This window comes from Rutidosis leptorrhynchoides, chromosome 6 (assembly GCF_046630445.1).
Source record: "Rutidosis leptorrhynchoides isolate AG116_Rl617_1_P2 chromosome 6, CSIRO_AGI_Rlap_v1, whole genome shotgun sequence".
NCBI lineage: Eukaryota > Viridiplantae > Streptophyta > Magnoliopsida > Asterales > Asteraceae > Rutidosis > Rutidosis leptorrhynchoides.
The window spans coordinates 427,576,768-427,648,856 of NC_092338.1; the positions used below are offsets into that span (position 1 = coordinate 427,576,768).

At 35.2% G+C, this 72,089-nt stretch overlaps 4 protein-coding genes across 5 annotated transcripts in view; 1 reads left to right on the forward strand and 3 right to left on the reverse strand.

Annotated features, from left to right (window-relative positions):
* Positions 1–1,486, forward strand: part of LOC139855988 (probable protein phosphatase 2C 33) — a 4,195-nt gene extending 2,709 nt beyond the window's left edge. For both annotated transcript variants that reach the window (XM_071845229.1, XM_071845228.1), the window contains 3 exons: positions 1–17; positions 203–426; positions 883–1,486. The exon at positions 1–17 is cut by the window's left edge and continues 101 nt beyond it. In XM_071845229.1, coding sequence (XP_071701330.1) covers positions 1–17; positions 203–426; positions 883–1,239 — 598 coding nt within the window. In that variant the 3' untranslated portion in view covers positions 1,240–1,486. The remainder of the gene's footprint in view (positions 18–202; positions 427–882) is intronic.
* A 16,559-nt stretch (positions 1,487–18,045) lies between these two features.
* Positions 18,046–24,552, reverse strand: LOC139855644 (auxin efflux carrier component 1). Its single transcript, XM_071844887.1, has 6 exons — positions 23,246–24,552; positions 22,957–23,161; positions 22,751–22,836; positions 19,646–19,803; positions 18,995–19,071; positions 18,046–18,438 (listed from the first exon to the last, which is right to left on the reverse strand). The coding sequence occupies exons 1-6, from the start codon at positions 24,426–24,428 to the stop codon at positions 18,369–18,371; spliced, it is 1,779 nt and encodes a 592-aa protein (XP_071700988.1). The 5' UTR covers positions 24,429–24,552; the 3' UTR covers positions 18,046–18,368.
* A 4,945-nt stretch (positions 24,553–29,497) lies between these two features.
* On the reverse strand, positions 29,498–30,523 carry LOC139855551 (protein C2-DOMAIN ABA-RELATED 4-like). The gene is made up of 3 exons (XM_071844784.1): positions 30,348–30,523; positions 29,993–30,088; positions 29,498–29,865 (listed from the first exon to the last, which is right to left on the reverse strand). Exons 1-3 carry the CDS (start codon positions 30,456–30,458, stop codon positions 29,581–29,583), a joined length of 492 nt encoding a protein of 163 aa, XP_071700885.1. The 5' UTR covers positions 30,459–30,523; the 3' UTR covers positions 29,498–29,580.
* Positions 30,524–31,046: 523 nt separating this feature from the next.
* Positions 31,047–37,443, reverse strand: LOC139855504 (DNA polymerase epsilon subunit B). Its single transcript, XM_071844732.1, has 13 exons — positions 37,272–37,443; positions 36,600–36,777; positions 36,347–36,500; positions 35,496–35,628; positions 35,202–35,278; positions 34,436–34,540; positions 34,016–34,096; positions 33,545–33,675; positions 33,364–33,458; positions 33,183–33,282; positions 32,742–32,856; positions 32,362–32,472; positions 31,047–31,363 (listed from the first exon to the last, which is right to left on the reverse strand). Exons 1-13 carry the CDS (start codon positions 37,441–37,443, stop codon positions 31,169–31,171), a joined length of 1,647 nt encoding a protein of 548 aa, XP_071700833.1. The 3' UTR covers positions 31,047–31,168.
* Positions 37,444–72,089: the final 34,646 nt, after the last annotated feature.

The following is a 72,089-nucleotide window of genomic DNA, read 5'->3' on the forward strand; positions in this document are numbered from 1 at the left end:
GAAGCCAAACCTTCCAGGTTCCTCACACTCATAAAATGTTACCACTAGTTTATTTATTTATTTAAATTTTTTTTTTTTTTTTTTTTTGTACTTTTAATTATTGTCCAAGGATTGCATTGGGACAAAGCCAGTTACTTGAAATATAAGTTAGTTAGGCAATAGATTCCATCGTATGCTGTTTTTACATGTCTAACACATGCAGCTGAAGCTGAAAGGATCCGTAGATGTAAGGGACGTGTGTTTGCCTTACGTGATGAACCTGAAGTTGCTAGAGTTTGGTTGCCTAACTACGATGCACCCGGGCTAGCCATGGCTCGTGCTTTTGGGGATTTTTGTCTTAAAGATTTTGGTCTCATTTCGGTCCCTGAAGTCTCATACAGGCACCTAACTGAAAAGGACGAGTTTGTTGTCCTGGCAACTGATGGGGTGAGAATTCCCTCCGTTTATCTGCCATTTACTATTGATTTAGTCAACTTGTGTTTGGTAACGGGCTAAATATATACACTCGAGTGAGTCAAACTGGCTGAAATCAACCCAAAATGTATTTTTAAATGCAACAAACTTCCTATACCGATTTATCGTTGAATAGATGATTAATTTTATGACATCATTTTGGTGATCATGAATTATTAGTAATAGGGAAGTATATATTCGTGAGAAGAATGAAACATTTCTTGCCAATCTTGTAAGGATGTTATAATTATTTTGCATTATTTTAAGGATTTTGCTAATGAAAGCTCTTAAGAGTTGTCCTTAACACGCTTTGAACACTTGGATATAGCAGTCTGTTATTAAATTAATAGTGGCGCTTACCTGATTGTACAAGTGTTTTATGCATGTTAACGACAGCCAGGTAATGATTATTGTTATACCGTGTTGCAGATATGGGACGTGCTTTCAAACGAAGAAGTGATTGAAATTGTAGCCTCTGCGGAATCACGTTCCCGTGCAGCACAAGCGGTGGTTGAGTCAGCTGTTCGTACTTGGAAACACAAATACCCAACTTCAAAAGTGGATGATTGTGCAGTTGTGTGCCTGTTTCTTGACGCGCAAACAACAACCACATGCGACGCTAAATTAAAGAACATGGAGGAAGAATCATCATCATCGTTAATGTATATGGAAGGAGGAAAAGACTGGTCTGCCCTTGAAGGGGTTTCACGGTTGAACACATTATTAACACTTCCTAGGTTCAACGATGAAGATAACTATGAGCCTCGTGGCAAAAGAAAGGTTTAGAGATGATTGGTTGAAAAGGTTTGGTCATTATATTTTCATTATTGTAATTGTAATATGGTTTTGTTTATGATTTCATTTTGTTTGAGCTTGAAAACCAGAAAAAGAATCAGGAATGTAAAAGAGGTTTCGAGCTGTTAGTAAAACAGTCAGTCTGTAGTGTATGGTGAAGAACCCGACTGTTTTAGAGAGTCGTGGATATTGTTTTCGTTCTTTTTTGCAGGGTGAAACGAAATTTTGTGAAACCAAATCTTGCCTTTTGTTTTTTTCTTTTTGTTACAGAATTGTGTGAGGTTTAATTCATATGTTTATCAAAATTATATCGTGTTTTTGTTTGACTGAAGTCTTGACTTTGATTACTGTCATCTTAGTAGTATCATTTTATACATACTAGTAGCACACGTGTTCGGGTAATCGGGTGGTCGGAGTTTGCGTGGTTCGCTTCTATTTCATGCGAGATGCTTGTCTTTTTCGGAAAAAATGCGTCTGTCATTGTTTATATTTAATAGAGTCAAATTGGTTTATTTGGGTAATTTCTCTTTTATTATTGCCTTTATTAACCACATTTATATCAAATGCTCGTGCTTGCTCATGAACAATCGAACTGCAGCGGTTTATGCAGCGGGCCGAATGTGGCGGTCGATGACGGTCCACAAGACGTAGGGGTTAGAGAGCTCATTACTGAGTTTGATTACATCAAAGAAAAGATGTCGTCTAAGAAGAGGGGTAAACAAAAGGTCGTCTCGGTCGTTAATAAGGATGATAAACTTGATGTTAAGAACGTTTATGTCTAGCTGGAGTTTGGAAGGAGTGGTAGGATGTATTGCGATTGCTTAAAACCGAGGTGCGAGGGGTTTTGCACGGAATGGTATATTCTAAATGAGCGCTTGAAGAAACCGTAAGAAGAAGTTTTGGCTAAATCTATATTTAGAAAGAAGAAGAAATAAGAGATTATTTCGTGTTCGTTTAATCTTCATGATAATGTTGGTGATATCGAATTTGGTGATGTGGTTCAAAGAATGTTTATTAAAGATCAAGTTAGGGAGAGTGGAAAGAGTTCCTCGATAGTAGGTTTTAAACCGGGGTGCAAACCCGGTGGCATAGGACTCTTCCAAGATTTAGAAGATCGTGGTATTATAGCTCCTTCCGAGGCTATTTTAGTTGGGGACGGATCTTCAAATCTTTTGACCTATAAAATCGTTATTCGGAATGAGAAAATAATTGAGCGGGAGACCATTGACGGTAAGATGAAGAAGGTGGTCATTTCGTGCGAATGGATACTTTGTTGTTGCAATATTTAATTCCGTTCTTAGGTTTAGTTATAGATGTTTGTTTGCTTGATTTTTTATTTTTTTTTTTTGCGGTTTCATTCGATTAGTTCATAGTCAGAGATTCGGTGATAGATAGTTCTAGTTTTGTTATGTTAGCTTCCTAGGTCCAACCCTCCTTGCTTTTGAGTTGTCTTTCGGTTGAAAACGTTTAGAAAATGTTTTCGTTATCTATACGAGTTAGCGTTATTTTTTCAAAAAAAAAAAAAAAAAAAAAAGAAGAAGAAGAACGGTCTGCATTAATTTATACTCATGCGCGAATGCAAGTTGTGATATTATAAACGTTATATTGATAAATCTCTCTCGAGGGCTCCTAGGTTTATAAAAAAAAAAAAGATTTTAATTACATTCAGAGTTTTAATCATATAATGCACAAATGACGTCAGAATCAATTTAATGGTATGAATGGTTTAGACGCGCTAGGTTGACGGAGAACATAGAAGATGTTGCTGGTGATAATCGACCCAGATTTGAATTCGAATTCATTGGATCTTGCGATTGTAGGTGATTTTGCTTGAGACGATTGGGGTTGTAAATGGCGGTAATTGGCTTTGATGTTTAGACATGTTCGTCTTAGCTCTCTAGTGGATAGTCTAATTTGGTCGACATCATTGATTTTATTATGCTTAGTGTTGGTGCATAATCCCTAGTTCTTAATGTTCTTTTTATTATCGAGTTGTAATGAACATTGATACATTATTATGTTTGCCTTATTATGGTTTGTTTATGATTATGTTATTGAATGAATGTCTAGTGTAACGATTGTTTAATTGGTTGGACGATCGAAACACAGCCGAGGGTCAGGGACCCTCGGCCCGAGGGAGAAGACCATCGGACCGATGGTTAAGACCATCGAGCCGATGGTAGCTGGGTCTTATATAAATATGAGATGACGGGAACTAATTGAGGTTACGTATTTTTCACTTGGTTTCTTGGTTCCTGTCGATTCCAGCACTCCCTCACAACCCACAACCGAATACACTTGTTCTAGGCTATTGAATATCTAGGTTTAATCATCTAGGTTATCGAAACCTTAGGATTTCAAGTATTCGAATCAAAAGATCATAGTTTCCGCCTATAGGTCGTTGTGTTTAATCAAGATCCGTGTAATACAACAACAAATTGGTATCAGAGCTGTTGGTTGCCGGATTAAACTGTTTGATTCGTTTTTTAAAGGTTTAGGGTTTGTTAGGTTTTCAAGTTTTTGGTCAAAAATCTCAATTTTTGCACGTTAGAAGTTTGTTTTGTTAGTGGGTTTGTGTTAATCTAGTGCCTAGCAACCTTCGTTAAGCATTAGATCTAAGGTTCTATCGATTTCTAGCGATCTACCATTGAAACGGCCTTAAAAAACCCTAGTTGAGTCTGCATCTGTTAAGAACTACCATCGGGCCGATCGTCATAGACCATCGACCCGAGTGTCTCCCCTTCGATCCGATAGTGAGCATTTGACCCGATAGTCTCCTCACCCGATAGTGTTTTACCATCGACTCGATCTTCAAAGACCATCGATCCGATCTTCGTTGACTATCGACCCGATAGACTTTATACTTCCGAGTGTTAAGTATTTCACCATCGACTCGACTGTTAGAGACCATCGAACCGATTGTAAGACCATCGAACCGATTGTCAGACCATCGAACCGATTGTGAACCAGAACAGTAACCTTTTATTTTCTTGAAATTTTTGGCGAATATGTCTTCTTCAAGTAGTCAAGTTAGTCGTGAGTATGCCCTTTCACTTAGCACAGGGGTACAGAATCTCCTATTGACCGAACAAACGATTGGTTCGGCTACTAGAGCTCCGAGGTTGTCCAATCTTAATGACTTTATGACATGGAAATCTCGATTTATTAATTACTTGAATGGAGTTAACACCAGACTCTGGGAATGCATTGAAACTGAGTATAATGCTCCGGTAGGTGCTGATGGAGTCAAGAAAGAAGTGTTTGAGTTCACTCCAGAAGAGAGGGAAGCGTATGATTTACAGTGCAAAGCGTATGCACATCTATCTCAAGCTCTAGATGAGGCTATCTACTGTCAGTTTGAGAGCAATAAGACGGCTTATTCTCTCTGGCAGGCACTAGTGTCCGCTGTGGAAGGTACAGATGTCTACCGCAAAGCTAAAGCTAAGTCGTTGAAGGCAGAATGGAAACAGTTTGCTGCTAAGCCCAACGAAAGCCTGAGTGAGACTCTAATCAGGTATAGACTGATAGTTAGTAAGTGTCAAAGCTATGGAGTTGAAGTTACCGATGCTAAGTCCATTAAGCATTTGAAAGATGGGTTACCAGAAAAGTGGGATTACATAGTTGATCAAATTGAGACCAGGAAAGCGTCAGGAGAAACGCTTACCTTGACTTCATTTACTTCAAAGCTGATGGAAAAAGACATTGAGAGAGAGGCTAAGAATAAGAGATTGAGTAATGCCGCAGGGTCTGAGAATGTCTCGGGAAGTTCATCAACGCAACATGCACCGATTGAGACAGCTTATGTGTCTACAAATTCCTCATCTAGCAAGTTGCCACCGAAGTCACCTCAAATTGGTTATACCGATAGTTACAGTTCACCTCCAATTCAGGAACCGGTTATGACGCTTGATAACATTCGTAAGAGGTCAAAAGAGGGTATTCAGGAGGATATGCAGTTGGCTGCTTTGGTTGTGAACTCGTACAACGAGACGTTATTGGGAGGTTCGATTAATGAACATCTAGACAATGAGGATATGGAGCAGATTGACCCAGATGAGTTGGAGAGAATGGATATCATGGCTGCAATGGGTATAGTTGTGCGGAGAGCAAGAAGTTACCTGAGGAGAACTGGTCAGAAGAATCTGACGTTGAATAAACGCTCCAAGTTTGGGTTCGATATAGCTAAAGTTCGCTGTTTTAATTGTGGTGAGATGGGTCACTTCAAGAAGACGTGTACCAGGCCTGCTAAGACTGGTCACTTCAATCCATTCGCTGGTCACAAGGCAGATGATGAGAGTAGGATAGTTCCGGTTAATGGGAAGTCTAATGAGAAACAGAGTGATTCATCGTCAGAGGCCGCTCTCAACTCGAATTCCTATTCTGACGAGGGCTATGAATGGTCGATTGGTTTGGACGGAGAACATGCTAATGTAGTGTTTGTTGGCAAGACTGAGGCTGAGTTAGAAGCTGCTAGGGTTGAGAGAGAAAAGGCTGGTTGTTTAGGTACCTCTGAGTGTAAATGCTATGTGTGTAAGTGTGAAGCTCGTATTAAACGGTGTGATGAGATCGTTAAGTCCTGTTTCAGAAAGAAAGTTAGTGATCATCTGGCTGAAAAGTTTAAAAATGTGAGAGATTTGTATGAGATGTCTTCTGACGAGTCAGATGATGAACCGCTCGGTTTAGATTTCAACAGTGGTGATTGGTTTGCTAAGAACAGCTCGGGTGAATGTTCCGAGGAGAAGGTTGCTCAAGGAATTGATAAGGCTAAGGTGGCTGAAGTAAAGGTTGTTGCAGATGATTCTGACTACTCAAGTTCAGAATCGGAGTTGGAGTCCGAGGCTGAGTATCAAACCTTGGAGAAGCAGACCGAGAATTTCGCGTTCATGGCTAATGTCTCCAATGATGATAAGGTATGTACTGACACTGATTCTTCTTCTTTTATTTGTTCTGATTGTGCTAGACATAAGTCAGAAATTACTAGGTTAGAAGCCATTGTTGATACCTTAAGCAAGAGTCCTACTAGTTGTGATAGTTGTGCTAAGTTAGAAGCAGACCTTGCCCTGAGTAGAAAGACATTAGGAGAAAAGAAGAAGGACTATGACGAGGTAGTTTTTATCTTGAACAAGCAGAAGGACTATGAGAAGAAAATTAAGTCCTTAGAATTCCAGGTAGGTACAATGAAGGCCACCATCATAGATAACAATAAGGCCATTAATATGTACATTAATCAGATAGAAAGCCTTAAGACTGAGAGAGACTCCTACCAAACTAAGTATGAAAAGGAGAAGGCTTTACATGACAACTGGAATAGAATGTCCTACGTGTTAAACCAAACTCAGACTAAGGAAAACCCGGGAAAAAGGGGTCTTAGCTATAATGATATGGCTCCTCCCCTCTTGGGAGAATATGTGAAAACCCCGACCAGTAGAACTAAGGAGGAAGTGTTTGGACTTAGGGCTGAGGACGTAGCACCTAAGGTAGTTGTAAATGATAAGATCATAAAAGATGGTGAGTTTGCTGGGCGGGAAGAAGGGTTAGTAGAGGAATGCTCTACTGAAACTGATAGTGATTGTGACAATGTTATCGAACCCATTGCTGAACCGACCCCTACCGTCAAACAGGTCACAATTTTGAAGAACCCGATAAATGCTCGCAAAGCGAGTGATGCTGAGATACCCAAAGAGAAAAAGGCGGCTAAGCATAAACGGAACAAAAAGAAGTCGACACCGGCACCACAGACTAAGTTCCTTACGGGACCCAGTCTGGATAAGGAGGTCATCTCCGGTCCAACGTTTCCTTCTCCACCCAAAGTGGAAGAGGAAATTAGTGGTAGTGTCGGGAAATACGTGCCGCCTGCGCGTAGACAGACCCAGAGACCTGACCTAAAGACCACTAGTCCGTCAAGACCCAACGTTAATGTTAGACAACCCCCCGTTCCACATAAACAGGAGTTTAGATCTAAGGATAAGGGACTAGCTTTCGTCAACTCTGATGATAGCTACTGTGCTGATAAACGTGTCTATTGTTACACCTGCGGGTTGTCAGGACACAAGGCGGGTTGGTGTGGGTATAACAGGCAGACACCACGAAGGAGGAATGATCTCAGCCCCAAACGTTTTTACCCTATGAGATCAGTCTCTCCTGTGTCTAGCTCTTCCAAATCAGTGTCTTCTGAATCTAAAACGTTTGAAACGGAAGACTATTATAGGAAACCTGTGTCACCAAAGAAACTGTGGAAACCAAAGTCAAATGTTAAACAGGTTTTGGTAAATGAAGGTCCGTCGGGTGCAAAGGGCAACTGGGTTGAGTTGCCTGTGGTAGATGTTAATGGGAAACCCACTGCCGTCAGGGCGTGGGTACCCCTTTCTAACTAATCTCTTACTTATTTGTGCAGGTCGCCTACGATCCTAGACGCAGTACATGGATCGTTGATAGTGGGGCGTCCCGGCACATGACAGGGAACTTGTCGCTACTTTCTAAAGTGAAAACAATAGATGGTGGACCGGTTTCCTTTGCAGGAGATGAAGGGGGTAAAATTACTGCTGAAGGTACTTTAACGAATGGTAATGTAAGCTTTGAGGGGGTTCGCTACGTGGAACAGATGACTCACAATCTGTTGTCTGTCTCACAAGTTGCTGAAAAAGATTTTCCCGTTGCTTTTGATGGGAAGAACTGTTATATTTTGAAGAAAGAGTTTGTGATACCGGAAGATATGATCCTACTGAAAGCGCCGAGGTATAAGGATTTGTACGTTTTGAATATGGAAAAGCCGGTAATTAAAGAGAATCTTGAGCATCAAGCTTTTGTATCGAAAGCTACTGAACAAGAGTCAATGTTGTGGCATAAGCGCATGGGTCATCTGAGTTTGAGAAACATGAATCATCTGGTGCATAAAGGATTAATTGACGGGGCAAACGTTAAAACGTTTCAGATACCAGATGGTTGTCTTCCGTGTACGAAGTGTAAACAAACAAAGAAAGCTCATCTGCCCAAGAAGTATCATTCAATCGATATTCCGCTTGAACTTTTACATATGGATCTCTTTGGTCCTATTAGTCGTAAAACTATTGCTGGGGAATCGTACTGTTTGGTTGTTACTGATGAATATTCTCGTTTCTCTTGGGTAGTGATGTTAAAAGCAAAGTCTGAGACGTTCGAGCAAATCAGGTTGCTGATTATCAAATTAGAGAGTTTGTATAAGCTGAAGGTGAGAAAAATACGAACGGATAATGGTACCGAGTTTAAGAATAAAGAGATGGAGCTGTTTTGCAAAGAAAGAGGGATTCAACAGCAGTTTAGTCCCGTGTATACTCCTCAAGCAAATGGGGTAGCCGAAAGAAAGAATCGTACGTTGATTGAGGCTGCTCGCACTATGTTGGCCGACTCCGGTTTGCCAGTTGCTTTCTGGGGTGAAGCGGTTAATACTGCTTGTTATGTGATGAACAGGGTTCTGATAGTTAAACGGTTTGATAAAACCTGTTATGAGTTATTACAGAAGAGGAAGCCAAATGTTAAGCATTTCGAACCATTTGGGGCACCGTGCACCATTATGGTTAGAGAGCAAGGAGGTAAGTTCAATCCCAAAGCGGTGACTGGTATTTTTCTTGGGTATGGGAATCCGAACAAGAGGGTTTACAACACTGAGACGAAGAGGGTAGAAGTTCACTTCGAGGTTGAGGTGCCGCGCACTGACTCCAGAGCTATTACAGTTAAGGGGTTTTCATGGCATTTTAATTATGAAGAATTATTCGATTCGTTTGGTATCCCACCTGAGATTACAGATGAAGATGTGGCACTCCAATATTTGTATGAGTCTGGCAGTGATGTTAGACATGTTACAGCTGAAAGAGTCCCTTCGACAACAGAGGTTTCTACTTCTAGGGGCCCTACAAATGAAGCTTCCACTTCTTCTGCTTCTACAAGTAAAGTTACAAGAACTACGACTACGACACCAGAGGTCCCGTCGACCTCTAGCCGAACAGTACAATTGAATCCTGAAGTTACTAGTGACTATGAGGGTGCGCAAGATGATAGTAGTGTTTCGGGTGATGAACAACCTATTCGATCTGACGATGAGGTTAACCCGTTTCATAACGTTCAAGTCCAGGATTCTGAATCCTCCGATGAGGAGCCTCTAAGTGCTGGGGGTGTCCGTAGATCGAATCGTCAAGTAATTCGTCCTAGAAAGTTAGACGATTTTCTGGTAGATGATAAGGGATTGCCGACAAGACAGCGTTATAGTTCTCTTAATGATGACCCCACTGAGACTGCAAATGTAGCTGCTGCTTTTTACTCTAAGGTTAATCGATCGGGGAGAATTTTTCGACACGCTCATTCTTGTTTTGTGTGTCAGATAGAATCGAAAGATGTTCAAGAGGCTTTGCATTATGGTGATTGGGTTAATGCGATGCAAGAAGAGTTATTGCAGTTTAAGCATTTGGAGGTTTGGAAGTTAGTAAATCCACCTCACGGGTGTGTGCCGTACGGTCTAAAGTGGGTTTTGAAAAACAAGAAAGATGAACAAGGTATCGTGATCCGGAATAAAGCTCGTTTAGTTGTAAAGGGATATCAGCAGATACCTGATGTTGATTATGATGAAGTGTTTGCTCCAGTAGCTAGACTGGAGGCAATAAGATTGTTTTTGGCATTCGCATCCTACATGGGATTTCAGGTGTATCAGATGGATGTGAAGAGCGCGTTTTTGTATGGAGTTTTAAACGATACCGTGTATGTTGAACAGCCTCCAGGGTTTGAGGATCCTCACTTCCCTGAGAAGGTTTATCGTCTTGACAAGGCGCTGTACGGGTTACATCAAGCTCCTAGAGCATGGTACGCCACCTTGTCAAACTACATGATAGAAAACGGTTTTAGAAGAGGAGTTATTGATCAGACTCTCTTCATTAAAGAGAAAGGGGGGCACATCATGTTGGTGCAGGTATATGTTGATGATATTATCTTCGGGGCGACTGATCATAGTATGGTTAAAGAGTTCGAGACGGTTATGCAGAATAAGTTCAAGATGAGTTCCATGGGAACTATCAAGTTCTTTCTCGGTCTCCAGGTTGCTCAGACTGATAAGGGTATCTTCCTGCATCAGACAAAGTATGTTGCCGATATTTTGAGTAGGTTTCAGATGGAAGATGAAAGGCCTGCTAAAACTCCGTTAGCTGTGAATCACGGTCTGTCACCCCAGTTAGAAGGAACAAGGGTGGACCAGACATTGTACAGAGCAATTATTGGCTCTTTGATGTATTTGACGGCGTCGAGACCCGACATTATGTTTGCGGTTTGCTTGTGTGCTCGTTATCAGGCAAATCCGAACGTGCATCATATGTTGGTGGTTAAACGTATAATGAGGTATCTGAAGGAAACGCCGAGTTTGGGATTGTGGTATCCTTGTGATAAGGATTTCAAGTTGATCGCCTACAGTGATTCAGATTATGGTGGTTGCAAGAAAGACTTCAAGTCTACTCCAGGAGGTTGTCAGTTTTTAGGTAGCCGTTTGGTTTCATGGCAATGCAAGAAGCAGAATGCGGTGGCTCTGTCAACGTGTGAAGCTGAGTACATTGCCGCAGCTAGCTGTACATCTCAGGTCGTCTGGATCCAACAGCAGCTTCGAGACTACGGTTTGAATTTCACTAACACTCCTCTTTTCATAGATAATAATGCTGCTATATCTGTGACTAAAAATCCCGTAAATCATTCTAAAACTAAACACATAGGGATTAAATTTCACTTCATTAGAGATTGTTATGAAAAGAAATTGATTGACGTACAGAGGGTGGAATCACTTGAACAGAGGGCTGATCTTTTCACAAAAGCTTTTGATAAACCGCGTTTTGACTACTTAATAAATGAATTGGGTATTAAAGACTTAAAAGACGTGGTCCCAGACAAAGAGAATGTGATATAGCCCTGTATGCTTTATGTGTTCATTTGTATTATAAGGTGTGTCTTTGCATGTTTTCTTCTCGTTTATGCCTGCTTTAGTGTGTTTTTCTGCTATGTGCTGTTTTCTTAGGTAGATTTACTTTTGTTTTTACTTCTGCATGCATCTTAAAATCCAAAAAGCCAAAAATATTTTTGTTTTTAGAATTTTAGGGGGAGAATATTGCATCATCAGAAAAACTCTAAAAATTGAAAAATAGAAAAGAATTGTTTACCTGTTTAGGGGGAGATGAAGAAGTTACTTGAGCCTGCATGTAAATGTCCACAGAAGTAAATAGATATAAGTACGCTATTTATCTGACTATGGGTAGGCTTAAACTGATTAATTCCCAGAATGAGGCATTACACAACCAGACATAGTTGTCACGATTGATCTAAAGCGGTTGAAGGTAATCACCTATATTACCACTTGCATTGTATCGATAAAAGATTGGTGAGAAAATGGTAGACGGTGAGGATATCCCCCACTGTGTTGGAGATTTTGACAATCCTTGCCCCCATCCCAGTCGTAAGGGTATCATACGCTCTCGCGAGCATGCCGGGGACAAGTGTGAGATCAATACTTAGTGAGGATGTTCTGATAAGTGTGTACACCAGGTTTCTATTCGTTCTTAAATGCTTGAATCGAAACTAAACCCCCAAAATTCACTCACAAATACATCTCTAGGATGTCTCTGGGGAATATCTTGCCTTTCATCCAAAATCACAGACTGATTCACAGACAATTGCAAGAAAGAACTCCAGCGAGAAGAATGTCCAGAAAGAATATCTTGTGAAAGAACCATACAAAGTATGCGAGAGAAATCAGTTCCTAAACAAACTGAATTGAAGATTGTGGTGCACTGAAAAAAAAAAAAAAAAAAAAAAAAAAAAAAAAAATGTGAAAATAAGTAGGTGCACCACATGTCGAGTAATCCATGTCATTGAAATGCGAGACATTAAAGTCTGAAAGTCGGTGAAGTCAAGAATTGAAGGGATCTCAAATATTTCAAGAAGAATGTTCGTGTAATCTCTGAAGATGTCTGTGATGAAAGTCTGTAACTGTTAGGCACTGTATTCCCCGAGGGATAACCTGTGACAGCAAGGAATTTCATGACTTGCACTTTCCGTTTCCAACCATAACTTTAATAATAATCGAAGCATTTGGGACTTATAGCGGCTGGTTAATCGAAAGATATGCATGTTCGGAATGTTCGATATCTATGAGATCAGCCGAGTCAAATGATTCTTGATGGTGGAGATTCATGATCGACAGGGATGTCGCAAAATACGTTTGCTCAGATTTTCTGATCAGTTGGGCCAACGGTACAAGTGTGTGGTAACAGGAAAGTTGCTAATTATCTGTTACAGAAAGTAATGAGAATTGGTTACCTGAAACATCGTGCGATCTTCCGTGACCGCCTTGCCTAACGAGCAGTAACACGTTAAATGTGTTTTAAATGCTAAGTAATGCCAATATGGTCTGTAAGAATTAATCTGATTAAGCTTAATGAAAATTTATACCTGTAATCAGACATTTAGATTGCTAATGACTATGTGGATTATGGACATAAATGATTACTGCAACTATGGCCAAGTTCTGATCCCTTAAGGTTTTCGTTTCACAAAAATACTGGTTATTGAGATATGACAAATTCTGTTTTATAATGATTTCTGAATGATTGATACGATATGTACAGATCTGAACATGCTAAGTGACTTAATTCGTTAACTTGGAATCGTTCTGTTATCGTGAAATATACTGAGTTTTGATTATCTGTTCTTTTACTTATTTGTTTTCATGTTTCCATATTTCGGAAAAATACAAAAATATGTCATTGCTTTTCGTGTATGTCTGTTTCTGGCTGTAAATGATCTTTTCTCTTTGTCGAAGCGGGAATTTATTTTCTGAATTTGTTAATCAAGCTTGAACAAGATCTTATAAACTGTTCTCGTACTTAAAGGATCAGCCCTGGGTAAGGTAGTAAGGTTATAATGAGGAAAAACCGAAAATTTTCTATGAGTTTTGAAAAAGTTGACCATCGGCCCTGTTGTTTGACCCTCGGCTCGATGGTGCAGACCATCGGTCCGAAGGACATGACAATCGGCCCGAGGGAAAACTCCATTTTAAGTCGGTTAAGTGTGGGACCTTCGGATCGATGGTACTCACCATCGGCCCGAGGGAGTAGACCATCGGCCCGATGGTCTCTGAAGGATATAAAAGGGTCAGAACGACCTCCGGTTCTCACACTTTGAAAATTTTGAGATTTTTATCGAGTATTTGCAATCAAACCGATCGCTGTTTTTCTCCTAGTTTATTATCTACTTTTGTCCAGTGATCACGTTGCTGCAAACCAGGTATCTTTTCGTGCTCTAAATCTTTAGTTTTTTATGTTTTTTTGGTTCGTTAATGGTGGGTTCCAATTGGAACTCAATTTGAGTTAGTTTGTTGAAATTGATGATTGCAAGCTTTTAATCGGTGTGCTTAGGAGGGTTTCCAACCATTCCCGTTGAAAACCCCCAATTTTTGATCGATTTGATGATCCTTGGGTTTGATTTCTGATGAACTACCCTCGGACCGATGGTCTTTGACCTCCGGACCGAGGGTCCACACCTTCGACCCGATGGACTACTCCATCGACCCGATTGACCTTTTCTGACCTTCGAGTGATATTGACCCGAGGGGCTTGACCTTCGACCCGAGGGACTTGACCCTCGACCCGAGGGACTTGACCCTCGACTCGATGGTCTGTAATTTGACCCGATGGTCAGACTTTTGGCCAGATAGACTAAGTTTTGCGTATTTGACTGATCGTTATTGGTACATGTGTGTTTGTTTCAGCTTATTTTTACAGAATGTCTACTTCAGCTGAACCTCAGAGGCATGACACTGACTCCGAGACTGAGACAGATTCCAGTGGACCCACTGGAGAAGAGATGGAGGGATTGAAAGCCAATGATAGCTCGAACATCTTGGCTAACCTGAATGAGAGTGGACCTTGGTCTAAGAATTATATCGAGATGATTCAATTCTTGAAACGTTCTCGAATCCTCCATGCAATAGACACCGATTGCAAAGCCTATTACTCTCATCAGCGTGAATTCTGGAAACATGCTAAGATCGAGACTGTTGACGGAAAGAAGGTTATAGTTAGCAGTGTGTTCGGCAAGGAAGTTCTAGTGACCGAACAAATGATCCGAGAGGAATGGAAGTTTGGTGATTCCGAGAATATGCCAAAGAGGCTATCGAAGAAGAAAGTGACGGGCTGTGTACTGAGATGTGGATATAGTCACTCAGTGGAAGTTAGGATTAAGCGAAGCGGGTTCTCCCGTCCCTACAGATATTTAGGCTTGGTAATCCTGAAGTGTTTGAGCAATTTGCAAGGCGGATGGGATGAGTTGAATGAGACCTTCGCTAGTATGTTTGCTGCGTTGGTATTGAATGCTGAGTTCAACTTCTCGGGGGTTATCTTTGATCTTCTGCTGAAGAATGTGAATGTTACACTGTTTCTGATCTATCCTAGATTTTTACAGGCGCTCATCAATAAACAGTGTCCCGAGTTGATATTTAAGAAGAAGGATCGAATCAATCTGCATCACATGAATGATCATACTCTTAACCGGCTTGATCAGCTGAAGTGTGTAGTACCGGTTAAGTTTATTTGTCATATCGCTAGGGCAGATTACGTGTGTCCTCCAGGAAAGGAGTGGAGGAATGAGAATAGCAAGTCGGCGGTTGAGCCAGAGTTCAAAGTGACGAATAGTGATGATGAGGTCAATCAACCGATTAATGTGACCCAAAATCAATCTGTTGAGAGCAGTACTCAGAGGCTAGTAGATGAAGGTGAGGTAACTGGTACTGCCTCGAAAAGAAAAGCTGTTGCAGGGGGATCTAAGCAACGTAAGAAACCGAAGAAGATCATTTTGGTAAGGAGGACTACCCAGCCACCACAACAACCACAACAGCCACCACAACAACCACAACAACCACCACCTACTCAAACAACCATCCGTCCACCAGTACAACCAACTCACACAGAACAACATTTCACTCAACTGAACACACCTCCATCACTCAACTTTGAAGAACAAGTTGGTACTTCGAGTCCAGCGGCAGCTGCAGATGTTGGAGGAAGTTCATCTGTCACACTGGATCAGGTGAACTCCTTGAGAATTCTGATCAATGAGACTATGGCTCAGCAAGTGCTGTTTAAATCGTCGGTAAAGGAAGAGATGAAGAAAGAGATTGAGAGTGTGAAGCAAGAGAGTCAGAAGGAGATTGAGGCGATGAGGTTGGAGAATGAGAAGAAGGATAAGTTGATTGAGAATTTAACAGTTCAGGTCAACGCTCTACAGCAAAAGGTTGACAGTCAGGGTAAAGAACTGGTTGAGTATAAGAACAAGGTTACTAGCTCGAACACTGAGTTAGATAATCTGAAGGCGATAGTTAAAGGTTGGGATGAAAAGTTTAAAGACTGTGAGATTCTCGAGGTTAACGACGGTGAATCTGGTGATGATGACGATGCTCAGACGGACAACTCTAAAGCGTTGGAAGTCTTTGACAAAGATAAACCGCTGTATGCTGTACCTATTAGTGCTTTTCGTTTATCTGATTTTTTGTCTGCACAGGATCAGCTGAACGTTTTATCTGTTTATGATGATCTAGAGGAGGGGGAAATCCCTCCGGAGCCGACAAGTGAAGCGGTTGAATGGCTGGTGCGTCAAGAGCAAGAAACCGCTACACCTGCTGACGCTACACCAGCAACGTCGTCCGCAAGACGTGAATCGGATGACGAGTATGTAGAGACTGTGGCTAGTGATCAGGATAATCTGAATGGAATTGATGATGTGATTATTGAGGATGAACCGGAAGAGGATTATCCTAAGTACGAGGGTTTTGAGGATTTTCCATCGTTTGCTGAGTACTTCCGGGAAGGTGAAGAATTGATTAACCGTGTGTGTAAAGAGAAGATGGCTGAGGGTAAGATACCGATGGGTACAAAGATTTTAAGTGAGGAAGAGAAGGCTGGTTTAGAGAAGGAATGGGCAGAGACTACTAAAGATAGAAAGTGGTTTAAGAAGCCGGACCTGGAACCGAACTGGTTAGATTCAATTTCTAAGAGGAAAGACCAGCTGAGCAAGGGCAAGATCATAGCCTGGGCCTACATAAAGGAGTTTAATGCTTATGCGATCAAGAAAGAGTACGGGGTGGACTATATCAAGTATGGCTGGGAACTTAAGTCATTACCGTATTTTGAATTTCTTCAGATTGGCAGGCTCAGGATGATGTATCAAGAGGATGATCCGACTGCGTCCATGGTCGCGGGTTTTGTGCGACGATCCTTCCTTGCTAAGAGTTTTAAAGGAGACAGGGTCTGGAGACCGCAGTTCCCGACGATCAAATACCGAACGAACAAGAGAACAGGTGTTGTTCGTAGGATTGCAAGGTATGCTCCGGTGAAGTACATGCGTACGATTAGGGTTAAACGAATGCCGCAGCACTTCAGCCAGAGATTCCGTTGGTGGTATTATGATGATCGTTCGGAGGAAGCCGTAATTGTGTTGGAAAAGGAACATGGTGATGACAATGATACAATCAGGGTTTTGGATCCAATTTGGCTACGTAATTGTTGTGAAGAAGATATATGCACGTTGTACCTGAATAAAATGATGTATCGCAGGGAAAATCGTGTACAAGCAGAACAGTACGTAAGAGTGGCCGAGTTGTGCTGGTTGAGGAATTTGGTGACTGATCCGTTCCCTGTAGAGTAAAGAATGAAGAACTGAAGACCTACTTTAGAGTTTGTTTGTGCGTTTGTCGAACTAGGTCTTAGGGGGAGTTTGTTGGTGCATAATCCCTAGTTCTTAATGTTCTTTTTATTATCGAGTTGTAATGAACATTGATACATTATTATGTTTGCCTTATTATGGTTTGTTTATGATTATGTTATTGAATGAATGTCTAGTGTAACGATTGTTTAATTGGTTGGACGATCGAAACACAGCCGAGGGTCAGGGACCCTCGGCCCGAGGGAGAAGACCATCGGACCGATGGTTAAGACCATCGAGCCGATGGTAGCTGGGTCTTATATAAATATGAGATGACGGGAACTAATTGAGGTTACGTATTTTTCACTTGGTTTCTTGGTTCCTGTCGATTCCAGCACTCCCTCACAACCCACAGCCGAATACACTTGTTCTAGGCTATTGAATATCTAGGTTTAATCATCTAGGTTATCGAAACCTTAGGATTTCAAGTATTCGAATCAAAAGATCATAGTTTCCGCCTATAGGTCGTTGTGTTTAATCAAGATCCGTGTAATACAACAACACTTAGTGGTTCATGGGTGTTCGATCTAAGAAGCCATGATTTGGGTCGTTTGTCGTTGTATCATGTTGTAGTTGGTGTTATGGATGTGGTAATAGTTGGTTTTTCCTTCGTAGTACTATATTAATAAAATTTGCCTTTGAAAAAAATAATCATATGTTGTTCATGTTTGATGAGTGCTTTTAATATTAGGGGTGTAAACGAGTCGAGTCGACCTCGACTAGGCTCGAGTTCAAGCAAGCAAAACATTTGACATTGTATAAGCTCGAGTTTGACTCGTTTATACATAATAGTTAGTTGTAAATAATTATACATAAAAATATTTTTTTAATAATAATAATAATAATAATAATAATAATAATAATAACAATAATAATAATAATTGCATATAATTGACATGCTTGTTTAGCCTTACGAGCTTGTTCGATTCAATATAAGAACTCCGAGTTTGATCGTTTACCACACAATATTCAAAATATGATCAAGCTCAAACTCGAGCTTGTTCTAAACTCAAAATGTAGCTTCTAACGAGATAAGCTTGAGTACCTCCGCTAATATACAACCCCTGTTTTCAATTGCATATACACAATTACTCGAAAATAGATATAATATGCAACTAACTAAACATTACAAATTTACGTAACACAACATAAATACACAAACTACATTAACCATAGCGAGTTTATCGTGTTGTTGTTGTATGACGTTAACTCGACCAAACAATGTGGGACGAACCCAAATAACCAACCACCATCTTTTTCTATTTCTAGCAACTAATAACCTGAAAACTACATTAACGGACTTGTTTGGAGCATCATTGGTTTACGTATTTTCCACCATATTGTGATGATGTCAGCCTTGCATATCACTCTAGCCCAAGCAAAATATAGTACACAAGTGTGATGGGTAGTGCTATTAGCATCCCAAATATAACACTGCAAATTTAACATAAAAAAATAAATAAATGTAAGTGAATTATTATTGTTACCACTAGCTTTTGTCATGAAAGTAGCCTTGTCTTTTTAATGTACAAGATTCTCAACAAGCTACAGATAAATATTTATTAGCTCTTTTACCTTTTTTGGACTATCAATTATGATGGTTGTCTAAATAACAATAAAAATTTGATACAAAGTCACAACTTAAAAGGTCTAGCAAAATATTAATACAATTACTAACAAGAAATTTTTTCTAAACATAACCTATTACATGTATCGTACATGTTTTTAAGAAAAATGTTTTTTGTTATCTTTAAAGCACAAAAAATGTTTACCTTTATACAATTGAGATTAAATAAAATACCTTTGAAGTGAAATTTTGGAAGTGAAATAAATCACCTAGCTATCACACTAATAAACAAATTTAAATGTAAACGTAAAAGTAAAAGTAGATTGGTAAGAAAACATAATAGATACAAAAAGGAATCTATTTTGGGGCAAAAAAAGAAAAGAATAAAAGTAAAGGGAAAGTAAAAGAAAAGAAAAAGCATACCCAGTGCTAAGGATATCAGGGTGAACGTTGTACTCCTTTGCAAAGACAAAGGGGACAATTCCCTGTGGTAAAGCAGCCTGTTTTTTTTTTTACACAGATTTATCAAAGAACAAACAAACTTCATAAGTTCAGGGACCAAAGTTGTACAATAATTAAACTTATCAATGCGTAGAAAATGCATACTGCAAAAGACATTTTTTATACAGAGTTTGGAATTTATACATGGTTTTGGATTCATTAAATTGATTTGATGAAATATTAAAATAATTATTTTTATTGAATATTTATCCTTTTAAGGTTATATGGAATATAATAAATTAATAATTAAATAAGAGTGGCAGACAAAATGGGAGTGTCGGATTTAGTGTGCAATTAAAAAAACTGAATGCACGCTTTGTTTTGCATTGATCAAGGCATGTACATACCCCACGTGAAAATCACATGACCCTCATGATCACTTTTTTCATTAAATAACAATGCTCACTTTCTAAAAAACAAGTTATATAAAAATGGTGTGATGCATAATTTCGTGTAAAGTATTTAACTAGTTCAATGAACACAAAAACAAGTGAGCAATTTATTTAATGTTTTTAAAAGTATCAAGACGTAATAAAAAGAAAATAAGAAAGTTAAAGTTGGCATAAATTAAACCTGAACAATGGCAATACGTAAAAGGACGCCACGTAGACCAACAGCAATGGAAACAGCAGCCATGACAGCTGGACCAGTAATAAATCTCACAGCCATTGAAAAAGCTGCCACAGAATTCCCACATGCTATCATTCGAGGTTGCAATGCCATGAACAATCCTATAATTTAAACATCTTATGTCAATACAAAAACAAATTATACTACAAATGTTCACTAACAGTCTAAAATTAGTCCGTCCATAGTAGCCCGCGCGATGCGGCGGAGGCTTTCGGCCTGCATGTTCGTATTTAACGTAGCGTTGTGTATATACAGAGAGGGAAACGGCTCATGTGTTAAGACCATTTAGATGTCGGTGTGATTAGCGTTTTTAAAAAGGTATTCATTTCGGACGTTGTTAGTCTCGTTTTGTTCGTAAAATTATTTTAAGTTTAATGGTGGTAGCGGTGAAAATTAATTCGTGATGAGTAGGAAGATAAGACACATTGAAATTTACTATGAGTTTTCTTTTTTGATGTAAATTAAAAATTGAAGTTACGCTTTTAACCCATGCAAACGTTAGCAGTCCATGATAGTAGAGGGGGGTAATTGAAAATTCAAAGTGTGAATGGGAGGTGGGGAACGGAAAAAAATTAAGGGGAACGACTTAAATTTTCACCTCTTATAGTATTTATAATTAAATTAAATTAAATTTTCACCTCTTATAGTATTTATAATAAAATAAAATAATAATAATAATAATAATAATAATAATAAAATAAATAAATAAATAAAAAATAAATAAATAAAATAATAATAATAATAAAATAATAATAATAATAATAATAATAAAATAAAATAAAATAATATTAATAATAATAAAATAATATTAATAATAATAATAATAATAATAATAAAATAATAATAATAATAATAAAATAATAATAATAATAATAATAATAATAATAATAATAATAAAATAATAATAATAATAATAATAATAAAATAAAATAATAATAATAATAATAAATAATAAAATAAAATAATAATAATAATAATAATAATAATAATAATAATAATAATAATAATAATAATAATAATAATAATAATAATAATAATAATAATAATAATAATAATAATAATAATAATAATAATAATATTGCATAAACATTAAATTTCGATAACATGTGTATAAACTAATATACGTAAATTAATAATGCGCATACTCGCATATCACATACACGCACATCACACGTGGCTGACACTTGCTTAACAAAGTGTTGACGCTATTTGGATCTTCGGATCGTGTTTCTAGCGAATCGTTAACGTTCGGAAATTGAATTGGTCGAACCGGATCATATAAATCGGATTAGATCGATGCCTAGAGTCGTTATTCGACTTAGGTGGGTTTTAGAATTGTTGTAGATGAGAGGAAAACGATCAGGGATTTGATAGAGTGATTAACCCTAAATTGAGAAGCTGAAACTCCTTATGTACTGAACTGGGCTTCAGTCGATCGACAGGCTCGACTGTCAGTCGACTGGCCCGACTGTCGGTCGACTGGCCCAACTGTCGGTCGACTGGCGTCCTTCCACATGATTTAGCTTCGGTTGAAGAGAACTCGGGACTTTTATGGACCAACATAAATGCCTAGCCATTTGGTATCTTTTAAACTACAAGCATGGCGCTCGCGCCTGCAAGCATTATAGTGCGAAGCGTTCATTAAGGCGTTACTTAACCAAACGGAATATATGGCGTACGCGCAACCTAAAAGGGGCAAAAACACGAGCGTTAAATAGATAGCGTTACATAAAGACTGCAGGACAATAAAGGACGATACAAACGATAATGCACGATCTCGACATAATGCAGCTGACAGGTAGTCGTACACGATAGTTGGTACACACAATTGGCAGGGTGCGCCAGAGACCACTTACACTTTATCAGCTTTACCGATCAAAAGTACAACCCGGCAAAAAAAAATGTTCCATTTGTCCTATTACGTGCCACTAAAGAACAAAGAGGCTCAACTATAAATAGCGCACCAAACCCTATGTAAAGGCATCATCTACACTCATACACAAATTTACATAAGGCATCACTTTCTTACATCTAACCCGCCGAACCGAAACCACTGAATAACCTATCCGACTTACCGGAATATCAAACAGCTCACAAGCTTTATACGGCAACAAGTAATGTTCTTTGAACAATAAAACCTAACGCCTCCCTCGAGCTATCACTTATCGGCTAGCTCGACGATGGTGGGTCTATGTTTAACCACCCCTTATGAGATGATCATCTCGTATGGGGGTTATTCACGGTAATCCAGACCGGAGAGTTAAACTCGAATGACCCTTAAATCCTCCATCTCTTTTGACCAGCATGAACTGAGCCCCTCGAGTCTAATCTAGATCATAAAGGTATAAGGTTTTTGTGCTTTACTCAAAGAGTTACAGGAATATTTTTTACTTATATGTACATAACTTAACTGTTATTTATAACTATTTTTAATCATTTTTCCTTATCAGTTCAAAAAACGATGCAAATGAGGTTTAAACTTAATAACTTTTGTAAGTATGTTAGGATTGCAACTACTAGACTAACTTTGAATAGTTATCATGTGACAATGGAAGAATATACACTTTTTGGAGATACAAACTTTAGTATGAATGTGTGGGATTTTACAGAATTACCCTTTTAAGAGTTGAGGTAGACTAGACTACAAGAGTAGTATAAAGTTTTGATACCGAATAAAAATGAGTAAAGTTTTTTACTTTAGTTTCCGACAATCTAAAACACCTTTACATCATGATCCCCACCAGACCACTACTGCTTCTGCTTGTGCTTGTAAGTAATCATCATCATCATCACCCTGCCTAACTAATTCCAATATCTTTTTCTTTTTCACAAAGTCTAATTAAATCAAACATGATAACACTTGATTTGAAACAGCATGTTACTATTTGTTACTAGTTTCATTTTCTATTTCGTACCTGTTTAACTATCAACTTAATTAATTAATTATATATGGTTATATTATTTGCTATAATATTGGTGATCGATTTCAACAAATGATATCACAGGATCGATCCCGTAAATTGATAGAGCAAATGTTTGGGAACTAACCAAGACTAAACATAGCCATTCCGAGTCCTGCATCCGACAGTATTGATATGGACTTTGCTATGATTGCTGGCATGTTCACATTCCATCTACACAAATAAAAATATAAATATAAATCAAAACAAATATACATAAAAAGTTCGTATTTAAGTGATGTCACTATGGATCAAGTTGAAATAAGCATAGTAACCCATTTATGTAGTTTATACCTGAATGATACTAGGGACCAAGTGAGACCGATCAGGCTCGAATACGTGTTTGGGTTTCTGATCAGTTTTCGCCACACCATGATCAGTATAAGCCTCGTCATAACACTCGTTGGCGGCATTGCCTTGCCGCCAAGGCTGCCTTTCCCGGTTACTTCAATGTTTATGTTGTTATTACCATAACTCTCCAAGTACTCTTCTCCATTGCCTAGAATAAACGCATCATTCGATCATTTAAAGCACTTAGATTAAAAGGAATAGTACGAAAGACATTTTTTATACGAAAAGAAACCTTTCACGGGTGAAATTGGCACTTTTAAGTCCTTTGTGGTAGGTTGGTCAACAACACCGTATTCACGTGCTGCAAATACATCAGATACGGGAGAAGCGCTCGAGCTCCAAACAAACATGTGTAAATCATTTGACCCTTCTTCTGTTTTTTGTCCGTTGGCCTTTTTGGCTAACAGGCCATTTGATTTCCCCGTTGACGGAGAAAACATACCAGGATTGGGTGCCGGGTAATTTCCACCCGCTACTCCATGATGAAAACGAGATTTATTGTTACCACTTCCACCCCCGCCTTCCTCTTCATAGTTGGAAGGTCTAGGTGTGGGCCCTCTTGAAACAGGAGGCCCATAAACATCAGAAGCCCCAAAGTTGGAATTCCTACCACCACCACCACCGGCCATAGAATAAAAATCAGTATGATTAAAACTCGACCCTCTCGGGGTCGGGTTTCTAGATGATTGCAGAGAATAAATCTCTGCATTTGTCAGATTAGACGGACGAGGCGTAGTAGCGCCAAACCCTTGTGAACGCCTCGAGAACACATCTGATCTCGAGGCGTTCGATTTTCTTACAGTAACATGTAGTTTTCCGTCCTCTTTAATCTCAGCTTCAGTCTCCAACATGTGTCGTCCATCCAACGACACAACATCCGAATCAACATGAATCGCAGCAATCGAGCCTGCTGTACCCGGAAACTGTTCATTAATCAACAACCTCGCACCACGAAATTCGAACAAGAACAACATCAAAGTATACCAAATAATACATTGAAGAACCACAACTTGAACCATTAAACTACCAGATTCACCACCATACATTCCTTTAAGTAAAGGAATCCCCATAACAAGTGTATTGGGTAGAGTCGATAACGAAAACATCGTTATCGACCATTCTAAACTACCCCTTTTACTGATGTTGCTCCATAATGCGAGCACCCCCAAAACAACTAGTTTTTGCATAGTATCAGCTAATATGAACCTAAGGTTCATTTTGTACGGATTGTTGCTAGAAATGAAATGGAAAGATAGTAACGGGACCGCGAAAAGCGCGACAAAGCGGTTGATACCGGAGCATTGATCAGGGGTGAAAATCTTCCACCATTTGACAGAACCATAGGCTAAGATCATAGCAACATAAAGAGGGACAACAGCTGTCATAACATGGTAGAAATCTGAGAGTGTAATCATGGTGGAAGTGAGTTTTTGTGTTTGAAGATTGAATGGTTTTTGAAGGTTTTAAAGAAGTGGGGAGTGATATGAAGAAAGTGTGAAGTGTTTGGAGTGTTTAAAGGGGTAGGGGTAAAGGGGTGAAGAAGGGGATGGTTTGGTAATATCTTTTGGTTTGTTTTTTTTTTCTTCTTGGTTTGTGTTTGTGGATTTTTATATGTAACTTATGGTTAGTGGAAATGTTAAATATTGATACAACTAGTTTATATATATATATATATATATATATATATATATATATATATATATATATATATATATATTGAAAGGCAAACTCACACTCTACTCATAAAATCACAAATGTTTATATCTTACTGCCTCAAGTGAGGTTTGAACCCACAACCTCTTGATTGAAGATTGAAGGGTTATTCTCATACAATTTTTATATATACTCTATATATTTTAATTTTAATATTTTAGTAAGTTAGAAAGACGATAGAATGTGTCACTTGTATGGAAGGATGTGGTTTATTTATTTATTTATTAATGTATATATCCGAAAATTTATAAGATAGTTTAAGCTTTAAAAGTATAATTCTTGAAAGAAGAAAAAAAGTTGTACGTGTTGAATTACTTAATTTACGGGTAGTAACATTTTTATTTATATTTTTGATACATTTAATATAAACTAGTTGTGGAGCCCTCGCTTCGCGCCGGGGGCTCCGTTTTGAATGTGAGTTAAAAAAAAGTCTTGATCTGTTTTGTAAAAAAAAAATAAAAAAATAAAAAAATTCGACATCTAACATTTAAGGGTTGTTCCTTTTGTGAAAGTTGCTTCTTTTAGCCTTTTTAAAGTTAGTTGATGTATTTTGTAAAAAAGAATGTTTTTCGACATCTTTTAGTAGCATTGGGTTGTTCATTTTATTAAAGTTGTCTCTTTTATCGTTGAGGAAGAAAAGAGGGGGGGAAAAAAGTTAGTTGATTTTTTTGTAAAAAAAAAAAAATTTCGACAACTTTTGGTAACATTGAAAGGTTGGTTCTTTTACGAAAGTTGCTTATTTTATAGTTGGGGACCAAAAAAAAAGTGAAAAGACAAAAATGCCCCTGGTTACTATTGGTGAATAGTGAAACAGTGTTTTGTCTATTAGTTAATAATCTTTTGGTAACATTTAAGGGTTATTTCTTTTACAAAAGTTGCTTATTTTATCGTTAGGGGCAAAAAAAATGAAAAGACGAAAATACCCTTTATTACTATTGGTGAATAGTGAAACAGTGTTTTGTCTATTAGTTAATATATAAATGTGCTTTAGTAGAATATATATAGTTTAATCAGTTAATATATATTTGTAGTAGATTTATCTAAAAAAGTGGTGAATTTATTAGATTAATGACACTTTAATTTATACAATTATAATTCACACAAGCAGAATCTTTCTCGAAGCCAATCAAACTTTCCAACTACACGAACCAAGATTTTGGTAGTTGTTTCTCCAATTGATTTAGTTTTTAAGATATATATATATAAAATTGTAAATGAATTCTCAAGTATTGGCAAGCCGTCTAGTGAATTTACGGGTACATTATTTGGCAAAATAGGAATCTTACGCTATTTCGCAACAAAAAGGGGAATGGTCTTATGGTTCTAAACGAGATTCAAATCAAAGCATTCGAATGGATTTCAAGTCGGGCGAAAAAAGTCAACCTTGATCGGAACCAACGGCTTCTAAACCCAAATTCGTATGAAGATCGTGGCTGAATCGATTGTGTCGTATTATTTTTTAGCTGTAAGCTTTTGTTCGAAGTATGCTCTCGCATACTTATCCTTTGTACTTTGTCTCTTGATTAATAAAATTTGTCTTGCCTTTCTAAAAAAAAATATCTTAGCTTTTCATATTTAAAGGACATGTTTTTATATTTTATTTATGTAAGACAAATAATAAGTTCTATACATGTACAACTATGATGACACATTGACACATGGTTGAATTAGCACATTAAGTATTTGTTTCCGATGGCGAAAACTACATAGAGATGTGTACCAAAACACGAGCATGGAACTACTGTCTTGGTTCAATGTCATTCAACGTTCAAATGGGAATTTCAATAGCATTATAATTAAGTTACTACTTTGTGGATTATGTCGGCTCAAAATGCAGCACAACATGCGAAAAAGATAAGTTCGTTTTTGGTGCCTAAACAATCTCTTATGGGAACATTATTATTGTTGCATTTGTTTTGCTAACAAACAATTTGCAACAAATTTACACTTTTAGATACATGTAATTCAAGATTGTCATTAACTTTTTAATTAGATTTGAAAGTCGTGTTTAAGTTAGCAAGTCTTCAAAACTAAAACGAGCAAGAAAAATAAGAAAGATTGAAGTGACTAGCGATTCCGATGATGATGAAGATTCAAATTTTTGTGAATTGATTTTTGTAGTTGTATGCTAATCGGCGAATTAAAAAAAGTAAAAATGCGACTTTCAAATAATAGATTTAGTATGCTAAACGTCTTAACTAAAAATGCGGTTGAAAAGAAAATGTTCTCGGGGGTGGAAGTAGGTGTGGACAAAGTTATAATATCACATCTACAATACGCGGATGATACAATTTTCTTCGGAACTTGGAATGAAAGGAATGTTCGTAGCCTCATGAAACTGCTCAAATGTTTCGAATTAACTTCGGGTCTTAAGATAAATTATCACAAAAGCAACTTAATCGGGATAGGGGTGGAAGATGTGGAGGTTGAGAGTATGGCTAGATTATTCGGGTGCAAAGTTGATTCAACCCCTTTCATGTATCTCGGACTCCCCGTGGGTGGTAATATGAAAAAGGAGGAGAGTTGGGGCCCGGTTGTAAGTAAATTCGAGAAAAGACTTTCGGATTGGAAGGCTCGTTCGGTGTCTTTTGGTGGACGTTTAACACTTGTCAAAGCGGTACTCAATAGTCTCCCGTTGCACTACTTCTCGCTCTTTCGCGCTCCGCCATGTGTAATCAAACATCTTGAGAGTGTAAGACGTTCTTTTTTTTTTGGGCGGGTCGGGTAATAAGTCAAAAATGGCTTGAGTCAAATGGGACGATACGATTCTACCTTATTGTGAGGGCGGGCTTAATTTGGGATCTCTTAATTGTAAAAATATGGCTTTGATTGGCAAATGGTGGTGGAGGTTTAAAACCGAAACCAAATCTTTGTGGGTCAAAGTCATTTCGAGCATCTATGGTTCATCGGGTGGACTTGCACTTAATGACCCATCTCATTTTGATTCCTTTAAATCAATATGGAATGGCATCATTAAGTGCGGGTTTGACATTGAGAAAATTAACGTTCCTTTTAGGAAACTTTTTGTCAAAGATATAAGTGATGGTTCTTCAACTTCATTTTGGAATGATATTTGGCTTGGAGAAGAGGCGTTTAAAAATAGATTCAAGCGATTGGTGAGACAAGAAAATGACTTGGCGGCTTCGGTTAAAGATCGAATACTTTTGGATGGGATAAATTGTGCGGGTAATTGGTCTTGGGTTCAAACTCCTTCCAGGCGTGCTAGTGGCGAATTGGAAAGCCTTAATGAGCTACTAGTAGGCGCGATCATCAACCATTCTGAGTATGATTCATGGAGGTGGAGAGCGGGAAGCAATGCGAACTTCACAACAAAGTCACTGACGGTGTTGATTGAAGAAAAATTAATCCCTCGGGGTAATAATAATGTTGAAACTTTACGAAATAAGTTGGTCCCAAGAAGATAGAGGTGTTTGTATGGCGCGCAAGGAGGAAAAGACTACCAACTCTAGTGGAATTGGATAAAAGAGGGATTGATTTACACTCGGTACGGTGTCCACTTTGTGATGATGACATCGAATCGGTAGATCACTCCCTCTTCTTGTGCAAACATGTCATCGAGGTGTGGAACAAAGTTTTTAATTGGTGGGGTTGTGGTAACTTCAACCCCCCCAACTTGGGGGAGTTTTTCTCGGATGCGGGGCATGCAAATTCGGGTTTAGGAAAGAGCATTTGGCAAGCGGTATTATGGTCAAGTTGCTATCTTATTTGGAAAAACCGTAATCAAAAGGTCTTCTCAAACAAGACTTGGAACGTCCCGGTTGCCCTCAATGAAATTCAAGTTAAAAGTTATGAGTGGATAGCGAAGAGGAGCAAAGACAAGGTTATCGACTGGCATAATTGGATTCACAATCCCCACATTTTTCTTCAATAAATGTCGAGTAGATTGTGAGCTTCACATACCAAGCTGTCATCTTGACATCTTGGAACACACTGTATGTATATAGAGATAGATGGTGCAAACAAACCACTTTGGTGGTTGTTTAGACATAAGGTTTTCTTTATTTATTAGGGTTTTTGATATATGTATAGATTTAATTTCCTAGAATAGGTAATTTTGTCAAAGTGTTTCGGATGGTCAATTCAAAACATCCGCCCACTGTACTTATTTTTTTGTGATTAATAAAATTTCTCCGGGTACCGTCCCCTTTTATAAAAAAAAAAAAAAAACAAACCACTTTGTATTATGAGAATTTGAGTAATAAAATTATATTTGCCTTTCAAAAAAGAATTGTCAATATCAAAGGGTCAATGACATGTCATTATCGTCGTGCACTTTTAATAATAAGTGTTTAGAAAACATATTGGTTCATTCAGCATGAATGAAGTTTTCTTTTTTATTTTTTTGTTTTTAAAGCAAACAATTTATTAACACCACCAAAACGAAAAGAAGTACAACGAGTGTGTGAGATACAAGAAGGTATCTCATATATATTACATACAATTATGTACTGACTACCCATATAAATCTATTATTTCATTCAGCATACTAAATGAAATAATGTTTTTCCTGTGACCATTTATTAAATCATACTAAATAGATTTTTTCATTTAATAAGGCACTACTATTGTGTAAAGAGGGGCATAAGACAAGTATGATCATCACAAATATTTTTTATTTTGTTAATTCTAGGTCCCCGTCGTGATCCCCCAATTGCCACTGAACAAGATTTTGCGAACGAATAGAAATCCTACTCTACAAAACAATTACAAAATATGTTTCAGATATAAACAATCATACCTAAACTCCCCGCTAAATCTGATGTTTGGTCAAATCCAATCAACATATAAAACGTTCTAAGACACGACAAACAACTGCAAACCACATTCTTAGTGTTAATGAGGAAGGTCAATCCAATGCAGTTCGAGTTCAATTTCACCACACTCAACATTCCTCAGTTTAAGAAGAATGTTTTGAACGACATTACCATCTTGCCAAATGATACAACTTTCTTCAGACAAATAATTTGAACTAGACGGCTTAATCCTCTTTAGAGTTGTACCATTTGGTACAGAGTCAGATTCTAAATTCATCTTTTGTGTCTCAAGAAACGCTTTGATGTCAAAATATGCATCTCCCATTTCATCGTCTCTAGAAAACGTGTCGTGGTCGAATACCATCTGCAACAATATATATCAAGAAAATGTTAAACTTGTTCACTCTTAGTTTTTTACCTTTTTAATACAGATAATAATAATAATTAATAATTAATAATGATACCAATAATGAAGGTTGGATTTAACATACCAACTGAACTGGCATATCTGGATCTTCTATGGAAAGAGTCAAGTCTTCATTCCACACAGGGTTTAGGTCTCTATCTATTATGTGAGTTTTTAGTCTCTATATCAAATAATTAACAAAATGTTAGTTAAGTCAGTTATCATACAGGTTCTAATTTAATGTCAATGTTAGGAGTAAATTAAAGATTTGGGGCAAAACTAAGTGTAGATGACTTCAATTCAATCTCATACACCAAACAACTATCAAGATTATCACAAATCTACAGGGATTCTCTAAATATATATGTATATCTACAAATTATAGTTATAGTTATTGAAAGTGTTTGAAAAATATAATAGATTAAAGGTGGACAATTAACCTGTTCGCCAAGGATGATTACGCAATAAGGATCACTCGAACGAAAATCACGAATCGCAAGATTTATACCTCTTTTAATTCTAATTCTAAGAAGACCTAACAGATTATCCATTACACAACAAGATCCTCAACACCTGTTTTTGAGATCCCTCTCTGCTGAAACTGCCCATACGATTAATTATTCGAAACACCAAAAAAGGTGACAAATTTAAAACAAATGGATACAAGTATCTTGAAATCGGAATGAAATTAAGGGTTTGCTTTTCCCTGAGAAAAGATTTGATTTTGAGGATTGGAAGGACATGCAATTTTGTTATTTAGTTTTGTTTATCACACGTGTGAATTAGTTACCACCAATTACCAATTTTATCATCCCTCGTGTATGAATAACTAAAATAAGTCTCTTACACATTGTTGATGTTATTGCATCTTTTAGAAACTTTCAAAATAGCTATAAACTATAACACATTTTAAGTCGATATAGAAACACAAACGGCCTAAAGAAAGGATTGTAACATGAAAACGAGACAATATCATTCAAAAACAATATTTTAATTTAAAGAACGGGGAATGTGGTGAGGACTGAGGACGCATTTGAATTCATTTTGGATTTATAATCTTTTCTCTAAGGTTCGTTTAAATACGCTAAACTAATAGATTAATGTCAACTTATAGTTAAAGAAAAACGTAATTGCTTGGGTTTGTTTTCATACATGTGATCCAAATCTAACGAATTCATAGAACGGGCTCCAGAAGTGATAAAAAGCTACTTACTCTAATTTAGTTAGTGTGATTAAAACAAAAAACAGTTGGTGGTTCTTGTCAGTCAGAAAGCTGAAATCTTTCAGGAGACGATGTTTCTTCGGGTGTCTTTTTGTTTAAATCCGAAAGTTCAACAATTCGAGTCAAAGGCCGAAATACTGCAAACTGGGTGTCAAGTGAGAAAGAGCCTGGATTTAAGCAAGTTGTACCAGAGTAATTGAAGACATTCATATTGCTTCTGTCAGCCAATACAATCTGTAATACAAAAGGTCAAAACACGATAAGTATAACATACCCATAGCAACCTTTATGATAACACTTGGAAAAATTAAAATAAAGTTTAATTGCTAAACTCGTTATCTGTACATATAAATAGCTGAACGAGTTTGGTATCAGATGCAGAAATCTACAGCAGACCAAACAAGGTTCTTTATATTCTTTTAGACTGTAATTTGCAACTTTTGGTGTTTTATATATGGCTATCTATATACCATTCATGAACACAAATAAAAGGATGTTTCTAGACTCATTCAGTATTGTTAGTTCAGCTATAACTTCAAAAATGTTGCTACTTTAAGGGTTTGTTTGTTTATCGCTTAATGGAATGGTTCAGCACTTAATGTTGAACCATTCAGCATTCAGGGCATTTGTTTCTGGTCTGTGAATGAAATATGATGCTGAGTGTTAACCATTCAAAGTTGAAACAAACTTTTAATCATTAAGCACCTAAATTTTCTGTGAAATCCTACTTAAATCATATCCTAAACACTTATCAAACAAGTATATTGAATTTTTATTTATGTAAAATGTTAATACGGTAAATTTATCTCATTCATATTGTTTAATCAAAACAATTATCAAACGGCTTATTTTCATTCAGAACCAAATTCGTTCGGAACCTTTGAATGATTCAGATTATGAGTCATTCAACGCTTAATCATTCAAACACACCCTAAGAGAAGATTTTGAACAAACAGCCCAGCAGCAACTGTTATGAAATAGAGGAACTAGAAATGTTTTCTTATTGTATTTGTGTTGTATGCCTAAATATAGTTGTCATATAATATTTTCTAGTTTCTACTACTTCTATTGAATGGACTATAGATACCATTTTTATTTAGGCACCGGTAAGATCTAACAAGAAATAATATTATATAAAGAGATTCATGTGTACGCGATATTTTTGTTTTCTAACCCATGCAACATAGAACAAATAGAAGGTAATGAAGATGGTAAAAGAAATATTAGTTCACCGTATGTGGAGTCGGATACAGGTGAAGACAGTGGTCATAATTCCAAATGATGGGTTGTACACTCAAAGGGAGAGGGCAGAGATGACTTTGATGTATTATGGTAGCAACAAGCTGCATTACAAAAAAAAAATTAATTAAATGATGGCTACGAGTTAGTTATGATTACCAGCTTTAAGTCACACAAAACCAATCAATTCATTTGATGGTCAACTTTTATTGATAAATAATCTCATCACCATAGCTCTTACTAAATTGTTACCAACTTTATACACTAAAAAACTTTGGGAGACATTCGATCCATGTACAACAAGCCCACCCGTTCAGAAGTAAAGGGTGGCAATTCACCTATATTTTGAATCGCATGAAAGAAAGTAACTTACATGCTCAAAAGGCTCTTTGGTTTCTTCTGTTGAAGGAGGAATCAAACAAGACCTTCTCATTCTGTGAAGTAGATCCTGGCGGAAGAATGTTATTTCTTGCGTATACCACTTTATTCTGAAAATCAATACAGAGAAGTATCACATTTATAAACTTTAAAACCATCACAAGATAGCCTAGTGATTAGGGCCCTGAGTTCTTTGCAAGAGATCTCATGTTCGAATCATGTCTATGACGATTGACGAATATTTTGTGGTGGCCAGGGAAGGGTTGGTAACAACCAGGGATTAATCATGATGGGCTGCGTACATCAGTCGAATTACTCGCCCTTCCAAATAGCCCGGACAGGGAAAACCTTATACCTTTTACCCTTTATGTATAGCAGAAAGAAAACAGGAGCTTATAGCTTAATAAAACATCTAGAAAAAAAATTGCAGACACACCTGCATGGATTACTTGCAAATATGGCATTTGGGATGTATTTCTTAAGCTCTTCAGTTATATATTTGGGTAAAGCACATCGAGGTAAAACAGTTGAAGGACCTGTATAGTAACACATAACATATATATAAAAAGAAATCACATAATTTCAAAAGTATAAATAAGGGAATCAACAATATTTACCCGCATCTTCCGGCCCGGGAATGAAAATGAATCTACTGTTTTCGGTTAACCGCTGATGGTTTCCAATCATTTGTCCAAGTTTTGCAAAATTCGATCTGTATAGTATAAATGTCTTCTTTTTTTTTTTAACTCAATAAAAATAATAAACTATAATGTAAGTAAAAGAAGAACCACATCACACCTGATACTCGAGAAAGAACTAGACGAAAGGTTAAATGGACGTGAACAGAAATTTCCCATCAGCACAAAAAGAGAAGGAACAATCACTTCATTTTCATAAGTATCTAACACAGTCTCTAGTTTTTCCATCGTCTTCTCAAACAAAAAAGTTAATAAAGATATTAGGCAATGTATAAGATTATTGCTAACTACAGGTGGCGAACTTTCGTTTGTTACAAGTGGGTCAATTTGGGCAATGGATTATATCTAAAAGATTATACAAAATTTAAGGTGGATCAAATGAGTCGGTCATGTAATTAATAAAGTTTTGAGTGTTAATGTAATAATATAGTTTCTGAGTGTAACTAAAACATTTCGTACTCACGAAAATTGAAAAAAAAAAATAAAGCTTTTTTGTTGGTCAGCAAACTCGTTTGAACCTGTTACCCAACCGTCCATTTTGCCACCTTTAATAATATTACGAACTCGATACCTTCTCATCGTCCAACCAGATGTCAGATAGTACAACAAACATTTCATTTACTGCCATTGATTCCATCTCTGCAAGTTGTTTCTGAAAAACAATCAAGGAATCTTCCAACAGCACTTGTGATTTGCAAATAATGTTATTTAATTATTCCATTCATTACTATTCAAAAGGATCTCAACTTATGGTCAAAGCTTTCAAGTTATTCTTAAAAAAAATACTTTTTAAAACTAAAACTACTTTTGAAGATAATATCTGACCCAAACCCATACTGAACCTATACTAATTAAAGAAAACCCGAGCACTATTAAGCTTGAGCTCGGCTCGACTCCCTTGAAGTTCTTGAAATAAACAATAAAGTGACATCACTATTAAATTAAAGAACTTGAACTGTATTATAAGAATTAAATGCCTAAGAAAGGATACAGATTCATCTTTTGTAATTGTACCACTACCAAAATAATCAAGCCCTGTAAATAATGAAGTTGACTTATCTCTATCTTCTAATGGTGGGAAACCAAATGTTTGAACCTGCATATTATTGAAAACCACAATATGCTAATGATGAATTTCTAGTATTATCTTTTTTTATAATGATAAATAACGAAAGTATTGCTTTACTATAGTTCACATATCAGCATTCGCATGTCTAATCTAAAAATGACATATCAAAGTAGTGTGCATGTGCAAAGAATACAGAAACATGAGATGTGTACAAAGGAATACAACAGAACCAAAATAAAGAGATTCGGGAAAAAATTTCCAACAACTATCTCACTTATTGACGTCCACTGAATGAGTAATTTACCTATAACGATTTTTAAGTCATTTACGTATAAATGGATCAATTCAAGTTGTGCTATTATCTATGATATGGCCTCCTTCATGTTCGATTTCCAAAACATAGAGGTCATAGTGTTCTACGCTTCATCAAGTTTATAGTATATTCAGAATTTGTAGATACACAGTGACCTGTGACCCGTTTCAACTCGACCCAGCCTGACCATTTGGACAGTTTAAAAAATTGACCCGTTTGGCCCATGACCCATTTCAACCCAAGACCATTTTGACCCGTTACCAAAAACGACCCAACCTGACCCGTTTTCCAGATATACCTTTGACGTCAAAACGGTTAGACACGTTACCCAGTTTGCCTTTATGAAGAACCAGTAAAGGGGATAGCAAAACTAACCTGGAATGTACCATCTAGGAGCATCTCCCCTTGAGCTAACACTATAGTGTTCTCAGAAAAATATCCTGTTGTTACTTTGTAAAAAAATGTTAAGAGAAATACAAGGTTGTTACTTATCATAATTTACTAATATCAAAAAAATGTTGCAAATCAAGAGAGCCGCTTTGAGGGCTAGTAAATCCATAAATTTGTTTATGATTTTCATTCCATCTAAAACTTTTTTTTTTTATATTTAAAGCATGCAATCCAACAAAACATACTTATTTAGTAGCATTAATAAGATGACTAAGGATATTGCATTTGAGAGATTGATTTCCACAGCTGCTGTCAAGTCTTCAAGGTAAAAATGACCATCTTCCAATTGAGATATGACGCCCATTACCCAACTAATTCCGGTACGTCCAACCAAAGATTGAATTTGAGATATCTAAAACATGATGAACCATAAAATATATTTTAGAACATAACAGATCAAAAGATTATGGCGTTAAATAAGATTAGTCATGTGTTACAAAACTTAAAGGTGAAAGTAAATGTGGCAAATGGGTGAGTTGATGAGTAAAAAGTCTAAATTACTATTGTTTTGATATGTGAACAGGTTGGATTGACTTGGAACGTTTTTTGTCAAAAACTTCAATTTTTTCTATTAATATCTTATACGGTAATTGTTCATATTAAAAAACTTGTAGGGTTTATAATGTAACTTTTTCATAAAAAAAAAGCAAATTTATGTTTACCGGCAGGGGCGAAAATACTAGGGGGCAGGTGTTACCTGCCCCAGTGGACTTGAAATTTTCAGGCTTAAAAATTTGGAATTTTTTTTATTTTGCCCCTAGTAGATTTTTTGCAAGCCTAAAAGCCTTCATAATTTGCCCAAAAGCCTCCATATTTTGCCCCCAACCCAAAAGCTCATGACCCAAAAGGTTTATTTTCATGGAAGAAAAAAAGTTGCAATGAATGTGAACGCTTTTAAAACAAAATTCGTCCCCAGTGAGAAAAATTCATGATTTCATCACTGTTTACCAGTATGACATGTTATGGTAAAACATAACCTGAACCGACAACATTCATAAGTCTATGTTGGAAATTTGCACAACTCAGGTGAAAAAGAATATAAAGTGATAACACATGAAAAAAATGATGACCTCACAGCTCCCAAACTCGGATGATTCGGTACTAAATGAAGGCTTTGAAAATTGTGGAATACGAGTTAGCCTTTGAGATAACAAAAGAAACCTGTCCCTGTACAGCCAAGCTTTCGAAGGAGCATCACCATGAATTGGAAGTCTCCCTGTGTGTCTGCATGAAATTAAAAACATTTTTCTTTCAATGTGGGCTTTGGCTTATAAAAAAGGGAAATGATAGTTCAGTAAACCATATATCTAGAATGAGACTTACTGGCAAAATATCTTTCTAATTGGATCATATCGAAACTTTGGAATGACGAATGCGTCAATCACGCTTAATGCCGTGGACGTATTTGTACTAAAAACATCAACCTCGTTAGCAGCTCGAGCACCGATAAGCTGGCTTGCAACCCGCTGTACAATCTCCTTGTCCAAAATTGAAGACTTCACTGCCTCAATTCATAAAATAAAAATAAAAAATAAAATAAACAAATCTCTCTAAAGATAAAAGCAAGTTAAAATCCACACTTAATATTAACCTAAAACAGAGTAAAATAGATAAATGTATATATCATCATTTAATTTCATTCTCTTATATATAATTAAGAGATAATAATTACCATCAAAAGGTAATCAAAGATCTCAAATTTGACAATATCGGTACCAAAATTAATCAGAGTCCAACTTCACAAAAATATTATGTGATTAAAATAAAAAATGGGTCTTAACATTTCAATTCAAAGATAAATAGTGTTCTAAAATAAACTAAAATACAATAATATGCATAGAATCCCAAAACATCCTAGAAAGAGTATCAAACTAGGTGTCACGTGACAGAATTATAAACCCTAAATCTGAGTAGAAAATAACAAAACTGTTAATACATTCCGAATCAAAATAAGAATGTTATGATGAAAAAGGTAGAGAGATGGAGATAACAAACGTGATCGATTGTGGAGTTCATCAAGCAGGATATTTAGGGCTTCATCTTGTTGAGTTACCGGATCTAGAAAGTTGTTTAAATAATTAAGAATCTCGTTTAAAGCTTCGAGTTTGAGAATATATCCTCTCATTTTGCACTGTTTCTTTATTTTACTCTTCATCGTTCCACTCATTTTCTTGGTTTCTTGAAGAAAAAACAAATTCTTTGTAGTGTGGATTGAATTGAATTGGAATATGTAGCACAAAGAGGGAAAACGAATTATTAGTCAATTAAAGATAGATAAAATGGCGGGAAAAATGTTGTCAATTTTAATTTTTTAATTTCGCATAGAGCTAATACAACATAGGCTAAGCAGGGTTCATAACAGATAAGTTTTCGTTGTTCTTGATCAAAAAAAAAATTAAATAAATAAATAAATAAATCTGGGCAGGCCTTTTTCTATTACATGTATAGTATCGAGTTTGTTTGGGGCCTAGCATTATTGGGCTTATTGTGTTTTATTACATTTTGAAATGACCCGTAAAATTACGGGTTTTTTAAACGAAATAATTTAATAATATATTTTAGGTATTAAGTGAATATAAATGCTAAAGTGATTTATTTTAATGACCCGTTCGACTAAGAAACTTGTTGTTTTTTCAAATATATATAGGCATGTATTTTCAAATACATATGTAACGTAATTAATCTCGTAAAAAGAATCTATATTTGAATATTAATATTATTTTATAATATTTATAATTTAAATTATTATACTAAAAATAATAATAATAATAAAATTATTATACTAAAAATAATAATAATAATAATAAATTTTGCTCAAAGTTGAGTATTTATATTTTTAAAAATAATTATTAGTAATAGTAATAATAAATGTCTTTGGAATTTATTTTAGAAAATTAAAATACAATTATTATATAAAGGTTGTACAATATGCTTTAAAAATTGTAAATGTATTCATTGGTTGTTCTATAGAAGATTGTAAATTTAAGAAAGATTAGTATATTCTTTTATAAAAGATTTCATAATATTTTTTAATTAAATTAATATAAAATAATGACATCATCAAAGATGTTTTAAAATAATACTTTTTATTATGAATTATTTTTATGATTAGAGAATGTTTAATTATGACATCATCATTTTACATATTTAATAGATATTAAAAGATGAGATCTGGCAGGCCTTTTTCTATTACATATACATTATCCAATATGTCGGGGCCTAGTATTATTGGGCTTATTCGTGTTTTATTACATTATGAAATACAAAAATACTTTGGGGGCGTTTGGTTCAAGGATTTCAATTTTCAGGATTTGAAATCCTAATGGATTTGAAATCCCGTTGGATTTGCAATCTCACAGGATTTGAAATCTTGGGAGTTGAAATCCTATCTTCTGTTTGGTTCGAGGTTTCAAATATAAGAATTTGTAATGTGACTCCCCGTACAAAACCATCGTGTACGGATCGTCAACAACAGGATCATTACAAGGTCAAACACTATATGCTGTTTGAAAATCAGTTTTGCATTCATGAAAAGATAACGTTTTATAAAAGATAATGTGCTTGCTATGAATAGAAGCGTTTACACAAGTATGTGACCCAACGGTCGTTACAAAGCCATTGTTTGAAAATAACGTAAGTTACGAATGCAACACAAAAGTTCTATGATTGAGACATCTCTAAGTAATATAGCGGAAATCTAACACAGCAGGTCCGTAATAGCAAGTCTATAACACCAAGACAGCAAGTCTAACAGCGGAAGCAACAACGTCTAAGCACCTGAGAAATACATGCTTAAAAAATCAACACCAATGTTGGTGAGCTATAGTTTGTCTGTAATCAGTAATGTAATGTAGGCTACGAGATTTCAGTGCTTCAAACCAGCGTTTCAAATCAGTATTTCAAATCAGTATGATAAAGTATATGCTTATCCGTGGGCACCCGGTAACTAACTTAACGTAATATTACCCCCTAAAGGTGCACTTGGCGAGTGCGTAAGTTTACGAAGTATTAAACACCCGTTAAATTCTAGCGCGACTAGCCCGAGTGGGGATGTCAAACCCTATGGATCCATATTTAAGATCCGCGTTCACCGGTTCAAAAACCAATGACTAAACGTTACCGAGCTAAGGGGAAAGTTTATGCCGTTGTATAACCCACACATATATAAAGTTTAAGTACTCGTGTCTAGTAAGTAAAACGTAAAAAACGCATGTATTCTCAGTCCCAAAATAGTTAAAGTAAAAGGGGATGCTATAAGTCACAGTGATAAGAGCGGTAAAGTCGATAATGAAAGTATGCAAGTAGTAAGTTGGTCCGAAAGGTCGTCAACCTAAGTCAAAGGTTACTAGGTCAGTATGTTGTCCCAAAAGGTTAAAAGTGAATAAATTAAGTTTAAGTGTCATCATCATCATCATTCATCATCATAAAAGCTAAGTAAGTTTGACAAGAATAAAGATCAAAACAATAAGCTGACTTCGGTCAGCTGCTACGACCTCTATACAAAACAAAAAGACGCGTAGTCAGTGGCTATGACTTCGTATATGAGTCCACTAACTGCTGACCAATTTTCAGAACCTAACTCGTCTTCGTTTGACCGTGGCGACGGTTTAAGTGCGAGCAGGTCCGAATTTTCAGCACAACGTTACAAAGGTGTAGTGGTTTTGAAAAGGCCATAAATCCCAAACCATAACTCGGATCGAGACGAGTCTTAAACGGAAAGTCATCTACTCGAACCAGGCTATCTGAAAATAAAAATTTCTAGTAGCCCAGGAGCCTAATCAGATCCCAAAAACAGTAAGCAAGGTGCTTCAGTGGGGTTCTTAGTGCTTGATGCTCATCACGGTTCTCATCCTTGATGCTTGTAGCTTCAAGTGTACAACTCGTTGATGGGTTAGCATCACCTTGACCAACATTCTACCATCAACGCACAATATATTAAGACCAAGTAAGAACACAACTCATTTAAGAGTCTTAGATGGATGATGAACCAAGGTTACATCATATTCTTAGTCTTAACACAATTACAAGTTACATTTTCAACTAAAGCTACAAACTTTAATTCAATCAAACAAGTATGAACATAATCTAAGTCAAATAAAGTGATGGAACCCTAAGCTAGAGAGCTTGGATCCTTTTCACACAAGTTATAAAGTCACAAAGCTAGAAAGCTTGAACCTTTAGTGTTCTTGAAGACCTTGAAGCATAAAGCTTAGATCTTTAAGTTACATGAAGACCATAAACACAAGTTTTGATCTTTATAACAAAATAATGAGATCATAAGTTAGGAAACTTAGATCCAACAAAAGATATGAAGATTCAAGCTAGAAAGCTTGCATCTTGGTTGTTCTTGAAGATATTGAAGCATAAAGCTTGGATCTTTAAGTTACATGAAGATTATAAACACAAGTTTGAATCTTTATAACAAAATAACAAGATTAAAGTTAAAAGATATAGATCTACAGAGTAGGTGAAGATTTAAAGCTAGAAAGCTTGAATCTTTCATGTTCTTGAAGGATTCAAATCCAAGTTTGAATCTACAAGATGTAATCAAGATCAAAGCTAAAAAGCTAGACCCATGATGATGATGATGAAATCGTGAAAGTGAGAGGAAGAAGAAGAAGAAAAATCAATTACTTACACTTTTTAGAGAGAGAATAACTAGAGAGAGAATTAGAGAGTGAGTGTGTGTAAATTACAAATGAAAGCAAGTGTAAAATGGATGGAATAAGGCTTGTATTTATAGGTGGTGAGGGTGTGGGTGGGTGGTGATGGCCGTGATTTTCAAGGGGACAAGGGGGGACAAACTTTTGCTTTTTGGTTAATGGTTGTCTAAAGTTGGTGCTTATGTTAGGATCCCATGCAACATTAAGGATAATACTTGACAAAAATGCTAGCATGTTCCCTATAATAAATGGGCATTTGTCTTACTTATTAATGGGTCACTATGTCACACCCCCAAATAGGGTCTGGGGTATTTATGACTTATTATATCAAATCACAGTTGTATAAACGAGAATGACTCTATATGAGACGTTTTATTAAGTTTTGCAGCGAAAGATAAATAGATTACATTGTATTTAATAAACAACGCATTAAATGTCTTTAACTGATATGATATGTAATGAAGACTTTGAAAGGACCCGTCCTAATCCATCTGGACGAAGTCACCAACAACTGGTTCCATTGCGATGATCGACTCCAAAAACTGTCTTTAAAAATGAGCAAATGCACAGCGGAATGTTTCTTTCATACCTGAGAATAAACATGCTTTAAAGTGTCAATCAAAAGGTTGGTGAGTTCATTAGTTTAGCATAAATAATCATTTCATAATTTTAATAGACCACAAGATTTCATATTTCCATTTCTCATAAACATACGTCCCATGCATAGAGACAAAAGTATCATTCATATGGATTGAACACCTGGTAACCGACATTCACAATATGCATATAAGAATATCCCCATCATTCAGGGATCCTCCTTCGGACATGATATAAATTTCGAAGTACTAAAGCATCCGGTACTTTGGATGGGGCTTGTTGGGCCCGATAGATCTATCTTTAGAGTTCGCGTCAATTAGGGTGTCTGTTCCCTAATTTTTAGATTACCAGACTTAATAAAAAGGGGCATATTCGATTTTGATAATTCAACCATAGAATGTAGTTTCATTTACTCGTGTCTATTTCGTAAAACAGTTATAAAAACAGTGCATGCATTCTCAGTCCCAAAAATATATATTGCGAAAGCATTTAAAAAGGGATTAATGAAACTCACGCATATAAATATTGTAAAACAGTTAATAAAGCATTTGCATGTATTCTCAGCCCAAAAATGTAAAGAGTAAAAGGGAGCAAATGAAACTCACCTAATGTTTTTTGTAGTAAAAATACATATGACAGCATTGAACAAGTATAGGGTTGACCTCGGATTCACGAACCTATATCATTTATATGTATATTAATACATATAATTGTAATCGAACAAATTTATATATTATTTCTTAAATTATATATTTTATATCTTTAGTTTGTATATTCATTTTAAATAATTAATATCTAGATAGTTTTATGTATATATATATATATATATATATATATATATATATATATATATATATATATATATATATATATGTGATTAGTATTATATTGAAAATCAGTACAGTTGTTATATGTAAATATTTATATAATTAGTGTTAATACATTTATTTTATAATTTTATGTGATACTAATATATTATGTATCAAATATATTTTCATGTATCTAATTTTTCTTAGATGATAATAATAATAATAATAATAATAATAATAATAATAATAATAATAATAATAATAATAATAATAATAATAATAATAATAATAATAATAATAATAATAATAATAATAATAATAATAATAATGGTAATAGTAATACTACCTCAAAAGAGTAGCCCTTAAAAAATGCTCAAGTCGGGGTTTGAACCCGCGACGTCCCGCTAACCCGATAACATCCTTAAACCATTCCTCCCTTTCAACTTTCCCGATTAAAATCAGAACTTAATTATTTTTAACTTCGTATTAACTGGTTCCCTTTTTCTTCTTCTTCTTTTTCTAAAAAAAAATATGCAAGAGTCCGGCTCGTTTCCTGACTACACCCTTATCCGTTCCTCCATCTTTATATTTCCGTTTCAATAACCCAGACTAATATATAGAACTCGTATATCTAACTGCCTTTCTTATTATTCTTCAAAAGCAAAACATTATCACCACATGATCTAGTCTCCATCATCATCATCATTCTTATTACCATCACCTACTTATCATGATCATAACATATTATGATCATCATCACGCTATCCTTTACTCATCGTCATAAATCTATTATCATTTCATTTTTTTTTATTTTTTTTTTATTTTTTTTTTCATCGTCAAGCTTGTTATCATAACCGTACATCACCATTTTTATCTTCACATCATAACCATAATGGGCAGATTACCACAAATCACCAGCAAATAAGTGTATGTAATCAAAATACCGGTTGCTTGATTTATGTTTCTAATTCGACAGCTAATATAAGCTTGGTCCAAACATAAACTAATTAGAAGCCCAACTTGTGAAGACCCTCAAGAACCCAATAACAAAAATAAGTTCACGGTCCATTTCTTTGATCTAGTAACTTTACGAGGTATGTTACTCAGTGGGAATCAACGTCACTAGTTTAGAAAAAGAAAGGATCAAAATTATTATTATTATTATTTTTTTCATTAATGGAGTCCAAGTAAGATGATTAAAATATTTGATTCTTTTGGATAGATATATCAAGTGGCCAGCAAGAAAATAAAAAGATGGCCCAATCCTAACACCAAAAGATTTCGGCTCCTGCATCCCATTATTATCGATAACCAACAAAAAAAATAAATAAATAAATAAAAATAAACAAAATAAAGGTTTAACAATCCATAAAGCATGTCGGTCACTGGAATAAAGTATGAGGGTGGTGTTGATGATAACTTGTGAACAACAAAACAAGAAATAGTGTAGTAGTAGCAGTGAGTATGTTACATGCTTGGTGCCAATTTGTTGATGTGGTTTTATTCAATTAGCATGCAACATGAGCAATTGAAATGGGTTTGTTCTGGTTTGATGATCAATGGTTTGTTGATGGGTGCGTGGTGGTGATGGGATAAACCAAGCGGTAACATTAGTATCTTGGAATAGATAAAGGGTGCTGAGTGTGATGGTTTTGGGGTTGTGTTTCGATTGATGATGGTGTACGAATTTTCTATGTTTATATGTATATGGATGAAAAGGTGGGTTTGATCATAAAAGGTGGTGGATGTCTTCAAGGCGAAAATGGTTAACCGGTGGTTCATGGTGGAGGGGGTGGTGAAAGTACTCTAGGCTAGAATGAGAAAAAGAGAAGGAGAGTTAGATGGGTGGTAATGGCTACGTGTTTCTACTCAACTAACTCACACATATACCTATACATATAAAGTTGGTGATTAAGATGTGAAATGGCAAAGTTACATTCAATTGGAATATTATGTACTGACAAATGCAAATGGAGTGAAAGAGCAGAGAAAAGTAAAGAAAAATTATTAAAGGAGATATTGATGTCTAACCAAATTTGGTTGTTTATGTGATTTTGATTTTTGATATGCTTAAGATCCCAGACAGAAATATATTTCGATGGTGATGTAGTTTGATTTTTCTTATCCTTGGTATTTGTATGTGTATGTATATCTATATCTATGTTTATGGATGCATGTGTATAAGTATGATGTATATATATATAGAATTGTATATCTGCAAACATTAATTAGATTAATATTCCTAATATAATAATAGGACTAGTAATCAAAGAAGAAGACTTCGAGATTACAAAGTGCAGAGTATATGTGTACATATATATTTTAACATTATATATATAATTATACACATTTGTTCGTGAATCGTCGGAAATAGTCGAAGGTCAATTGAATATATGAAACAGTTCAAACTTTTTGAGACGCAACATAACGGACTTTGCTTATCGTGTCGGAAATATATAAAGATTAAGTTTAAATTTGATCGTAAATTTTCGGGTCGTCACAGTACCTACCCGTTAAAGAAATTTCATCCCGAAATTTGAGTGAGGTCGTCATGGCTAACAATAAATATGTTTTTCTTGACGAATATGAGCTGATAAATAGAGTTTTCCTCCTTACAGAATAATACAGATAAAATAATTCGATTATTCGAAGAGCACGAATGAAACTATCATGAGAGAGGTCCCAACGGGCATCGTCCACCTTAGCCCAAAATCTTGCCCAAATTTTTAGCCGTTAGTAAAATAAAATAAAATAAAATTCCAACGGCTATCCCAATGGTCACTTTTACACTATAAAAATACCAACCATATACTTCATTTTATACACTCAAACATATATTTCTTTTATATTTCCACCTTTCTCAAAATCAAAAACAAACACTCCCAAACTGTAAAATGTTAACACTTCCCCCAATGATTGTTTCATTCGATGTTCATTACGGAGGTGATTTTCGTAATCAAATGAAGGAATATAAGTGGGGCGACAGTATTTCGTTTGAAGATATCGACATTCGTGATGTTGGTTTACAAGACTTGCTATCCTTTCTGAAGGAAAACATTCCGTGTGAATTCACGTCTGTGTTCTTTTATAAAGACGATTATGATGCGGATTGTAGGGCAAGTTTTCTGTGTACCGATGATCAATGGTACTTTATAAAAGATACCATTGAAGATCGTGGTAAACGCATTTCTTTGTATGCGGTTCTTGAAGATGAAGAGACGTTGGGTTATCGTTACCTCGATGAATCAGCTGAAGTAGTAGTTGAGGCATCAAGAGAAATATCGATGTCTCCAGAGTACCTCACGGATGGTGAAATGACTGGTGAACGCTACTTTGCTGATGACAATTGACGATGACGAGTAGTTTGATTGTAATCTTTTAATTTTTAATTGTTGTGATGTTTTAATTTTTAATTATTGTAATTTTAGTGTTGTTGTCAGTTTTATATCTTCCTTTATGTTTCGGAGCTCTTCGTCTTTTTAATCTCCTCTCGATCTCTAGTAAAACGAGTAATGGTCTAGAATTTGTAAGTATGGAGTTTCGAATGAATTTAATGTTATAATCGAGAAAGAACGTAATAGCACGATTTGATTCGTCAAATTACCAGAATCATTGAGAATAGAGCTATCAAGAATATACTTTCTTGATATGTTCAGAAGTTAATTAGAATGAAAGAGTTATGTAACATGACACATGATGGTGGTATGATCTACTGTGAACCATTATGTCCCATTAGAACTCAGCATGACTTACTGTAATATAATCACGTTGATCAAGTGTCATTATATTATACTAACTCATGCATCAGTTCCCAATATTACTTCAATAACATTCATATTTTAAGCTCGAAAGTTTACAGAATATAGAAACTAACAGTTTCTATATGATGTAACACTGATAGCACGAAGAGATAAATGATTTCAGATAGTATTAGTTATAAAAATATAATCAGAAATATCGAGGATATTTATAATGAAAGATACGATAATATCTTTGAATATCTAAGATCAGAGGATGATGGAGACTATTGTCCGCAAGGGTTTAGAGTAATGAGCAAAATATTCGCTAAAGACTTCAGCAGACATTGAATCATTTAGATTCTTTGAAGTCAAACTTATTCTTTGTGATTTGTCCACGTTTTCTTTCATAGTTTAGCATAATCCGCTTTTCGGTACTAAATTTTCTATTGAATGTTTCCAATATAATGATACACAGGAAGCACGAAGAGGTATATAATTTCGGACGAGAATATTTATGAAAATATCCTCGGAAATATCGAAGATATTGATGATGATATTTTGGAATTTCTAAGTTCGATGGTTGATGGAGAAAGATTTTCCGCAAGATTTTAACATGACTTCAGAGCAAGATATTCTCTAAAGATTTCAACAGATCCAGAATTACCTGAATCCTTTGAATATAGGGTTTGGTCCTTGTATTTGTCCTTGGTCTCCTTCATGGTTAGCTCAATCCGTTTTCCAGTTCCAACTTTTCTGAGCTTTTCTAACATACTATTCTTTATTATCAAACTTCTGGCTGTTAAGATCGTTTACGGTTGTCTACGGTTTCTGCTGCTTCATTCAGCTTTTTCAATATTCAGAGTATTGATTTGTAGACTGGGTGCTTTTCAAAATTTCCGAATGGAAGGTCATTATTCTAGAAGATAAATGTTATACATATAACTGTTGATGTAGATATGCTGTGAGTTTTCAAAGTACTGATTGCCGATTCCTCTACATTTACTGCTACCATATCTGAATCATTGGTTATCGATCCAAGGTGATTTCAAGAGAATTGTGTTTTTAGATGATTAAACGCTGACGGTAATATGATGGAATATAAAAGGTTCCCCGGTAACAATAAAAGAACATACATATAAATCAAGGTGATAATAAGGTTATTTCAAACGAAAAATCGAAGTTGATTTGCTGGAGCTGTGACAAAATTTGCTACTTTTGGATAGGGATTGCAAAGTTATTTTCGATAATAACAACGCCAAAAGAGCTAGCACAGATACGTGTTAAACATTTACTCAGGTTCTGAGTGTTTTCAGGTGTATAACTATATGTATCAATCTTTTCTTCCATAGATGAAGTGCGGTTGGTTCATCCTTTTGATTGAGGTGTTTTCAAGAATCATGAAAGGTTTGAACGCAGATTGTAATCGTCAAGGTACAAATGAGGTTTAAGATGAAATCAAGTGGCAAACTTGAAGAATTGTTTAGTTTCATATGTTATAATCAATATTTTAATTCATTTTAATTGTCCAATGTTATTAGTCCACAGTCGATAGTCTACAGTTAACAGTTCAATAATTCATATTCATATACAATTTAATATATAATATTCGAATTAATTAACACGTATCGTGACCCGTGTACATGTCTCAGACTCGATCACAACTCAAAGTATATATATTATTATAGAATTAACCTCAATCCTGTATAGAGAACTCGATCATTACTGCATATAGAGTGTCTATGGTGATTCCAAATAATATATATAGATGCGTCGATATGATATGTCAAAACTTTGTATACATGTCCCGATATTTAAAGTGCGTAAAATAAATAACAGAAATTAAATGACGATAAATTAAATGCGTAAAGTAAATAACAGAAATTAAATGACGATAAATAAAATTACGAGAATATAAATTGCAATAAATAAATTGCGATAAATAAAAGGTAATACGGAATTAACAGTTAGCTAGGAACAGTTAGCGTGGATTCTTAACAAAAATTTTCATAGTTAATTTGTCTGTTTCTAACAAATTTTATTTTGTCAAATGTTTTCTTCATTATGCCACTTGTTGGATTGTGATAAATCAAAATCCAAATATGAAATTGAATAAAAAAAATGGTTATTCTGCGGTGAACGGATTTGTATCTCTGTAGATGTAAGTAGGATAGTAAATGGATGTTGAATCGAATTCGAAGAATGTATAGTATAACCTATTAAAGTTAAATCTAAATATTCCTCGGGTATTACCTACCCGTTAAAATATTTTCACCATTAACAGTTTATACGAAAGAATTTTTAATTACAATCTTTATGAAAATATACTTACAGATATATTTTCTTCAGATGTAATCATAGATTTAATGAGTTAATATAATATTAATCTCATTTGATTTACCGTTAGAACTAGAATATATAATCTCTAAAACATTGAAGATTACATAATCGTCATGTCGAACGAAGATAAATGATGTAGAACGATTCGCAGATTGATGATTATGCTCGAGGTACATAATTAGATGTTGAGGTGTATGATGTGAACTTGAGTTGTTGGTGGTACTGGTATTGATGTTGGTGCTGGTGATGTTGCTGAAGCTGGTACGTTTCGCACCATATTCTCCAAATTGATTACTAGAGCGCGAAGTTCATTGACTTCTTGTATTACTTCGGGATGATTGTCGATCGGAACGAGCGGATGAATAAGGTTTAGAATCTGGGTTATGATATAGTCGTGGCGAGATATTCTAGAAATGAGGGTGAAAATGGTGTTACGAACAGGTTCGCCGGTAAGTGCTTCAGGTTCTTCGCTAAAAGGTGAATTCGGTTAGTGGAAGGGATCGCCTTCTGCGCGTCTCCATTGATTAAGTCGACTACGAATTCATCAGATGAATTGGGGATGACTGATTGGTTAATTCATTCTGCTGATGTTGCTTCTGGAGCTTAGATGACTATCCATTCGGAATAACTGTCGGGATAACTATCGGAATAGCTGTCGGAATCCGAGGGACTCGAACTAGTTGAAGGATTCATCTTGTACGATCAGATAAAGGATTTTCGATAAGAAATAGATTATAGGATGTAGATTAATATCCTGCAATACATAATTTACATATGCATATATAATACTAAAATCCCATAAGTTAAGGAGGAATCTACGGAAGCTGTCAGGCAAAGGTAACAATAACAGATACGCTAAGATATGAATTTATCTATACACTGTCTACGCAATAGAGGCAGTAAGACATGTCTAGACTAAGAATGATAAGCAGATAATTTCCTAAGGAGGATAAGTAGATGATTTCCGACTAGAAATGATAAGCAAAACTTTTGACATGCAGACACGGTCGAAGTCTAGACTCGCTAATGCATTTAAACAACTATCAGTTAGACACACTAATGCAAGACCTGGTTCGCTAAGACCGCCACTCTGATACTAACTGAAAGGACCCGTTCTAATCCATCTGGACAAAGTCACCAACAATTGGTTCCACTGCGATGATCGACTCCAAAAACTGTCTTTAAAAATGAGCAAATGCACAGCGGAATGTTTCTTTCATACCTGAGAATAAACATGCTTTAAAGTGTCAACCAAAAGGTTGGTGAGTTCATTAGTTTAGCATAAATAATTATTTCATAATTTTAATAGACCACAAGATTTCATATTTCCATTTCTCATAAACATACGTCCCATGCATAGAGACAAAAGTATCATTCATATGGATTGAACACCTGGTAACCAACATTCACAATATGCATATAAGAATATCCCCATCATTCCGGGATCCTCCTTCGGACATGATATAAATTTCGAAGTACTAAAGCATCCGGTACTTTAGATGGGGCTTGTTGGGCCCGATAGATCTATCTTTAGAGTTCGCATCAATTAGGGTGTCTGTTCCCTAATTTTTAGATTACCAGACTTAATAAAAAGGGGCATATTCGATTTCGATAATTCAACCATAGAATGTAGTTTCATTTACTCGTGTCTATTTCGTAAAACAGTTATAAAAACAGCGCATGCATTCTCAGTCCCAAAAATATATATTGCGAAAGCATTTAAAAAGGGATTAATGAAACTCACGCATATAAATATTGTAAAATAGTTAATAAAGCATTTGCATGTATTCTCAGCCCAAAAATGTAAAGAGTAAAAGGGAGCAAATGAAACTCACCTAATGTATTTTGTAGTAAAAATACATATGACAGCATTGAACAAGTATAGGGTTGACCTCGGATTCACGAACCTATATCATTTATATGTATATTAATACATATAATTGTAATCGAACAAATTTATATATTATTTCTTAAATTATATATTTTATATCTTTAGTTTGTATATTCATTTTAAATAATTAATATCTAGATAGTTTTATGTATATATATGTGATTAGTATTATATTGAAAATCAGTAAAGTTGTTATATGTAAATATTTATATAATTAGTGTTAATACATTTATTTTATAATTTTATGTGATACTAATATATTATGTATCAAATATATTTTCATGTATCTAATTTTTCTTAGATAATAATAATAATAATAATAATAATAATAATAATAATAATAATAATAATAATAATAATAATAATAATGGTAATAGTAATACTACCTCAAAAGAGTAGCCCTTAAAAAATGCTCAAGTCGGGGTTTGAACCCGCGACGTTCCGCTAACCCGATAACATCCTTAAACCATTCCTCCCTTTCAACTTTCCTGATTAAAATCAGAACTTAATTATTTTTAACTTCGTATTAACTGGTTCCCTTTTTCTTCTTCTTCTTCTTTTTCTAAAAAAAAATATGCAAGAGTCCGGCTCGTTTCCTGACTACATCCTTATCCGTTCCTCCATCTTTATATTTCCGTTTCAATAACCCAGACTAATATATAGAACTCGTATATCTAACTGCCTTTCTTCTTATTCTTCAAAAGCAAAACATTATCACCACATGATCTAGTCTCCATTACCATCATCATCATCATTCTTATTACCATCACCTACTTATCATGATCATAACATATTATGATCATCATCACGCTATCCTTTACTCATCGTCATAAATCTATTATCATTTCATTTATTTTTTTATTTATTTTTTCATCGTCAAGCTTGTTATCATAACCGTACATCACCATTTTTATCTTCACATCATAACCATAATGGGCAGATTACCACAAATCACCAGCAAATAAGTGTATGTAATCAAAATACCGGTTGATTGATTTATGTTTCTAATTCGACAGCTAATATAAGCTTGGTCCAAACATAAACTAATTAGAAGCCCAACTTGTGAAGACCCTCAAGAACCCATTAACAAAAAAAGTTCACGGTCCATTTCTTTGATCTAGTAACTTTACGAGGTATGTTACTCAGTGGGAATCAACGTCACCAGTTTAGAAAAAGAAAGGATCAAAATTATTATTATTATTTTTTTTCATTAATGGAGTCCAAGTAAGATGATTAAAATATTTGATTCTTTTGGATAGATATATCAAGTGGCCAGCAAGAAAATAAAAAGATGGCCCAATCCTAACACCAAAAGATTTCGGCTCCTGCATCCCATTATTATCGATAACCAACAAAAAAATAAATAAATAAATAAAAATAAATAAAATAAAGGTTTAACAATCCATAAAGCATGTCGGTCACTGGAATAAAGTATGAGGGTGGTGTTGATGATACCTTGCGAACAAAAAAACAAGAAATAAAAGTGTAGTAGTAGCAGTGAGTATGTTACATGCTTGGTGCCAATTTGTTGATGTGGTTTTATTCAATTAGCATGCAACATGAGCAATTGAAATGGGTTTGTTCTGGTTTGATGATCAATGGTTTGTTGATGGGTGCGTGGTGGTGATGGGATAAACCAAGCGGTAACATTAGTATCTTGGAATAGATAAAGGGTGCTGAGTGTGATGGTTTTGGGGTTGTGTTTTGATTGATGATGGTGTACGAATTTTCTATGTTTATATGTATATGGATGAAAAGGTGGGTTTGATCATAAAAGGTGGTGGATGTCTTCAAGGCGAAAATGGTTAACCGGTGGTTCATGGTGGAGGGGGTGGTGAAAGTACTCTCGGCTAGAATGAGAAAGAGAGAAGGAGAGTTAGATGGGTGGCAATGGCTATGTGTTTCTACTCAACTAACTCACACATATACCTATACATATAAAGTTGGTGAGTAAGATGTGAAATGGCAAAGTTACATTCAATTGGAATATTATGTACTGACAAATGCAAATGGAGTGAAAGAGCAGAGAAAAGTAAAGAAAAAGTATTAAAGGAGATATTGATGTCTAACCGAATTTGGTTGTTTATGTGATTTTGATTTTTGATATGCTTAAGATCCCAGACAGAAATATATTTTGATGGTGATGTAGTTTGATTTTTCTTATCCTTGGTCTTTGTATGTGTATGTATATCTATATCTATGTTTATGGATGCATGTGTATAAGTATGATGTATATATATATAGAATTGTATATCTGCAAACATTAATTAGATTAATATTCCTAATATAATAATAGGACTAGTAATCAAAGAAGAAGACTTCGAGATTACAAAGTGCAGAGTATATGTGTACATATATATTTTAACATTATATATATAATTATACACATTTGTTCGTGAATCGTCGGAAATAGTCGAAGGTCAATTGAATATATGAAACAGTTCAAACTTTTTGAGACGCAACATAACGGACTTTGCTTATCGTGTCGAAAATATATAAAGATTAAGTTTAAATTTGATCAGAAATTTCCGGGTCGTCACAGACTTCAAGCATAGCAAGCAATCATCATCAATTTAGCAAATGCAAGTTCTTCAAATTATCCATGAATGACTCGTTGAAATATTGCTTTCAATTAGCAAATACAGAGCGGAAGCATTATGTAAGACCTGAGAATAAACATGCTAAATAGTGTCAACCAAAAGGTTGGTGAGTTCATAGGTTTATCATAAATATGATTTCAATAATAGTGTTAGACCACAAGATTTAATAAAGTTGATATAGAAATATCAATATAAAGTGTTGATTTGATATAGAAATACCAATCTAAAAGTAATGCCGAGTTTGTAATATCGCGACTAAACAAAAGTTACCCCGTGACACTTGTTATTCGTGTCGTTAAATCATTATTATGTAGTCAAAGACCAACGGTTAACTGACTAGAGACGTCACTCTCAGTAGCGCTACTCATAATAACTAAGCTTGCATCTTATACCTCAGCAATTAACGATATTACGGCAGGGATTTAGCATGACAAAGCATGTATATAGCATAAAAGTTTGAGTACTTGTGTCTAAACGTAAAACAGTTATAAAAGTTACGCATGTATTCTCAGCCCAAAAATATATATAAAAAGGGAGCTATGAAAACTCACGATACTGTATTTCGTATTTCGTAGTAATTACGCATATGATGACACTGAACAAGTGCAGAGTTGTCCTCGGATTCACGAACCTATATCAAGTATATATATTGACACATATACTCGTAATCGAATAAGTTTATATATTATTTCAATTGTTATATATTTCTATATATATATATATACATAATTTTATACATATATTCTATATATAAGTATTTGTTTGATAGAAATGATTTAAAATAATGTTAGTGAATAAAGAGTGGTATTATTTTGTAATAACATAATAATACTAGTAGTAAAAATGATAATAATCATAATAAGGTTTTTTTTTAAATAACAATAATAATAATATAGTTTTGATGATGGCAAAAATGTTAATGTTTGTAAAAATGATAATAACGATAATAATTTTAATAATAACAATACTAATAATAATAATTACACTTATGTTAAAAAATGATAATAATAATAATAATAATAATAATAATAATAATAATAATAATAATAATAATAATAATAATAATAATGATGATAATACTAATAATAATCTAAATGGTAATACTAATAGAGTTATTAATGATAATATTAGTAATAATATTATTGATAGTAATAATAATTAATAATAATACAAATAATAGTAATAATGATAATAATAATAAAAATGATACTTTTAGTAATCAAAATGATAATTTTATTAGTAATGATTATACTAATAACTTTAATGATAATACTAACAATATTATTAGTAATAATAATAGTAATAATAATGGTAATGATAATAATAATCATATTAATGATAATGATAATTATAATATTTAGTATTAGCATAATAATAATAATAATAATAATAATAATAATAATAATAATAATAATAATAATAATAAATAAATAAATAAATAAATAAAAATGAGAACTACCTTTAAAAAGCCTTCATAAAAAAAATATGCCCAAGACGGGGCTTGAACCCTTGACCTCTCGAATACCAGCAATCATCCTTAACCATTCTTCTATCTTAATATTTCTGATTTATACCGCGTATTTAATTTATTTAACCCAAACGTATTCTGTTCTATATCCTACTTCTATAAAATAACTCAATCATTCTGAGTTCAAACAAAAATCATAACAACAAATTATTTATTTGGATTTTAGGATTTTTAAACGAATCATGATTCATCAATTGTGGCACTTTGAATTAATAAAGAAAATAAAAAAAAATTAAAACTGCAGCAGCAGTAAAAAAAATAAACGCGAAGAACTCTATGAACTCCAACAACGATTTTTGAGTTTAAGGCTGTTTGAGGTTATGATTCCTACACGAAATATGTTGAAAATCCATCCTAGAAACTTTCTAAATCCTTAATTTTAACATAAACGACCTATAAAACCCCAACTTGATCTTTGAACCTTCAGTTTGACTTTTTGAACCCAAACTTTGACTCGTGATTTTGAATTCGATAATAGCAATTGGAAGCTGGGCTTTTTCATTTAGTTTACATAAACAATTCCTAACATGACTGTGTTATTAGATTTTGAAATTGAATTCGAATTTGAGGTGTTGCAGTTTGTGTTCATAAATAGGGGTGTACGGTTTAAAAATAAATAAATAAATTTTTGTTTTAATTCAATCGAATAGCAGTAGGGTTTTTATAATGTATGAGTGATTGATCAAATAATTAAAGTCGACAGGAACAAGAGCAAGACCAGTAGGGATTAAATAAACATTCAGGAGGTAAATAAATAAATAAAAGATGGATCGTGATTTATAAAAAATAAAAGCAGATAGGAAAAATAATTAAAAGCAGATGCTGGATCACGATAAAAAAACAGATATGATTTTAAATATAAAAATCAAAAGCTGTTAGTTCATGATTTTTGACTTTTATTTGTAATTGATATAAATAATTGATATTAATAATAATAGTAATACTATTAGTATTAGTATTATTAATAATAAAAATATTAATAATAATGGAATGAATAATAATAAATAATTATAATGATAATGATAAATTATTATTTATGATAATAATAGTAAAGGGTATTACTTTTGTTGATAATGGTAATAATAATTATGATTAATAATCATAATAATGACTAAAGTCAAAATTTTACTATTAATTATAATAATAATGATTTTAATGAATTGTATGTTTTTTTATAATAATAATAATGATAACTATAATATTAATGATAATAATTTCTGTTGTTGTTGTATAATATAACAAATTACATAAAAATAAAAATAATAATAATAACAAAAACAATATTACAATTTACATGTATCAATTATACATCTATATCATATATAATCAATAGTATTAAGAATACTGATATTAATGTTAATATTACTATTTATAACAATAATGAAGGTAATATAAGTATAATAATTTTAACTTGTAATTAAATATATTAATATTACAAGTTATTAATTATGTAGTATATAATATGTATATTTATATTACACATTTATTTAAAAAAAATAAAAAATTATTCGTGAATCGTCGGTATTGATTGAAGTTTAAATGAATCAGCTCAAACATTTTTGAGACTCACTTTAACGTGTCGAAATCATATAAAAATTAGGTTTAAATTTAGTCGAAAATTTTCGGGTTGTCATAGTACCTACCCGTTAAAAGAAATTTCGTCCCGAAATTTAGTTGTTGCCATCAATCGGAGTTGTTCGTACATAGACGAGGATATTTACGTTTTGTTTGGTCTTCACGTTCCCAGGTATGTTCGGGGCCTTTCGTGAATTCCAACGGATAGAACATTATTTTGTTTCATGCGTTTAAGTTATACGAACCACAATTTCTACAGGTTCTTCTACGAAGTGCATTTTATCATTAACGCGGAGGTTATCTAAAGGATTAACAAGAGTGTCATTTGACTAGGTTATCCTTAAAAGAGATGATCATGCTATATGTAACGACCCGACCAAAGCCGTTATTGACGGCGTCGTTAACTTAGGTCCCGTTGCGTGGTCGTAGTCCCTATATGAGACTCGTTTGACCAAAATTATGTCGCGTTCATTTGAAAGGTACAAAGTTTAGTTTAACAAACGGATCGACAATAAGTTTAAGTTTACAAAGTTATAAAGTATGAATGAAATAACTTGCGACATAATTAGTTTGAAACCACAGTTGCTATAAATAGCGTAAGTAAGTAGATAAAAGTTTGAATCCAAAAATGCTATCCCTAGCGTATGCATGCATGGTAGACTCCAATCAAGTAATCAAAGAGTGCGGAAGCGTGTAACAAATAGCCATGTGAAAACCTGAGAAAACATAGAAGAATCTGTCAACGCAAAAACGTTGGTGAAATCATAGGTTTGAGTAAGTGAGTAAAAGTAAAGTAAGTCGAACCACAAGATTTGCAAAGTTGAAATAATAGTAGTACATTCTAAAAGTTAATATTCACGAGCACCCAATTATCAAAGCTTAACGTTCCGTCCGTTGAATACCCCATCAATTAGTGCTAGAACAACACTGTTCCCGAAAATATATTTCATTCGTAAACGGTAGCGAACCGTTTGAATGAGGGTTTGTCAAACCCATATGGCCATATAACATAAGTTCTCGCTTACACCATCTGATGTAACTAATGATAATCGGATTGAGGATTTTCGTTCTAAACTCGTATGTAGAATGTTTGTTTTCCCGTTCTTGTGTTCACTTAGTTCAAAAGAATCGTTTATGTTTTCTCATCCCAAAAGTAAGTTCAAAAGAGTAAAAAGTGGGACTATGATCTCACCTCGAGTGCACGAGTATAAAGGTACTTCAACAAGTAAACGTGTGCATGAAAGTTGCTTAGCCTTGACCTAAACAAGTAAGTTATATCAATTAACCGGTTACGACACAAAGTCGGGTGAAATGTGTTCAATTAGTCCTATGGCTCGTTACGACTCGATTAAGTATAGCATGTGAATCACGTTGTCAAGTTTCATACAAGAAACAAGTATAAAAGCATGTTAGAACGATTGTAATAAAGTTTGAGTTGACATTTCAAAACCTTACCATTAGAAAGGAAATCTTATTACGTTTCCAACGATATTTGATTCATCGAAAACGGAGTTACGGTCAAAAAGTTATGGCCAAAACAAGTTTGCTGAAGTTCGGATGAAACAGGCAATTGTCACGGCGCGACAAATTGCTCCGCGGCGCGACAAATGCCTATGTTGAAGGTCAGAAAGCCTGAAAAACATGTTCTAAAATCACCCTTTGGGCCACGGCGCGACAAATTGCTCCGCGGCGCGACAATGGCCGTGGCCTGGTCCCTGGCCTGTTTCACTTGTTCAAGGCTTGGTAAAATTTCAAACAAACGCAAAACTCAAACCGTAAACAATTAGGAAGCGTATCTTATACCGTTGGAAAGCTCTTTTGACAAGGAACACAACTAAACATGTTTCATCAAACAAAAACAACATTTTCCATAACCGATTTCTCGTCAAGTGATCGTTTAAAAGTCCATTTTCAAAGTTTCAAGTTCATCAATGCATTTTGAGTTTCGGGAATCCAATTCTCACATATGATATGCCGTTTTGAAGGTAATGAGGCATACATTACAACTAAACACTAACAATTAACATTCCATGGCATTTAAGCATCCAAAAGTTCATGTCAAGAACTATCAAACCCTAGTCAAACATCACAAAATCATTAATCGGGTTTTTGAAGTTTTCTTAATCAACCTACACATCCAAATGTGGCTAATGATACTAGTAACACAATTATAACATGCACTTTAACAATCTAACAACATTAACTCATCCAAAATCAAGGATTAAGCAAACCCATTTCAAAAACTCAAACTAGTTACTCCAAACCACAAATCGAGCAAACAAAACATATATTCATGTTACACACGAGCCATAGACACTAACTAACACCATTTCAAATCAAAAACACGAATTTAGAGAAATCTAGAGTTTTAGAAATGTTACCCAAACGAGATGAAGTTGGTATCAAATTGTAGAGGATGAAGAGAGGATTCCAAATATGTAATTTGTTTTGAAGTTTGCTTCCCGATCCGAATTTAGATGATGATTTATGTTTGTGTTCTTGAGAGAAAAAAAGAAAGAAAGAAAGAAGAAGAAATGGATGAATGAGGGGTGGAGGTGGTGAGTGGTTGACTAGTCAACTACTAGCCACCTCTTTGGTCAAGTGGCGGAACTAGTCCCTCAAGTTTCAGAGCGGGTGCGGGAATTAACCAAACGAATATTTTTAAAACGCTCGAGTAGACGAGTGATGTTATAATTAAATAACGAGAAGATTATAAACGTTAGTCAACGGAAATTGGGAATTTAAATAGCGAAAGATATTATTTAAAAAAAAAAGACGGTGTTAAAAATAAATTTAACGGAAAAACGCGGGATGTTACATTATCCACACCTCAAAAGAAATTTCGTCCCGAAATTTAGTTGGAAGTAGTAGTTGTTGAATCTTCCTCGAGGTCTTGCGTTGTAAAAATTTACGAATAAGTGAAGGTACGTCTTTGGGCATTTCAACGAACTTGAAGGTCGGGGTCGTATGTTGTTTGAAAGTTTTTGTTTCACGATTCATGGTTTCAACTGGTCCTCCTAGGAAGTGAGGGTTATCGTCGATAGTGAGTTCACCAAAGGAGATAACAAGTTCTCGTTTCGCAAAACACGTCTTTGAGTTGATACCCGAATGTAGGATAAACGGAGACCCAAAATGAGTCGGAAAAGTCTAAACGGCTAGCGACAAACACCCCAAGAATTTAAAGGATCGAAATATAGTGGATTTAGCTTCCTACGTTTCCCGAAACGGATTGCACCTTTCCAAGGTGCGACTCTTAACGTGACACAGTTTCCCACGTGGAATTTGAAATGTTTACGTCTAACATCGACAAGCTCTCTGGGCGACTACGAGTCGTGTTGGGTCTTTCTTGAATATGAATAAATTTTCTCAGTTGCACATGAATAAACTCGGCCCTGGTGGATTGATCATCGTTTACTTGGTTTCGACAAAAAGGAGGATGATGTTTCCGGTCACATGTGGTTTCAAAAGGTGTGACGTTAAAACTCGAATGAAAATCATTGTAGTACGAGGATTAAGCTAAAGGAAAATACTTTTCTCAAGTAAATTTGAAGTTAGTAATACAACTCGTATTATGGATTCTAAGGTTTAAATCGTATGTTTGTTCGGTCCGTCGGGTTGCGGATGGTACGCGGTACTCATGTCTAAACGCGGTCCCGAGACTTTTTGTGAGGCACTCCAAAAATCTAGAAGTGAAACGAGGATCTCGATCTGAAACGGGGTACATTTCCCTAAGGCATATTGAACAAGTTTGCTAGGAATTGAAAACGTTAGCTAGGACAAGTTTCCCCAAGGAAATTCGCGTCGCGGAAGATTTATCGGTTTCCAAAAACGTTCGTCGGGCAAGTTCTTATCGGGTTTTGAAAACGATTGTTAGGACTATCCACCCTCGCGGCGAATACTTGTATGACGTGAAGAGTCGCTCTCCATTGAGAATTTAGAATAAGGACCTCCTGAACCGGAAGTACGAGGGTGATGCAAGAGAAGTTTCCGCCCCGATGTGAGCATAACGAGTAAATTGTAGTTAGTCAATAAGACTGCGCGAGGACGAGCTAGTATACCCGTGTGACATACGGTTGAAGTCGAATGGAATCGGTAATTCATTCGGAAGCATAAATATAATTTGACAATAATTGAAGGTGTGTCCCCGGTATGGTTGTTATAAATATTCTCGGAGTTTTCGGATGTCCAAACCTGAAAAGATGAAGTCATGTACATGGCACATGGTGGTGTTTAGGTTGATCGAGTCTAACCACCATCACGCGTCACTAGAACTTTGGTATGTCTTACCGTAATATAACCACGTTGATCGAGTGTCGTTATATTACGCTAACTCATACCTCCATTCCCACATCACTCTATAGATTCAAGTTCGTATAATCGTGAAGTTTAAAATAAACAAAGTGTAACGACGTCTCTAACGTGACTCGTATTGAATCGAAAGAATTAGGGCAACTCTAAAGATGCGTTCCCCGAGGGAAGTGTATAAGTGATTGTTCACGTCAATGCGGTTCGAATCAGACAATAATGTATTCAGGTATGAAAAGAGTAACGAGTCATGATAGCGAGTAGTACGCAACCGTAGCGATAAATAGTGATGACGATACTCATCTAGAGTAGTGACAGTGACTTTACAATACTCATGGATAGTAAGCTGAGACGGGGTGGATAACAACCAAGGAGTCAGAATTTCCGAACTAGAGTGACTAACGAAGTCGTGGTCATCCGTACGCGTATAAACCTTGAATTCGCGTGTACTACCAAAAAGTGGCGGAATACGAGTTCGTATGATGAAGGTTGGGTACCATTAAAAAGTTTTCCTAAGAATGATTCAAGTATAATGCACAAGTAGTCAAGTAAGTGCTATCTATAGCAAATGTATGCCAGAATGCAAATGCTAACTATCCGGTTGTAGTCTAGACTCACTAATGCGTCCTAACGACTCTGTTAGACACACTAATGCACGTCCTAGTTCCCTACAACCAACGCTCTGATACCACTTGTAACGACCCGACCAAAGCCGTTATTGACGGCGTCGTTAACTTAGGTCCCGTTGCGTGGTCGTAGTCCCTATATGAGACTCGTTTGACCAAAATTATGTCGCGTTCATTTGAAAGGTACAAAGTTTAGTTTAACAAACGGATCGACAATAAGTTTAAGTTTACAAAGTTATAAAGTATGAATGAAATAACTTGCGACATAATTAGTTTGAAACCACAGTTGCTATAAATAGCGTAAGTAAGTAGATAAAAGTTTGAATCCAAAAATGCTATCCCTAGCGTATGCATGCATGGTAGACTCCAATCAAGTAATCAAAGAGTGCGGAAGCGTGTAACAAATAGCCATGTGAAAACCTGAGAAAACATAGAAGAATCTGTCAACGCAAAAACGTTGGTGAAATCATAGGTTTGAGTAAGTGAGTAAAAGTAAAGTAAGTCGAACCACAAGATTTGCAAAGTTGAAATAATAGTAGTACATTCTAAAAGTTAATATTCACGAGCACCCAATTATCAAAGCTTAACGTTCCGTCCGTTGAATACCCCATCAATTAGTGCTAGAACAACACTGTTCCCGAAAATATATTTCATTCGTAAACGGTAGCGAACCGTTTGAATGAGGGTTTGTCAAACCCATATGGCCATATAACATAAGTTCTCGCTTACACCATCTGATGTAACTAATGATAATCGGATTGAGGATTTTCGTTCTAAACTCGTATGTAGAATGTTTGTTTTCCCGTTCTTGTGTTCACTTAGTTCAAAAGAATCGTTTATGTTTTCTCATCCCAAAAGTAAGTTCAAAAGAGTAAAAAGTGGGACTATGATCTCACCTCGAGTGCACGAGTATAAAGGTACTTCAACAAGTAAACGTGTGCATGAAAGTTGCTTAGCCTTGACCTAAACAAGTAAGTTATATCAATTAACCGGTTACGACACAAAGTCGGGTGAAATGTGTTCAATTAGTCCTATGGCTCGTTACGACTCGATTAAGTATAGCATGTGAATCACGTTGTCAAGTTTCATACAAGAAACAAGTATAAAAGCATGTTAGAACGATTGTAATAAAGTTTGAGTTGACATTTCAAAACCTTACCATTAGAAAGGAAATCTTATTACGTTTCCAACGATATTTGATTCATCGAAAACGGAGTTACGGTCAAAAAGTTATGGCCAAAACAAGTTTGCTGAAGTTCGGATGAAACAGGCAATTGTCACGGCGCGACAAATTGCTCCGCGGCGCGACAAATGCCTATGTTGAAGGTCAGAAAGCCTGAAAAACATGTTCTAAAATCACCCTTTGGGCCACGGCGCGACAAATTGCTCCGCGGCGCGACAATGGCCGTGGCCTGGTCCCTGGCCTGTTTCACTTGTTCAAGGCTTGGTAAAATTTCAAACAAACGCAAAACTCAAACCGTAAACAATTAGGAAGCGTATCTTATACCGTTGGAAAGCTCTTTTGACAAGGAACACAACTAAACATGTTTCATCAAACAAAAACAACATTTTCCATAACCGATTTCTCGTCAAGTGATCGTTTAAAAGTCCATTTTCAAAGTTTCAAGTTCATCAATGCATTTTGAGTTTCGGGAATCCAATTCTCACATATGATATGCCGTTTTGAAGGTAATGAGGCATACATTACAACTAAACACTAACAATTAACATTCCATGGCATTTAAGCATCCAAAAGTTCATGTCAAGAACTATCAAACCCTAGTCAAACATCACAAAATCATTAATCGGGTTTTTGAAGTTTTCTTAATCAACCTACACATCCAAATGTGGCTAATGATACTAGTAACACAATTATAACATGCACTTTAACAATCTAACAACATTAACTCATCCAAAATCAAGGATTAAGCAAACCCATTTCAAAAACTCAAACTAGTTACTCCAAACCACAAATCGAGCAAACAAAACATATATTCATGTTACACACGAGCCATAGACACTAACTAACACCATTTCAAATCAAAAACACGAATTTAGAGAAATCTAGAGTTTTAGAAATGTTACCCAAACGAGATGAAGTTGGTATCAAATTGTAGAGGATGAAGAGAGGATTCCAAATATGTAATTTGTTTTGAAGTTTGCTTCCCGATCCGAATTTAGATGATGATTTATGTTTGTGTTCTTGAGAGAAAAAAAGAAAGAAAGAAAGAAGAAGAAATGGATGAATGAGGGGTGGAGGTGGTGAGTGGTTGACTAGTCAACTACTAGCCACCTCTTTGGTCAAGTGGCGGAACTAGTCCCTCAAGTTTCAGAGCGGGTGCGGGAATTAACCAAACGAATATTTTTAAAACGCTCGAGTAGACGAGTGATGTTATAATTAAATAACGAGAAGATTATAAACGTTAGTCAACGGAAATTGGGAATTTAAATAGCGAAAGATATTATTTAAAAAAAAAAGACGGTGTTAAAAATAAATTTAACGGAAAAACGCGGGATGTTACACTATACAAGCATTTCAGTAAACTGAACACATGAAATGTGTTATGAATAATATTGAGCTCATTTAAAACTTTGAGCGTTTATGCCGCAATATTAGGGCAGACAAATAGATAGGAGTTCGTTAATATCACAATCATGAAATTTGATAGAGATCTTCATTGTTTACAATAAGAATATTGTAATGATGAATATAAGTTGAAAAATAAAGTTTTATCACTATTTAATAATATGGATAAAACGATTCAATTATAGGAAGCGTATAAACGAAGTTATCGTAAAAGAGTGAATGAGAAAATTAAATGTTCGCCTTAACTTTTGACGTAGTCACGATTGATTTCCGGAATTCAAGGGATTAAAGGAAATCTTCGTAATCTATAAGATTTGATTCTCCGGTATTCACGGAATTTTTAGATTTCTTTGATTAAATGCGGTGAATTTCCTTGATTGACGTGTTTGGAAATTTTGCTATAAATTAGCTTCTTCCGTTTCATTATCTTCACCACTTCTATACTTTCTTTCTAAATTCATACTTCCAAAAGATTTGTTAATATGCTCAATCTTGTATTGATACTTGTTATTATATTGACCATATATGCAGTCATTCTTCTTTTTCTTTTACCACCAGAGGAATCTGTTTACTTCTACTATGCTCTTGGGGTTATAGTGTTTTTAATTCTTCCGTGTCTTTATATTGCTATACGCATTGATATACACGGTTTGTAATTTCGGAGTCGTTATCAAGCTTTATATTTTCCCTTATATATTGGAGCTTTATGCTTTTGTTTCTTCTTCCCGACTTCAAGTCAAGCGAATAATGGTCCATAACTCATAGGTATGAAGTTTCGAATGATCATAATTTATAAAGTAGAAAGGAAAGGTAATAGCACGATTTGATTTGTCAAATTACCAGAATATTCGAAAAAGACCGAATCATCAAGAAAAATATTTTCTTGATATGTTTAGAGGTTAAATAGAATGTAAGAGTCGTGTAACATGGCGAATGGTGATTTATACAGTCTATGAATCATCATCTTCATTTAAAAATTTAGCATGACTTACTGTAATATAATCAAGTTGGCCTGACGTCATTATATTATACTAACTCATGCTTCAATTCCCAACACTTCTTCAAATCATTCATAATTTAAACTTGAATTTTACAGAATATAGAAACTAATACAGTTTCCTTTATGATGTGATAAAGATATCGCAAAGAGATAATTAATTGCGGACAAGAATCGTTATGATGATATCATCAGAAATATAGAGAATATTTATGATGATATTTTGGAATTTCTAAGTTCGAAAGTTGATGAAGAAAAATTTTCCGCAAGCTTTTAACATGACTTCGGAGCAAGATATTCTCTAAAGAATTCATCGGATCCAGAATTACCTGGATTCTTTGAATATAGGGTTTGGTCCTTGTATTTGTCCTTGGTCTCCTCCATGGTAAGCTCAATTCATTTTTCAGTTCCAAATTTTCTTTTGAGCGTTTCCAACGTACCATTCTTTATTATCAAACTTTTGGCCATTGAGACCATCTACAATTTTGCTATTTCCTCTGCATTTAATGCAGCCATATTTGTATTATTGGTTATCAATCCAAGATGGTTTCAAGAAATTTCGTTTTTAGATGATTAAACGCTGATTGTAATCGTCAACGGATCTAATGGTTGATGAATAGGCGTTGTTGATTTCAAAAGAAATGAATGATAATTTCGGTGGTTTGATGTGATAATTCATCATCGAATACGAATGAATATAATTCATGAATGTAGTAATTTTTTAGAAGGATAACACCTGCTAAAGCTTTACTTGGATTCTGATATGTCAAAATTAGAATAGATAATTGAATTTGTATGAAGATGGTTGTTCTTTTTTAGTGAACGGATACATATATCTTGTGGATGTATAGTTACTGATTATTGAATCAGAATTTGTAGAATGTACGGTATAACATATTAATGTGAAATCTAAATATTTCTCGGGTATTACCTACCCGTTAAAATATTTTCACAATTAACAGTTTGTACAAAAGAATTACAATCTTTATGAAGATATACATTCATATATGTATTCTTCAGATAGGTTTAATGAGTAATACAATATTAAACTCATTTAATTTGCTATTGAAATGAGAGTAAATAATCTCCAAAATCTTAGAGATTTCATAATTGTCGCGAAATATTTCGCTAATGAAGTTATGATTCAATAGTTCATCGTTCATTGTTATAGATAAACCTTGGTGTATGATGTTGGTGCTCGTGTAATCCTTGTGAAATTCACAAGACACGAATAATGTTTTTCTAAAAAGTTTCGAGTATATCAAAAATGGAAGTATACAATCAACCTTGTATTTGAGTAATACACTTGGTTTATTATGAAACGGAGTTTATTGTGTTGAAGCAGTGATTAACGATTGTTAAGTCGTTAACAAAGGATATACATCATAGCTGTGACGACCCCGTCAAAACACTTAACGGATCCGTCAGTTGGTCCCATAGCTTGATCGGACTTAAATGAATTAAATAAACAAAGTTGCATTCTTTTATTTCAAAATGTTCCCCAAAAAGGAAACAAACCAAATTAAGTAGTTTGAAAACCAACCAACCATAATATGAAACCAGAAGTTGACACAAAACATTGCCAACAATCCCACAATTTAAATTATCCAAAATAGAATGCAAACTTAAGTTTCATAAATTGTTTCATAAAATCTGCCCAAATGCATGCAGACTCTTCTAACGACAGCGGAAGCATCAAATAACTCAAGTACCTGTGAAAACATGCAAGTAAACTGTCAACACAAAGGTTGAGTGAATTATAGGTTTAAATAAATAAGTAAACTTTAGACCACAAGATTTAAAAATGTTAGAAAACATTAAACATTATTCCATTATCAATGAGCCACCTGGTAACCACTTAACCCTTTATTTACCCTTGCCAAACACAATAAAAATATACACTTGGACAGTGTACCTACAACAAATTACGAAGTACTAAACATTCCGATTATAAATTGCTAGCGCGACTAGCTCGAAATGGGGTTGTCAAACCCGATAGATCTATCCGTAGGATTCGCGTTCACCGGTAGAAACCAATGATTACAGTTACCAGACTAGGGAATATTTTTGTCCAACTCACAATGAATAATTAAATTTAACTGTTACTTGTGTCTAAACGTAAATAAAAATCTGCATGTAATCACATCCCAAAAATATACTTTGAAAAGTATGTAAAAACGGGACTATAACTCACCTTAAATAGCAACTGAAGAAATCTCACAAACAAGCGAACAGCAAGTAAAGTAATGTGATCAAGAAAGATCACAACGCCGACCTATAAATAAAGCAGGTCGAAATAAATAACTAACTTAGGCCAAGTCTTAGTATGATAGCTATTGTACATGTTGCAAGTAGGCATAGAACATTACTCAGCAAGCATCGGTTTGATTGGAACAGCATAAGGACACACACTTTCTATTTTTAGAAAGTTTCTATTTTTAGCAGGTTTCCATTTTTGGAAAGTTTTCTATTTTAGGAAAGTTTCTATTTTTGGAAAGTTTCTATTTTTGGAAAGTTTCTATTTTTGGAAAGTTTCCAAATTTAGAAAGTTCTATTTTTAGAAAGTTTTGAAGTTAGGAAAGTTTCCTTATTTAGAAAGTCAACAGAAGTCAACTGAAAGTCAAAGTCAACCGAAAGTCAACTCAAAAGTCAACCTTGGTCAAACATAGTCAACATTAATTTTAAAAGTGTAAGTTATAATAATAACATAGGTTATAATGTTATTTAAAGTCAAAAGTGTATAATAATGTCTTAACATAAGTTTAATTAAATAAAATGAATTATTAAAGTTAATATAAGTTGAAATGTTATAATTAGTATAACATAAGTATTTAATTAATTAATTAAATATCAATCATAATATAAATATTATTAATTTATAATAAATTTTAAATCATATCATAAGTATTATTAATTAATAATGAATTATTAATCATATCATAAGTTTCTAATTAAAATTATTAAATCATAAGTATTTAATAATTAAGTCATAATTAAATAATAATTAAGTCTTATAATAATTAAATAATTATTCAATATTTATTATAAGTCTTTTAATAATTTCTCAAAAACAAATTTAATACTTATCATAAGTATTTTCCTTTAATAATAAAAGTATTATTAATCATAAGTCTAATTAAAATGTTAATGAAATTATAATTAATAATTAAATGATATAATAAATATTTATATCATAAGTTTTAAATAATAATAATTACTTCTTTTATCTTAAGTAATTAATTAATAATGAATTCCATAAATTTTATCATAAGTTTAATCATTAACCATAAGTTTTAAGTTTAAAAGTTCGCCGGGTCGTATCTTGAGCCCCGGGCGTCGGTTTCGGGCAAGCCACATATGTAACTTCACCTACTCAAACCACCCGACACATTTATGAACTCAAGAACACTCCAAGAACAGTCCCTAGGTCGTGGATATCAGCCATGACATCAATTGGGAAAATCATTTTACTCAAAACAGTAATTCGGGCAAAACGGGTGAACCGTGGCTCGGATTTAGGTGACCCGAACATGAATATTCGTCTCACCATCAGTCCTAACCAAATGAGGCACCCTAAAGACACCAAGGATGGTCACAAAGTCGGACCCAACCTTGTTCATGCCAAGAACACCTTTCAATCTTTAACAAAAACCAAATTAAGCATATCTAGGGCTCCGGGAATCGAAACGACATGAATCCGGAGTCTAAAATTAATGTCTTGATGAGAGGAACTCATTTATGTACTTTATTTTAACATTCATAACAGTTACAAAGTCAGAAAACACGAATCAAACTGCTGTCCAAAATTTACAAACCGAAATCATACGCAAATGAGTAACTCTACGCATTCAAACAACATTACAACAACTTATACATATCATACTAATCATATAACATATAAAATCAGTAATATATATGAAAAATCAAAAAGCTAGGGTTAGGGTTTATACCCTAATCGAGAATCAAAGTATATGATCGCGTAGAGAACGAAGAGGAGAACACGTTTATGTAGATGATCTCTTGATCCAAGCTAGCTTTTTGATGAAGATGGTGGTTTATGGTGGTGATGGTGGCGGCACAAAGAGGGAGGAGAGGAGAGGGTGAGAGCAAAAATAAAACTAGGTCTTGAAAAATTGGGAAAGTGATAAACAAAATCTCAAAAAAAGAAAAATAAGGAGAAGGGATCCCCTCCCCCCCTTGGCTTCGGCCGAAATTGCTTGGGGGTGGGCCCCATGGGTCCAATTTTGCTAAATGGTGAAATCCTTGTGGCCCGAGATCCCGTACGAAGCCCGAAACGCGAAAACACGCTTACGCGATTAAAAATCCGGAAAGATAACGAACGCGCGACGAAAAATAAATATAAATACACCTACTAATAATATGACCTTAAAATATCATATTTAAAATATTTAGGATTTAAAAATCCAGAAAACTCGACCGTTGGTTTAAAAACCGAAAAGATTCGCCGGATGGAAATCCGCGGAACGTAGAAACGTATAATTTAAAATATGAATACATATATCCACATAACACATAATAATTATTATATATATATTATTACAAAAATAATAATATAGGTCATGGAAATGACGTGGCACACTAACAGTTAACGGTCGTTAAATAATTAACGGAAAAAGATAACGGAAAAAGTAGGGTCGTGACAGTACCTCCCCGTTACGGAAATTTCGTCCCGAAATTTAAGCAGGCGCAGGGGTTGACTCGGCATCTGAGAACAAATGCGGATACTTCTGCTTCATTTGGTCTTCACGCTCCCAAGTGAACTCGGGACCGCGTCTAGCGTTCCATCGGACCCGAACAATAGGAATTCTGCTCTGTTTAAGAGTCTTAACCTCTCGGTCCATGATCTCAACTGGCTCCTCAATAAAATGCAATTGCTTGTCAACCTGAAGTTCCTCCAAAGGAATAGTCTGATCAAATTCAGCCAAACACTTCTTTAAGTTCGAAATATGGAAAACATCGTGAACAGCACTGAGTTCTTGTGGCAACTTCAAACAATAAGCCACCGGTCCAACTCTTTCAATGATCTCAAACGGTCCCACGAAACGAGGACTTAACTTCCCTCTTTTACCAAAACGAATAACACCCTTCCAAGGCGAAACTTTTAACATAACACGATCACCAACTTGAAATTCAACATCTTTCCTTCCTTTGTCGGCATAACTCTTTTGCCGACTTCTAGCAGTTCTCAACCTTTCTCTAATTTGAACAATCTTCTCAGTAGTCTCGTGAATAATCTCTGGACCTGTAAGTTGAGCATCCCCAACCTCATTCCAACAAATAGGAGATCTACACTTCCTACCGTACAAAGCTTCAAACGGTGCGGCTTTAATACTTGCGTGGTAGCTGTTGTTATAAGAAAACTCAGCTAACGGCAAATACTTATCCCACCCATTTCCAAAATCAATCACACAAGCTCGCAACATATCTTCCAATGTCTGAATGGTCCTCTCACTTTGACCATCCGTTTGAGGATGATAAGCGGTGCTCATATCCAATCTAGTGCCCAAGGCTTCTTGCAACGATTGCCAAAATCTCGATACAAATCGACTATCTCTGTCGGAAATTATAGAAACGGGAACACCATGCCTCGAAACAATCTCTTTCAAATACAAACGGGTGAGTTTCTCCATGGAATCGGTTTCCCTAATCGGCAAAAAGTGAGCCGACTTAGTGAGTCGATCTACAATCACCCAAATCGCATCGTAGCCACCCGAAACTCTTGGTAACTTAGTAATAAAATCCATAGTGATACCTTCCCACTTCCACTCGGGAATTTCTGGTTGTACCAACAATCCGGACGGTTTTTGATGTTCAGCTTTGACCTTAGAACAGGTCAAACACTTAGCCACATACGTAGCCACATCACCTTTCAAATTTGGCCACCAATACAGCTCCTTAAGATCATGGTACATCTTCCCTGAACCAGGATGAATAGAGTACCTAGACTTATGAGCCTCATCCAAAACAAGTTGTTGCAGTTCACCAAACTTCGGAACCCAAAGACGTCCTATAAAGTACCTAGTACCATCTGCTCGAATCTCAAATTTCTTAGCCATACCTCTTACGTTCTCTTTCACAAGATTCTCTTCCTTTAAGGCTTCTTGTTGTGTCTCAAGAATCTGCCTTGCGAGGTTTGATCTAACTGTCATATTCAAGGCCCTAACCCTGCGAGGTTCAGTCCTTTCTTTACGACTCAATGCATCAGCCACAACATTGGCCTTACCCGGGTGATACAAAAGGTCACAATCGTAATCATTCAACGTCTCAATCCATCTTCGTTGTCTCATGTTCAACTGTTTCTGATCGAGGATATGTTGAAGACTTTTGTGATCTGTGTACACAGTACTCTTGACCCCATACAAATAATGTCTCCAAATCTTAAGTGCAAAAACAACGGCCCCCAACTCTAAATCATGAGTTGTATAGTTCTGCTCGTGAATCTTCAACTGACGTGATGCGTACGCAATAACCTTCTTTCGTTGCATCAAAACGCAACCATAGCCTTGTCGTGATGCGTCACAATAAACAACAAAATCATCATTACCCTCCGGTAAAGACAATATCGGAGCGGTAGTTAGTTTCTTCTTCAAAATCTGAAAAGCATTCTCCTGTTCATCCTTCCACTCATACTTCTTCCCTTTATGCGTTAAAGCAGTCAGAGGCTTCGCTATACGAGAGAAATCCTGGATGAACCTTCGATAGTAACCTGCCAATCCTAAGAACTGACGAATTTGAGTAGGAGTTTTCTGGGTTTCCCACTTTTCAATCGCCTCAATTTTAGCAGGATCAACTTGTATTCCTTGTTTGCTAACAATGTGACCAAGGATCTGAACTTCTCTTAACCAAAAAGCACACTTAGAGAACTTAGCGTACAACTCCTCTTTCTTTAACAAATCAAGCACTAACCTCAAGTGTTCTTCGTGCTCTTCATCACTCTTAGAATAGATAAGGATGTCGTCGATGAAAACAATAACGAACTTGTCCAGATAGGGTCTACACACACGGTTCATGAGGTCCATGAACACAGCAGGTGCATTTGTCAATCCGAACGGCATAACAAGAAATTCAAAGTGACCGTAACGGGTGCGAAAAGCAGTTTTTGAAACATCAGATTCTTTAACACGCAACTGATGATAGCCAGAACGAAGATCAATTTTTGAATAAACAGAAGAACCCTGAAGCTGATCGAACAGATCATCAATTCTCGGAAGAGGATAACGATTTTTAACAGTGAGCTTATTCAGTTCACGATAATCAATGCATAAACGAAAAGAACCATCCTTCTTCTTAACAAACAGAACAGGAGCTCCCCAAGGGGACGAACTAGGATGAATAAAACCCTTGTCTAACAACTCACGGAGTTGACTTGACAATTCTTGAAGTTCAGAAGGCGCAAGACGATAAGGAGCACGTGCTACAGGAGCAGCACCGGGAACAAGATCAATTTGAAATTCTACCGCGCGTTGCGGCGGAAGGCTAGGTAAGTCATCGGGAAACACCTCGGGAAAATCCCTGACAATATGAACGTCATCAACGT

What these genes read in the sequence shown, in the direction of transcription:
- LOC139855644 (XM_071844887.1), bottom strand. Translation starts at nt 24,428, where the DNA reads ATGATTACACTCTCAGATTTCTACCATGTTATGACAGCTGTTGTCCCT. An exon ending in TACGTATTGCCATTGTTCAG is followed by an intron (nt 19,072 to 19,645) that starts GTTTAATTTATG and finishes AAAAAAAAACAG; the next exon opens with GCTGCTTTACCACAGGGAAT. An exon ending in CCTGATATCCTTAGCACTGG is followed by an intron (nt 18,439 to 18,994) that starts GTATGCTTTTTC and finishes TTAAATTTGCAG; the next exon opens with TGTTATATTTGGGATGCTAA.
- LOC139855551 (XM_071844784.1), bottom strand. Translation starts at nt 30,458, where the DNA reads ATGGATAATCTGTTAGGTCTTCTTAGAATTAGAATTAAAAGAGGTATA. An exon ending in TAATCATCCTTGGCGAACAG is followed by an intron (nt 30,089 to 30,347) that starts GTTAATTGTCCA and finishes TATTTGATATAG; the next exon opens with AGACTAAAAACTCACATAAT. An exon ending in CAGATATGCCAGTTCAGTTG is followed by an intron (nt 29,866 to 29,992) that starts GTATGTTAAATC and finishes ATATTGTTGCAG; the next exon opens with ATGGTATTCGACCACGACAC.
- LOC139855504 (XM_071844732.1), bottom strand. Translation starts at nt 37,443, where the DNA reads ATGAGTGGAACGATGAAGAGTAAAATAAAGAAACAGTGCAAAATGAGA. An exon ending in TGAACTCCACAATCGATCAC is followed by an intron (nt 36,778 to 37,271) that starts GTTTGTTATCTC and finishes GAATTGAGGCAG; the next exon opens with TGAAGTCTTCAATTTTGGAC. An exon ending in TCCCGGGCCGGAAGATGCGG is followed by an intron (nt 33,283 to 33,363) that starts GTAAATATTGTT and finishes GTTACTATACAG; the next exon opens with GTCCTTCAACTGTTTTACCT.